A 70,560-nucleotide genomic window follows, 5' to 3' on the forward strand; every position below is an offset into this window, starting at 1 on the left:
AACCCACGCCCTTCACCCAGGTCTCTCGTCCCAGTGTTTCCCAGGCCACATCAGCCACATCCTGTGAGCACTCGCTCTGTGCCAAGTTCTTGTTAACTTTTGCCTTCCTGATCTTGTCTCATCCTCCAAAAACCCACTTTACAGATAAGAAAGTGAGATACCAGGAGGCGAAGGGACCTGCCCAATATCAGCCAGCTGGTGAGCGGCAGGGCTGAGACTGAGGTGAACCTAAATCCAAAGACTTAATGAATACACCATGCCAGTTCCTGGCTGGCCCTGTACCATTTGCGGGAACAAGGAAGGGAGGGAGGGAGGGAGGTACAGGATTGGTGTCCTTGGAGCTACACGAAAGTTTGGTCCAGACGGGTCATCATCCTCGTGTGACAGAGACATTGAGGTCAAGGTAGGGGAAACAACTTCCCAAACACCACTTGCAATATCCAGGCCCACCCTCCCCTGACCTAGGTGGGTGCCACCTCCCCTGCAGACCCAACGGCCCCCTCACCTCTGGTCCTCCTCAGGAGTGTTGGCTGACAACAACGACATAACCATGGACTTGCCTGTCCCCTGGAGGCCCAGGACACCAACCACCAAGACATCAGTCTGATCCAATAGGTACTGCGGGAAGATGCAGGAATGAGACCCTCAAAAATCTGTCGGTTGATGGAATGGGAGTGAGGAAGGGGCCCTAGAGACTTCCATGGCTCGCCCACCTACCTCTCAGATATAAAGAAAAACAGAAAAACGTTTGTGCTCCAAATCCCCTCAACTGGGCAAAGGGCGGGGGAAGGGGGGTATATGGAATGTTCTGGGCACAAAGAACAGCATTTGTGAGAGCTCCAAAGCAGAAAAGAGCCTCGCTGGTCAAGAAGGTACTAGGAAGTCAGCGTGGCTGGAACACAGAGGAAAAGGGGCGCCTGACTTTGGGGAGAAGGGGAGAGGCATAGGAACAAAAGGATGGGTGGAAGAAGCCAGGACTGGGTAACTGAGGGCCACTGGAGCAGACTCCTGGGAGGCTCTGGGCTTCAGGCAGGCTGGGAAAACATGGGAAAGCATGAGAAAGGCAGCAGTAAGCAGGAAGGGGAGCCCAGCCCGTCCTGGCTCTGTCTGTGGGATTTAAGAGTCCTACAGAATCCTGAGACCTTCACCTCTGGGCTGCCAGCTCTGCTGATTTTCACCACCAGGGGGCATAAGAGACACTCCTCAAGGAAAACAGTCATGTCCTCAACGTGGCTGCTGCACCTTAGAATCATCTGGAAAGCTCTAAAAAAAACCCCTCTAATCCTGGGCGGAACCCTAGACCCACTAAAGCAGAATATCGAGGGCTAGCCCAGTTCGATATGGTAGACACTGACCACATGTGGCTACTTGAATTTAAATTAATTAAAATTAAACAAAACTACAAATCAGTTCCTCAGTTATACGAGCCACGTTGGGGGATTTGTGGGTAAGCGCTCTATAGCAGGGCCTGGACAGCGGGTCTTTTTTTTTTTTTTTAAAGCTCCCCAGTTGATATCAACATGAGAGTGGTGACAGATGGGCCTGGTATGTTGTTAGTAAATCCAAGCTGTTGGAGAAGGAGAGGGAGCATACCTGAGAGAATCTGAGTAATGTGACAAGCCTGGGAGGAAAAAACAGGATGGGGGGAAAGGAAGACTGGGACACTGGAAGTAGATATGATGGTCCAGGAGTGTGAGGGGTGGACTACAGTGAGGGCTGTTGGGATGGAGGCGGAACCTCCGGGGGCTAACATTCAAACCAGTTCACACTGGTACTGCATGGGTCTCGAGCAATCAGGAGGAGGACTGGAGCAGGCCCAGGAGGCTGCCCTGCTGCGTGCGAGAGGGGGCAGGAGATCCCAGGGCCTCTGCGGTGGTAATGGGTCCCTTTTTGCCAACCAGTATCGAAGTATTTCAGCATTTTAACAACCAGCACAGCTGAGCTAGTGTAAGCCACTGAAATTCGGCCCAGCTAAGGTGAGAACTTCTGATCCATTCTCTCACTGCTGCCATTGCCCGGAAGCTGTCTAGTCTGGTGTGTTGCCTGCCAAGAAGGTGGGGGGCGGGGAGGAGGTGAGGGTGTGGGACCCGGAGAAGGTCGAGCAGGGAGAGAGCCCTGACCCCCCAGTACCTCAATGGCACTGTCGCACCAATTCATCTGGTCATCCACCAACTTGATGCTGTGCTTCATGCGCTCTGGGGGCAGCAGTTTGGCCTGGCCCACGACAGCTGCAGACAAGGACGTGCTGAGGGTCTGTGCGAGGGGGTTCCGGCTCCCAACCAGATCCCGCCCGGCCCCAACTCACGGTCCATGGCTGCCGGCGCGGCAGTCCCCATGCCCCGGTTCTGGATCTGGTACACAGGCTGTGTGGGTCTCTGCCCCTCCTTCTCCCCCTTGGGTGGCGCAGGGGCTGCAGGGGGTGGTGGGGCAGTGCCCTCGGGGGTGGAGGCACTCGCTGTGGCCGCAGGCCCTTTCCCCTCCTCCCGTGGCTTCATGAGGACAATGGGCTTCTCAAGAGGGGCTGGGGCAGGCGGGGCGGCAGGGGCCGTTGGAGTCGGCGGCTGCTTTGACTACGGGCGTGAGAAGGTTCCGGTCAGTGGAGAGATCCTTGCCCTAACCGCTCCCAGCCTCCCCTTCCAAAGTGTCTTCCCGCTCACCCGCTCTGCTGGAGGTTTTGAGAGGATGATGGGGGTTTTCTGCATGACCGCCGCGCTCGTCTCTTCGCTGCCTTCCTGTGGCGAGGGAGGGCAGTTACTCAGGAGGGGCTCCCCTAGCTCCCCGGACACCCCTCGAAGTGGCAAGTACCATTCTAAACGCCTTCAGACATAAGCTCCTCCAATCCTACCAACAGCCCTGTGACAGATACCTTTATCCCCATTTCTCAAATGAAGAAACTGAGATCCAGAGAGGTTAACTGGCTTGCCCAAGGCCACACAGTCTATTAAGCAGTGGAGCCAGGCCTTGAAGCCAGCCAGCCAGGTTCCAGAACCACGCTGCCAGCTGCTCCCCTCAGCTGCCTTTGCTAGACAAGCCCAGGCAGAAGGCGCTGGGGCTCTGGAGCGAGAGACATCTGCATTCGAACTTGGCCTTGGCTTTTGTTGGTTGTGTGAACACGGATAAGGAACCACCCTTACTTAGGCCTGTTTGCTCATCTGGCGAATGGGGATAGGAATTCCTTCCTCACAGGACTGTTAAGAGGATGAAAGTAGACAGGACTCACAAACCGTGTGCATAGCACTGGGCACGTGGCAGGTGTGCAATATCTAGAGCTGCTATCCTGACAGCCCTGCCGTCCCAGCCTCCGCTGCCCAGCCCCACCCAGGCTAGCCAAGTCAGCGGACTGATTCCCATGCCTTACCCTCTTCACGCCTCCTCTGTCTCACCCCCATCTGCCTAAGAAAGGGGAGAGACCTGAGTTTGAATCCTGTTCCTTCTGTGGTACCCTGAGTAACCCTGGGAGAGTCTTGACCCTTCACTAGGTCTGTTTCTTCACCCACATATTGAGGATACTTATTTAAATCCTGTCACTCACTGGCCTATGGCAAAGGACAAACCAAAGGATATGAACGTGCTTTGCAAACAACAGGTGAGGGTGAAGAGATGATGATGGGTAGGAGATACAGTCAGGAGGCACCATGTACAGCACTGGCGCCCAACGGGCGTGGGGGGTGTGACCAGGATGAGACCTGATGGGCCGTCACTAGTAGCGGGAGGAAGAGAATTGGCAGGAAGACGCTGAGGTCAGCAGGAGACATGGAGGATGTGAGGAGTCCACTGGCCAGTTAGGAGGCTGCCAGGGCTCAGTAGCAAAGTCAGAGTCAAAGACAAGAGATCTGGGAGTTGCTTGTTCAGGGACTGAAGCTGAAGGTGCAGGAAGATGGTAACATTCTCCAGAAAGATGTGTGTGGAAGGAGGAGAGACCGTGTGTTGTCACTTATGCTGTGACCCAAGGGAAGGAGTAAGAGCCAAACTCACTGTGAATCAATTTCCTTCATGTTTTTTTGCAGTTTTATGGCTCAGAAACTGTCCCAACCATTATCTTCTTCCACTACCCCCCCCCCGCCCCCGCAAATAAACAGCCCTTAGAGGCGGGCAGGGCCCTGGAGAAAGAACCCGGGGGGCAGGCTCTGGCAGTGAGTCACCTACACACAGGAGAGGAGGAAGGCAGGACTGGGCCCACAATGAAGCTCCCGATTCCCGGTCCAGGACACTCTACAGCAGACACAGTGGTGCTGCGCCTGAGGCTCACGTGGATTCGGGTTCAAGTCCTGGCCCCAAAGCTTATTGACTTGTGACTTTGGGTAAGTCCCTTCCCCTCTAAGACTCATTTCCTCATTGGTGAGAACTGGGTCTATCATAGGCTCTACTTCATGGGACAGCTGCAGGAGCTCAGGAAGACCCAAAGGACGGAAAGCACTCTGCAGAGCACCAGCACACTGCACGCTGCTCGGTAAACAAAAGAGGCTATCATTCCACAACTCTGGGAAACAGGAGCTTCTGGCACCTCTCAGCTCAAACTCCAATGCCAACTCCAGTCAGTGAAATCCAAAGTCCTTTCCAAGGCCTATCAGGTCCCACATGATCTGGCCCCCGTTTCCTCTCTGATCTCATCTTCTATCACTTCCCCTTCTTCATCCACTGCAGCCACACTGGCCTCCTGGCTACTCCTTGAACACACCAGATAAAGACCTCAGGGCCTTCGCATTTGCTGTTCTTTCTGTTTTGAATGCTCTTCACTCAGATTCTGTCAGGACTTGTCCCCTTGCCTCCTTCAGGTCTCTGCTCAAAAGTCAGCTCTTCAGAGAAGCCTTCCTGACTGCTTCATCTAAGACAGCCCCTTTATCACCCTGAGGGCAGTCCGTTTTGTCCACAGATATATCCCCAGCATCTAGATGAGGGCCCGGTGCCTAGCAGGTGCTCAATAAACATTGGTGGAATGAGTGGACACATGAATGCTGCCCTTGGGCCCAGACACTCACCCGTCTCTCTCTGTCCCAAGGTGCAGTGTAGTCCCTCTCCCGACCGCCAGGCCCGGAGAGATTCTGGGGGCCGCCAGGGCCTGGCTCCTTCCACCGCCGCCGCCTGTCTATCCCATAGAGCCCAGGCTGACTGTGCCCAGACTCAGACATGGTCACCTATGGGTAGAAAGAGATTGATTCCAGGATGAAGAAAGTCTCTCCCCACTCTATCTGGCTTACCCTGGACTATAAGAAGGCACTTACTTTCAAGAGAGCTCTGTGGCTGTGGCAGTAACTGCCAGCAGGATCTCAATAGCCATTCTTCACTTCTTCCAAAGAAATAAAACCCTCAGTTCTGAGCTGGATACATGGCTATCCAGAATACACTCCTCAGCCTAGTCTGCAGTTAGCTGTGGCCATATGACTAAGCTCTTTCTGGCCAATGGTATGACACCAGAAGTGTGTTTTGGCAACGTTCAAAAACTTTTCTTCACAGACACTGGCACCTGCCTTTTGTCCCTTCCTCCTACTAGCTGAAAGGAATGCGGGTGTGGAGGCTGGAGCTTAAGCAGCCATCGAGGTCTGTGAGGCAGCTTAACGGAAGGAAAGCATAAGAGACAAAACACAAGGTTCGGGGACTCCCTATTAACCTTAAATTGCCTATCTCTGGATGCAGTGACAAACAAATCCCCTTCTATCTCTTGTAGCCAAGACTATTCCCAACTGTTAATCACTTTGCTCAACATAAATACTAACACATGGGGGCAAGTCACATAAAAATGGGACATACTCTTTCCCAAAGTGCAGCAAAGCATTTCCATACAAATCTGTAACATGACCCCCAGTCCGACAACTACCCTTTTGATTACCCAATACTGGCACATGTGGGGGTCGGGCACGTGTATTCAAGGACCTATTTTCACCGGGTGTCCCTCTACTTTCAGTGTGTTCACCTTCCATAACTGATGGTCTGCCATCCCTCACACTCCAAGGTCTCACCAGGGACATTATATGTCCCTCACCAGGGTCATTATATGTCATTATATGTCTCACATCGAAGACATTATAAAATGTATGGTTGCCTATATAACCCACTCTCTATCATTTAACTAGCTGCTCATAGGCCCCTAGGGAGTTTCCCCAGCTGTTTACACTTCATTCCAGGGAAGTCTCTTGAGTATGTCTGTTTGCAGGACTCCGAGGCCAACTGCTATAGCTCACGGGTCCATATCTGGTCTGCCTTCTGTTTTTGGAAATAAAGTTTTATTGGAATACAGCCACATCCATCAATTTACAAGTTGTCTATGGCTGCCTTCTTGATTCAATGGCAGAGGTGAGTAGCTGAGACAGAGATACTATGGGCTGCAGAGTCTAAAGAAATTATTCTCTGGACCTTTACAGAAAGTTTGCTGACCTTTGCTTAGCTCTGAAATGCCTTCAAATCATTCTATGAATCCCTCCACCTCCCACCCCAGTACAGTGACATTAAGAGGTCCTTGTGTAAGACTCTTTCCCCAGAACGGAAGCATCTGTTTACAGGATGCAGGAGTAATTTTGCTAGCCAGGTAGGGGCTTGTCTAGCTCCTCTGCCACTGCTCTACATGACCTCTCCCCTAGCCACAAACTAGGTGGAAGACCGCCTTCTGAGACAAAGGAGGGCAAGGCCAGTTTACAGATGCTTATGCAAACTGATTCAGCACTTAAATGACTGTTTACAGTCTCGGGAAGGACAGTCTCCTCAGAAATTGAGACTCTTCCCCCCCTTGCAATTAAGGTTCTATTTACACTTTATCCTGGAGGCCTCCCCTGAACTTAATTGTCTGTTTTCTTGTCTCAATAGGGATTCTGCTCCAGCACCGAAGTGTCTGTTTACATAACCCATGAGGACCTTCTTCCCATGCATGTTATTCTGGGAACTTCCACAGTATGTGAGTTTACTCTACAGCCCCCATGGCAAGCTCCCCAGAATTTAAGAGTTCACCTACAAGCATTTTTGGGACTCTCAATATTGTTTCCAGGCTCCTCTGGGGATTCCCCCCCCCCCACAAAAGTATAAAACCAGTCTATTTGTGTTTATTTACAGGACTCTTAAGGTGACCTCCCAGAACTACAAATGACAAATTCCCCTATTACAAATTATTTGGGGGGCTTCCTCAGTACTTAAGCATCCCTTAACACGCTCCTTTTGGGGGATCACCCAGAATCTATTTGCAAGTTATTTGGGGAGACTCCCAATTCCTAACTCCATATTTATGGTCTAATGAAGCACTCCCACCGCAGAACTTGAGTCTATTCACACTATTTTTCTACAAGACTCTCCAGCAATTACATGTATATGTACAGCCTCTTATATGGGGTCTCCCCTGGAACTTGAGTCTGTGTTTTATTCAGGGGACTTCAGCATAATTAGGCACCTGTTTACAGGCCTCCCATAGGGAACGCCAGAACTTAAGTTTCTATTTACACTGTATTTAGAGGAATTTGGAGGACCTCCCCACTGTTTAAAAATCCGTTTGCCGGCCCTCTACGAGTGCCCCCAGGGCTCTGCACGTTATTGGAGGGATTTCGCAGTACTTTACCGCCAGTTTACAGGCCCTCACTATAAATGGCCTCCCAGAACTGAAAAATTTCCTATATACACATTATCTGTCTCCTGCCCACCCCACTCCCGCCAACGCGCTTTTTAACGGGTTGCTTTGACTCCGAACTCAGTTACGCACAACCGCCAGGAGTCCGAGCGACCAGTTAGCGGTCAAGGAGGAGCTGGGCCCCGAAACACGCCCCGTGCCCCGCCCCACGCCGAGGCGCCAGCCTCGCGCAGGCACGCGGGCCCCTTACCTAAGGCGGCTGCTGATTGGTTCCTGGGGCTTAAGGGGGCGCGCGCTCTCCGAGATGGGGCTAGGGTGGGGAGGGGGAGGTTCCACCGCAAGCCACCGGCCTGAAAATGGAGTCTGGGGACCCGGGAGCGTGGCGGGAGAGAACGGGTACCGGTCAACCCAGAACCGGTGGGGGCATCCCGGAAGCGGCACCGAAGGAAGGCCGGTCCGAGGGAGGAAGGAGTCGAGAAGATCTCGCGGGGCCGAACCGAGATCAGGTCTCGCGGGCTGCCGGCCCTGCGCATGCGCCGCAGGCTGGGCGCGCGAGAATCGAGCGTGAGCGCCGGGCTGAGCATGCGTTGATGTAGGTGGTTGGCTTCAGCAAGCCGGCGGGTTGCAGAGGGCCTTTGGGAGTGCGCGTGCGCATCGCAGGGGGCGTACGTGGGCTTTCAGAGAAGCTGGGGAAGTGGGGTGGGGCGGGGACGCCGGAGGCTTTGGGTTCGAGTACCGCCTCAGCTGTGGTGTTGGCAGGACGCGGTGGGGTGGGACGGCAGGAAAGAATTTAAGTGTCCCGGGCTGAGTGAGTGCTGAGTGAGTGCTGAGAACACAGGCATGAATCAGAACTGGCGTAGGCCCTGGAAGGGATCCCGGTCTGTGGAGGGAAACGGCTAGGGAATCAAATCACTTAGGAAAGGGTGCGGGTACGATTGGACCTTGAAGGGCAGGCAAGGACACTCCAGGCGAGGGAACCCTGGGAGAAAGGTCCAGACTGGCTTGGACTCATGGAGTTCCACTGGGGTGGGAGGTGAAGCAGCAGACATGGGCAGGTCAGATCATGAAGAGATGTGAGACATGGACTGGTGGGAATAAGAGCACGAAGGAATAAACCCTTCGGGGGCTGCGGTGGAGGAGGGATACAGTGCTAAGAGTCGACGATTCAAACGCCTGCGGTGGGAACCCTGTGCGCGCCCAAGAGGAATACCAGGCGGAGAGTGAGGCCCGCGGAGGCCGCATGCGCAGTTAGCCCAAAGGGCTCCGCGACTTAGCTGAAGCGGGTGGTTACCAATGGGAACGATAGATGCTTCAAGAGAAGAGAGAAGGGTGTATATACATATACATATATTCATAGATATGTAGGTGAGTGGGGAATTTACCATTTTTCATTTAAAATTATATTTGAGTACCTCCCCGGAGGTCCAGTGATTAAGACTCTGGGCTTCCATTGCTTGGGGACACAGGTGGTCCCTGGTCGGGGAACTAAGCTCCCACATGCCGGTGGCGCGGCCAAACAACAACAAAATTATATTTGGACAGGGAATACATGTACATTCTGACAAAAGTCGAGCAGTCCATGGGGTAGACAAGAAAAGTCCATCTCCTCTCTGGTTCCCATATTCCATTCCTAGAGCACCGCTTCTCAGTTTCCTTCTGGAGCTACTGTTACAGCAAAGCATTGGGGTTGAGAGCTTGAGCCTGGCCAAGTTCCTTAACCTCTCTGCGTCTGTGTCCTGTTTCTACAATGGAAATGAGGGCACTGAATGATGATACTGGCAGAGTTAAATGGGTGACAGTGCCTAGAATAGTGCCTGGTGCATAGTAGCACTGTGTTGTCATTATTTTGTGGTTTACGATGACAGTGATAGTGACTGAGTCTGAACTGCCCCCCTCCCGTCCAGGCCTCATCCCTGCTGCCGTTTTCTCAGTACAGGTGGCAGGTGGAACCATTTCTCCAGGCTGTCACAGGCTGGGTGAAAACAACCATCACACAGACTGAGTTGAGAGTCCTGTTGTTTATGGATTCTCCAGAAGATTGTGGGTGTCTGGCAGAGATACACATGACAGGCCATCTTTGTGTTATGTCTGACATTATCCCCTTTAGCATCTTCATCTGTTAGGTCGAAGCTGTTTTTCTTACCTGGATTTCTCAACCCCAGAGCAGCCTCACAAATGCCAGTTTCACCTCTGGGCAACCCTCAGAGGTGGAGATTTGACTTAAGGGAAAAGAAGGGGCTTGGCATTGGACCATGGGCCCACTGTATACCGGGTTCTGCTTTATGTACATCACTGTAACCTTCTCCCCTCCTCATCTAACAGATGCAGAAAATGAGTCAGAGAGAAGAAGGGCCTTACTGAAGTACCCAGGACCAGGAGGCATCAGGGCCTGGATTCAAACCCAACCCTGTCTCGCTCTAGGGCGAGCCCACATTTTTTCCTGGCATTGGGCAGCCTGCCTAGCGGTGAGTCAGTGGTGCAATCAGGCACCCAGAGAGCTGCCTTTTATATAAGTGGGATGGCGTGCTGTTGTGTGGATGTATCATACTTAACCATTACCCTATTGATAAACATTTAGGTTGTTTCTGAACTTCTGCTCTTACAAACATTTGCCACAATGAATATCCTGTACGTCTGACTGCATGTAGATGATAGTATTATCAATAGAATATCTTGTTTGAAGTAGAATTGCTGGGTCAAAGCATACATGCACCGGGAATTTTAAGAGCCCTTTGCCAAACGATCTATTCATTTCTCAAGTCACTTCTCTGTTCATTTCATTCATTCATTTGTACCTATCGAACGAATTATGGAACTCTAGTCATCTGCCAGGACAGAACACCTGCCCTCCAGGATTGGATCTTCTAGTAGGGGCAGCTGATGTCAGGTAAAAGATGCTTGGAAAAATCAGGATAAGGGAATTGCGAGTGACAGAGGTCACAGAGAGTGACAGGTGGTCAGGGAAGGCTGCAATGAGGTGACATTTGAGCAGAAGCCTGAAAGATGGTAAGGGAATGAACCATAGGAAGATGCTGAAAAACAGTAAGTGGAAAGACCCCGAAGTGAGAATGGACCTGGGTGTTCAAGGATTATCGAGATGACCAGAGTGACCAGAGCAGAGTGGAAAAGGGGTAGAATTATTTAGGGATATAGCTGTAGAGAGGTCCAGGTTACATGGGGTCTTGTGGGCCGTGGTAAGAGCTTTTGAATTTACTTCCAAGTGTAACAGGAAGCCTTTGGAGGGCCGTGAGCAAGGACCAGCATGTTGTGAGGTATGTTTTATAAAGATTTCTCTAGTGTTGTTCTCAAAAAGTAGTAACAGTGGTTCCCTGTGGGGGTGAAGGTTATAGGTAGATGTGGAGGAAAACATCTTAAGACTTTCATGTTTTTGAACGATGTGACTCTTATCTATGCACAAAAAAGTTAAAGCAGCGCTGGCCGTCATGAGGAGAATGGGCTGTAGCTGGGCAGCAGTGGAAGCAGGAGATGAGGAAGCTGCTGTCTGTTTCCTGGGCAAGAGATGATGATGACTCAGGAAGAGGGTTATGTGAGAGGAAGCATGAATCAGGAATGACTTAAAAGTTATCCTGAAGGTTTGGGCCTGACCCACTGGGTGAAGAGTGATGCTTTTTACCAAGATGGGGAGGAGTAGACTTGACGGGAAATCGACAAGCTTTGAACTGCTTAACTTTGAGATGCACATTGGACGTCTTAAGTGGTCCAAGTAAGTGGTCGCACTAGGGCGAAGCCAGGGTTTGTAGATACAGAATTTTTACTGACTTTTCATTATGAAATTTTAAAAACACGCACAAAAGTTTTCTGGTATAAAGAACTCCCACATACCCACCACCCAGTGTGGAGAGTCATCACATTTTACTTATTTTATTTCTTCTATTTTCTTCTCCCACATATAAGCACACTTTTTCCTAGAGTTTCTGTATTATTTTTTAAGCTTTTAAGCAAACCTCAGATGTTCTGTCATTTTATCAATAACTATAAAGTGTGCTAAATTTTGGAGCTGTTAATATATAGATGACATTTAAAGCCCCGGAGTTTGCTGAAACCATCCAACCTGAGGGAGTAGGTTGAGCAGAGACTCGGCCCTGGGCCTCCCACATTTAGGAATCAGGGAAAGGACCAGCATCCTACAGATGGAGCAGGAACATCAGGAGAGGTGATCAACTGGAGCCAAGGAAACAAAGAGTTCCAAAAAGATGGTGATCGACTAGGGAGCAGGGATACAGAGCAGTAGCTGGAGGTGGACGTGGGGTCCACCGTGAAGAAAACATGGCTGTCTTATCCCCCAGTCTTGTTGCAGGAGAATGGGGTGCAAGAGGATGGTCATGTCCCAGGCGAGTCCCAGGGACGGGCCACCAAGTGAGGGTCCTTGGTTTCACTCAGGAAAATTCAAGAGCGAGCCATAGTAAAGTGAAAGTAAGTTTATTTAGAGAGATACACATTCCATAGGCAGAATGCAGACCATCTCGGAAGGCAAGAGCGGCACTGGGGTGCGGGCGTGGTTAGTTTTTATGGGCTGGATAATTTCATAGGCTAACAAGTGAGAAGGTTATTCCAAATATTTTGGGGAGGAGGCGGGGATTTCCAGGAATTGGGCCACCACCCACTCTTTGGTCTTTTACCGTCAGCCTCAGAACTGTTAAGGTGCCTGTGGGTGTGTCGCTTAGCATATGCTGATGTATTGCAGCACATGTATAATGAGGCTCAAGGTCTAGGGAAGTCAAATCTTCTGCCATCTTGGGCCTAGTAGGTTCTAAACAGTTTTAGTCGTATCCTCGAGGGGCTGTGTCATTCTTTTTTTGTTTTTTTAAAAATATTTATTTATTTATTTGGCTGCACTGGATCTTTAGTTGTGGCATGCATTCAGGATCTAGTTCCCTGACCAGGGATCAAACCCAGGACCCCTGCATTGGGAGCACGGAGTCTTAACCACTGGACCACCAGGGAAGTCCTGTGTCATTCTTTTAAAGGTTGTGTCCTGCCCCCTTCCCTCCTGTCTCAGTCTCCCTATGTCATGGAAACTTCTCAATATCGTAATGTAGAACCTATAAGGAAAAGTTTACAGGTACTTACTTTTCTTTATCTTTTTTGTTGTTGAGGTGTAACTTAAATGTGGTGAAGTGCAGAAAAGACACAGATCTTAAGAGTATTGGTCAATGAATTTTTACAAATATATATACTCGTGTAACCACTAACCAGGTCAAGGTAGAGAACATTTCCAACACCCCAGAAATTTCTCTTGGACCCTTTCCCTGTCAGCTCCCCGACTCCAGAAGCAGCCACTGATCTAATTCTGGTTACTCTACGTGAGTTGTGTCTGCTCTTGAACTTGATATAAATGAAATCTTACAGCAGGTCTTCTGTGTTGTCTTCCTTCTTTAGCTCTTTGGTCTGTGAGAGTCTTTGCTCTGTTGAATGTATCAGGAGTTTGTTCTATAAGAACTTACTTTTAAAGGATTTCCACATACAGGTTATTTTACAATATGTAAAATAAAGACTGAATTTGAATTCCGGATGTTTTGCAATTTGGTGAACACATAGTGGAGGATGTAAAGTGCTTAAAGATCCTGTGGGCCGTTTTTGAGATGGGAGCAATGACAGCATGTTTGTATGCTGCTGGGAGTGATAGGGAAACCATGCAACTCAAATTGGAACTTGAACCCACGTGCCAGGACTTGAACCTGGCCAAACCCAGACTGGGAATTGAACCCATGTCCTTTTATTTATTTTTTATATTTTTGAATTTTATTTTCTTTATTTTTTATACAGCAGGTTCTTATTAGTAATCTATTTAATACATATTAGTGTATATATGGCAATCCCAATCTCCCAATTCATCCCACCACCACCAACCCCGTTGGTGCCCATACGTTTGTTCTCTACATCTGTGTCTCTATTTCTGCCCTGCAAACCGGTTCATCTGTACCATTTTTCTAGTTTCCACATATATGCGTTAATATACAATATTTGTTTTTCTTTTTCTAACTTACTTCACTCTGTGTAACAGTCTCTAGGTCCATGCACGTCTCTACAAATGACCCAATTTTGTTCCTTTTTATGGCTGAGTAATATTCCATTGTATATATGTACCACATCTTCTTTATCCATTCATCTGTCAATGGGCATTTAGGTTGCTTCCATGTCCTGGCTATTGTAAATAGTGTTGCAATGAACATTGGGGTGCATGTGTCTTTTTTTTTTTTTTTTTTTTTTTTTTGTTGCTGTATGCGGGCCTCTCACTGTTGTGGCCTCTCCCGTTGCGGAGCACAGGCTCCGGACGCGCAGGCCCAACGGCCATGGCTCACGGGCCCAACCGCTCCGCGGCATGTGGGATCCTCCCAGACCGGGGCACGAACCCGCGTCCCCTGCATCGGCAGGCGGACTCTCAACCACTGCGCCACCAGGGAAGCCCGCATGTGTCTTTTTGAATTATGGTTTTCTCTGGGTATATGCCCAGTAGTGGGATTGCTGGGTCATACGGTAATTCTATTTTTAGTTTTTTAAGGAACCTCCATACTGTCCTCCATAGTGGCTGTATCAATTTACATTCCCACCAACAGTGCAAGAGGATTCCCTTTTCTCCACACCCTCTCCAACATTTGTTTGTAGATTTTCTGATGATGCCCATTCTAACTGGTGTGACACCTCATTGTAGTTTTGATTTGCATTTCTCTAATAATTAGTAACGTAGAGCAGCTTTTCATGTGCTTCTTGGCCATCTGTATGTCTTCTTTGGAGAAATGTCTATTTAGGTCTTCTGCCCATTTTTGGATTGGGTTGTTTGTTTCTTTAATGTTGAGCTGCATGAGCTGTTTATGTATTTTGGAGATTACTCCTTTGTCTGTTGATTTGTTTGAAAATATTTTCTCCATTCTGAGGGTTCTCTTTTCATCTTGATTGTAGTTTCCTTTGCTTTGCAAAAGCTTTTAAGTTTCATTAGGTCCCATTTGTTTACTTTTGTTTTTATTTCCATTACTCTAGGAGGTGGATCAAAAAAGATCTTGCTGTGATTTATGTAAAAAAGTGTTCTTCCTATGCTTTCCTTTAAGAGTTTTATAGTGTCCAGTCTTACATTTAGGTCTCTAATGCATTTTGAGTTTATTTTTGTGTATGGTGTTAGGGAGTATTCTATTTCATTCTTTTACATGTAGCTGTCCAGTTTTCCCAGCACCACTTATTGAAGAGACTGTCTTTTCTCCATTGTGTATCCTTGCCTCCTTTGTCATAGATTAGTTGACCATGGGTGCGTGAATTTATCTCTGGGCTTTCTATCCTGTCCCATTGATCTATATTTCTGTTTTTGTGCCAGTACCATATCGTCTTGATTCCTGTAGCTTTGTAATATAGTCTGAAGTCCGGGAGCCTGATTCCTCCAGCTCCGTTTTTTTCCCTCAGGACTGCTTTGGCTATTTGGGGTCTTTTGTGTCTCCGTACAAATTTTAAGATTTTTTGTTCTAGTTCTGTAAAAAATGCCACTGGTAATTTGATAGGGATTGCATTAAATCTGTAGATTGCTTTGGGTAGTATAGTCATTTTCACAGTATTGATTCTTCCAATCCAAGAACATGGTATATCTCTCCCTCTGTATCATCTTTGATTTATTTCATCAGTGTCTTATAGTTTTCTGAGTACAGGTCTTTCACCTCCTTAGGTAGGTTTATTCCTAGGTATTTTATTCTTTTTATTGCAATGGTGAATGGGATTGTTTCCTTGATTTCTCTTTCTGATCTTTTGTTGTTAGTGTATAGGAATGCAAGAGATTTCTGTGCGTTAATTTTGTATCCTGCACCTTTACCAAATTCATTGATTAGCTCTAGTAGTTTTCTGGTGGCATATTTAGGATTCTCTATGTATAGTATCATGTCATCTGCAAACAGTGACAGTTTTACTTCTTGTTTTCCAATTTGTATTCCTTTTATTTCATTTTCTTCTCTGATTGCCATGGCTAGGACTTCCAAAACTATGTTGAATAATAGTGGCGAGAGTGGACATCCTTGTCTTGTTCCTGATCTTAGAGGAAATGCTTTCAGTTTTTCATCATTGAGAATGTTTGCTGGGGGTTTGTCATATATGGCCTTTATTATGTTGAGGTAGGTTCCCTCTGTGCCCACTTTCTGGAGACTTTTTATCATAAATGGGTGATGAATTTCGTGTAAAGCTTTTTCTGCATCTATTGAGATGATTATATGGTTTTTATTCTTCAATTTGTTAATATGGTGTATAGCATTGATTGATTTGTGTATATTTAAGAATCCTTGCATCCCTGGGATAAATCCTACTTGGTCATGGTGTATAATCCTTTTAATGTGTTGCTGGATTCTGTTTGCTAGTATTTTGTGGAGGATTTTTGCATCTATATTCATCAGTGATATTGGTCTGTAATTTTCTTTTTTTGTAGTATCTTTGTCTGGTTTTGGTAACAGGGTGATGGTGGCCTCATGGTATGAATTTGGGAGTGTTCCTTCCTCTGCAATTTTTTGGAAGAGTTTGAGAAGAATGGGTCTTAGCTCTTCTCTAAATGATTGATGGAATTCACCTGTGAAGCCATGTGGTCTTGGACTTTTTGTTTGTTGGAAGATTTTTAATCACAGTTTCAATTTCATTACTTGTGATTGGTCTATTCATATTTTTTAGTTCTTCCTGGTTCAGTCTTGGAAGGTTATACCTTTCTAAGAATTTGTCCATTTCTTCCAGGTTGTCCATTTTTTTGGCATAGAGTTGCTTGTAGTAGTCTCTTATGATGCTTTGTATTTCTGTGGTGTCTGTTGTAACTTCTCCTTTTTCATTTCTCATTTTATTGATTTGAGTCCTCTCCCTCTTTTTCTTGATGCGTCTGGCTAAAGGTTTATCAGTTTTGTTTATCTTCTCAAAGAACCAGCTTTTAGTTTTATTGATCTTTGCTATTGTTTTCTTTGTTTCTATTTTTCATTTATTTGTGCTCTGATCTTTATGATATCTTTCCTTCTACTAACTTTGGGTTTTGCTTGTTCTTCTTTCTCTAGTTCCTTTAGGTGTAAGGTTAGATTGTTTATTTGAGATTTTTCTTGTTTCTTGAGGTAGGCTTGTATTGCTATAAACTTCCCTCTTAGAAATGCTTTTGCTGCATCCCATAGGTTTTGGATCATCATGTTTTCATTGTAATTTGTCTCTAGGTATTTTTTGATTTCCTCTTTGATTTCTTCAGTGATCTCTTGGTTATTTAGTAACGTATTGTTTAGCCTCCATGTGTTTATGTTTTTAATGTTTTTTTTCCCTGTAATTGATTTCTAATTTCATAGTGTTGTGGTTGGAAAAGATGCTTGATATGATTTCAATTTTCTTAAATTTACCGAGGCTTTATTTGCTACCCAAGATGTGATCTATCCTGGAGAATGTTCCACATGCACTTGCGAAGAAAGTGTAATCTGCTGTTTTTGGATGGAATGTCCTATAAATATCAATTAAATCTATCTGGTCTGTTGTGTCATTTACAGCTTGTGTTTCCTTATTAATTTTCTGTCTGGATGATCTGTCCATTGGTGTAAGTGAGATGTTAAAGTCCTCCACTATTATTGTGTTACTGTCAATTTCCTCATTTATAGCTGTTAGCAGTTGCCTTATGTATTGAGTGCTCCTATGTTGGGTGCATATATATTTATAATTGTCATATCTTCTTCTTGGATTGACCCCTTGATCATTATTTAGTGTCCTTCCTTGTCTCTGGTAACATCCTTTATTTTAAAGTCTATTTTATCTGATATGAGTATTGCTACTCCAGCTTTTTTTTGATTTCCATTTGTATGGAATATCTTTTTCCATCACCTCACTTTTAGTCTTTATGTGTCCCTAGGTGGATCTTCAGAGTGGGTCTCTTGTAGACAGCATATATATGGGTCTTGTTTTTGTTTTTTGGGTTTTTTTGTTTTTTTTTTTTTGCAGTACGCGGTCCTCTCACTGTTGTGGCCTCTCCCATTGCGGAGCACAGGCTCTGGATGCGCAGGCTCAGCGGCCATGGCTCACGGGCCTAGCTGCTCCGCGGCATGTTGGATCTTCCCGGACCAGGGCACGAACCCGTGTCCCCTGCATTGGCAGGCAGACTCTCAACCACTGTGCCACCAGGGAAGCCCCGGGTCTTGTTTTTGTATACATTCAGTGAGCCTGTGTCTTTTGGTTGGAGCATTTAATCCATTGATGTTTAAGGTAATTATTGATATGTATGTTCCTGTTACCGTTTTCTTAATTCTTATGGGTTTGTTTTTGTACATCCCTTTCTTCTCTTGTGTTTCCCACTTAGAGAAGTTCCTTTAGCGTTTGTTGTAGAGCTGGTTTGGTGGTGCTGAATTCTCTTAGCTTTTGCTTCTCTGTAAAGCTTTTGGTTTCTCCATCAAATCTGAATGAGATCCTTGCTGGGTAGAGTGATCTTGGTTGTAAGTTCTTCCCTTTCATCACTTTAAATATATTGTGCCACTCCCTTCTGGCTAGTAGAGTTTCTGCTGGGAAATCAGATGTTAACCTTATGGGAGTTCCCTTGTATGTTATTTGTTGTTTTTCCTTTGCTGCTTTCTATAATTTTTCTTTGTCTTTAATTTTTGTCAGTTTGATTACTATGTGTCTTGGCGTATTTCTCATTGGGTTTATCCTGCCTGGGACTCTGTGCTTCCTGGACTTGGGTAGCTATTTCCTTTCCCATGTTAGGGAAGTTTTTGACTATAATCTCTTCAAATATTTTCTCGGGTCCTTCCTCTCTCTCTTCTCCTTCTGGGACTGCTATAATGCGAATGTTGTTATGTTTAATGTTGTCCCAGAGGTCTCTTAGGCTGTCTTCATTTCTTTTCATTCTTTTTTCTTTATTCTGTTCTGTGGCAGTGAATTCCACCATTCTGTCTTCCAGGTCACTTATCCGTTCTTCTGCCTCAGTTATTCTGCTTTTGATGCCTTCTAGTGTATTTTTCACTTCAGTTATTTTATTGTTCATCTCTGTTTGTTTGTTCTTTCATTCTTCTAGGTCTTTGTTAAACATTTCTTGCATCTTCTCGATCTTTGCCTCCATTCTTTTTCCCAGGTCCTGGATCATCTTCACTATCATTATTCTGAATTCTTTTTCTGGAAGGTTGCCTATCTCCACTTCATTTAGTTGTTTTTCTGGGGTTTTATCTTGTTCCTTCATCTGGTACAAAGTCCTCTGCCTTTTCATCTTTTCTGTCTTTCTGTGAATGTGGTTTTCCTTCCACAGGCTGCAGAATTGTAGTTCTTCTTGCTTCTGCTGTCTGCCCTCTGGTAGATGAGGCTCTCAAAGAGGCTTGTGAAAGCTTCTTGATAGGAGCGACTGGTGGTGGGTAGAGCTGAGTGTTGCTCTGGTGGGCCTAGCTCAGTAAAACTTTAATTGGCTTGTCTGATGATGGGTGGGAGTGGGTTCCCTCCCTGTTGGTTGTTTGGCCTGAGGTGACCCAGCACTGGAGCCTACCCAGCTCTTTGGTGGGGATAATGGTGGACTCTGGGAGGGCTCACGTCAAGGAGTACTTCTGAGAACTTCTGCTGCCAGTGTCTTTGTCCCCATGGTGAGCCACAGCCACCCCCCACCTCTGCAGGAGACCCTCCCAACAGCAGCAGGTAGGTTTGGTTCAGTCTCCTACAGGGTCACTGCTCCTTCCCCTGGATCCTGATGCACACACTACTTTGTGTGTGCCCTCCAAGAGTGGAGTCTCTGTTTCCCCCAGTCCTATCGATGTCCTGCAGTCAAATCCCACTAGGCTTCAAAGTCTGATTCTCTAGGAATTCCTCCTCCCGTTGCCGGACCCCCAGGTTGGGAAGTCTGACGCGGGGCTCAGAACCTTCACTCCAGTGAGTGTACTTCTGTGGTATAAGTGTTCTCCAGTTTGTGAGTCACCCACCCAGCGGTTATGGGATTTGATTTTATTGTGATTGCGCCCCTCGTACCGTCTCATTGCGGCTTCTCCTTTGTCTTTGGATGTGGGGTATCTTTTTTGGTGAGTTCCAGTGTCTTCCTGTTGATGATTGTTCAGCAGTTAGTTGTGATTCTGGTGCTCTCACAACAGGGAGTGAGCTCACATCCTTCTACTCCGCCATCTTCCCCATGGCCTTTTAATTGAGATCACACACCTGGTCTCAAGACTTAATGAACTCAGGTTCTTGATGTCTCCTTGCAGAAAGAATTCAGTGAGAGACAAAGTGATATGTAAGAAGTGGATATATTTAGAGAGAAATACACTCCACAGACAGAGTGTGGGCCATCTCAGAAGGCGAGAGGCCCTGAAATATGGGGTGGTTAGTTTTTATGGACTGGGTAATTTCATAGGCTAATGAGTGGAAGGATTATCCCATCTATTTCAGGGGAATGGGCGTGGATTTCCAGGGATTGCACCACAGCCCACTTTTTGACCTTTTATGCTTGACCTCAGAACTGTCATGGCGCTGGTGGGTGTGTCATTTAACTAATGTATTACAATGAGTGTGTAATGAGGCTCACGTTCCACTGGAAGTTGAATCTTCCGCCATCTTGGACTTAGCTGGTTCTAACCAGTTTTTGTCATGTCCTGTGTCTGTCATTCTTTTGAAGGTTGTGCCCTGCCCCTTCCCTCCTGTTTCAATAGCAGGGAAAATGGATGAGGCAGGAGACTTAGGACCCAGGCCCTCAAGGAGGCGAGAGAGGGTGCAGCCTGGTTACAAGTGGAGACAGGGCTTGGACTTGAAGAAGGGCCAGCTCATGCTGGTAGAAGAAAGGAAAGTGTTACCATTTGACATTGCCTCCAAATTGTAAGAAGCACTCTCCTAGTTTTTATATGTTAGCAGTAATCCCACACAGCAGAAAAGCTCAAAACAGGTCTTTGGACTGCAGTCTGGTGTTGATGTAGATGATACAGCTTCCTTTACCAACCATCGTAAAGAACTGGACAAATACTGGCGATGTTTGTTCTACATGGATGGGGCAAAAGGGCCAGGAGAGTGGTGGGCAATTACGACAGAAAATCTTTGGGAGGGAAGAGCCCTGTGGCTGGAGCAGCTGTGATACTGTGATTTATAATAAATATGTATTTGGTCTTTGTCCCCTGAGTCTGGAACAGAGCTCCTAAAACCTTTGGAATGGAGTAACAAGGGTGTCTTTTGTTATGTGAATGAGGTGGCTTTGGAAAGCACCTAAGTAACCTAAGGATAGGGGCTGGGTGCCAAGGGACCCAACTGGATGATTAGAGGGTCAGAACTTCCAGGTCTCCAGGGAGGGGAGAGGGGTTGGAGGTTGAATTAGTCACGGAAGTTCAATGATTTAATCAGTCATGACTGTGTAATGAAGCTTCCATAGAAAACCTCAAAGGACAGGGTTTGGAGAGCTTCCAGGTTGGTGAACACATGGAGATTTGGGGAGAGTGGTGCCCAGAGAGGTAGGTCATGGAAGCTCCCTGCCCCTTCCCCATACCTTGCCCTATGCATCTCTTCCATGTGGCTGTTCCTGAGTTATATCCTTTTATTGTAAGAAACCAGTAATCTAGTAAATCAAGCGTGTCTCTGAGTTCTGTGAGCCACTCATCGAACCCAAGGAAGGGGGTTGTTGGATCTGTAGCCAGTTGGTCAGAAGCACGGGTGACAACCTGGACTTGAAATTGGCATCTGAAGGGGTGAGGGTAGGGGGCAGTCTTGTAGGACTGAACCCTTAACCTGTGGAATCTGACGCTGTCTCCAGGTAGACAATGTGAGGATTGAGTCGACTGTGGTGTCTGAGAATTGCTTGGTATGGGGGAAAAAAACCCTAACACACTGGAATTGGGTGCAGAATCATTAGCAGCCATGACAGGGAGGGGATGGGGAGGCTGGAGGCAGGGGCAGGGGGGCACAGAGCCTGAAGAGCCCCCCCAGGTGAGGCCTGTGCACGTAGTAACACCATTCTGTAGTAAAAACGAATGTGCACCTGGCTGGTACCAAGAAGCAGGTACACACCAGGGTGTGCAGCAGGGTTCCTTTCAGAGTTCAAAATTGGGCAAAAGGAATCAAGATGGGAGGGGCGTGAGAGTTTTTAGAGGCCCAGAAACTTCAAGCTTGAGCTGAGTGGTAGTTGCTCAGGTAAATGCTTTCGTAAAAAATCTATTGAGGCCACATTTAAAATTTGTGTTGTTTATGTAAAATAAATCTCAATGAAAGAAAAAATGAGTGGGCACTTCCTTGGCAGTCCAATGGTTAAGACTCTGCGCTTCCATTGCAGGGGGTGTGGGTTCAATCCCTGGTCAGGGAGCTAAGATCCTGCAAGAAGAGAAAAAATGAGCTAGGACTAGGAGCCAGACTTTGAGAGAAGGGCAGGTGGGAACCATGGAAAGGTTTTGAGCAGAGGAAGGGCCCGGTAATGTCTGGGGCATGGTTGGGGTGGGGGGTGGGGTGACCCCAGCTCCTGACTGGCTCTCTAACCCTGGTAAGACCTCCAGCCCTCTCTGGACCCACTTTCCCCACCCAGTCCTCTTGTGGGCATGGAGGCAAAACAGAAGTAGGAGGGGGAAGTTGCCAAAATCACTATGAGACTGAACCCCTGGGGGCAGAGCCCTCTGACTTATGCCTGCAGCCCTGCCCCTGGTGCAGGGCCTTCAGGAAGTGCTGATTGTGTAAGGGGGAGAGCAGAGACTGCTGGAGGGAGAGGTCAGAACCTGAGCTCCACAGTGGAGAGTGGGGGCAGGGCGGCGGGGGCAGATCTGAGATAACTCAGAACAGGAACGCTGTCACGTGTGCTCTTAGTTTCTTAGTCAAAAGCCCCTTATAACCAGTTCGTCCCTTGTCCCAGAAGAAACCAACATGTGGTAGAGGGTGAGAAGCTTCCAGCCACCCCAGGTAGTAAGTGTGTTCATTTAGTGATATTCTCTGAGGCCTGGTATATGCCAGGCCCTTGACGTTGAAGACGCAACAGAGCAAAAATGAAAATAGGGTGTAGGGATCTCTGAGCGAACGAATGGGCTGGTTGGCTAAGTGCTGGGGCTCCAGAGCCCGGCCACCTGGGTCAAATCCCAGCTCCCCCATCTCTTTGCTGTGGCTTTGGGCAGGGTTCTTAATCTCTGTGCCTCAGTTTCCTCATCTGTAAAATTGGACCAGTAATACCACTTTGTCTCCTTTTGTAGAGATTTTGTGAGATCATTTATATGAAGGACTTAACGTGGGGCTTTGCCCAATAAATATTATTGTTGTAATAGAGACAGGTTTGTGGGGCTATGGGAGCTTCAGAGAGGGCTTCCTGGAGGAGGGGGCATCTAAGCGGGGGCCCAAAGGAGGCGTAGGAAGGAGTTTGCCTGCTGAAGCCAAGTACAACTAGGAAAGGGTGGTCCTGGAGGAATGAGTTTGGCAGGGTATCTGGCATTACTGAGGAGGGCTTACTGCAGGGGTAGGGTGTTGGAAATGTTCCTGTTTCCTCTTCCCCCCAGATGGGCTGGCATCCAGAGGAAGGGCTGTCTGCGGCAGTGGGTGGTGCAACCCCAGTTTAGCTCTTGGGGCTGAGGGGGAGGCTGGCTGTGGACTTGCAGGGAAATCCAAAGATAGCTCAGCGGAGAAGGATGACTCGCAGCCTGGGCTTCCCCTCAAATCAAGGGAAGTGAGGATGAATCAGCCTCTCCAAGTGGAAGGAAGACGCTGTGTGAAGTGAGACTTAGGTTCAGGGTCCAAGGCTGCTCTGTCTTTGACTCACCTCAAGCAGGGCAGAGAGGGAGGGCTCTGCAGTGGGATGAGCTGGGTGTGAATTCAGGCCCTCTAGGCCCTGCTCCTCTTGAAACCTCAGTTTCTGTATCTGTACAATGGGGTGGAGTGGGGCGGGCAGTGGTGGTGGTGACTTAACAAAACAGGAGCGCAGAGCTGGGCGTACAGGAGGACCTCTGTAAGTGCCAGCCCCCTTTCCTTTTTCTGTCTTAGTCCTAGCAGGTACGAAACAAGTACGTAGGATGGTTTGGAATTCCTGTTAGTCTCCTGATAGGTGAGTTTTCGTCTAGGTTCTGGTGGGATATGAGTAGAGAGGGTTAAAGGGCAGTAGAAAAAAGAAAAAGGGCGCCACGTATTCATTGTGTCTGAAAATCAGTAGCACTAATAAAAATGATTAAGTTCTCTCATGTGTTTGTTCTTACTAAATGCCTGACCCTCTGTGCCCTCCCAGTTTTAATCTTCACAGCTGACCCATGGGAAGGTGGCCCCATCTTACAGGTGAAGTGAAATGTTCAGAGGTGAAGCCACTTGCCCAAAGTCACACAGCCAGTGGATGGCAGAGCCAGGATTTGGACCCCGATCCAAATCTGAGGGAGGAGGGCTGGGGGCCTGGACTCCTGGGTCTGAGGGAGGAGGGGCTGGGGGGCTGGGCTCCTGGGCCTGAATTTAGAGCCCTTGCTCTTCGCCGCAGATCTGGGCTGGGGCCAGGCAGGAGTTGAGGACTCTCCAGCCTACAGACCTGGGAGGATACTTCTTGGAGGCCTCTGTTTTATAGATGGGGAAACAGGTTCAGACAGGGCAAGGGCGTTCCACTGGCTGACCTGCCTGTTTGGAGTGTGGATATGTTTCGAAAGAAACAGCAACTTCTTCTGACTTTGTTTAACATTTATTATGAAGTATAAGAGCAGAGACTGGTGAGCTTCACCCTTCCCCCCAGCTCCCACCTTCTCCCCCACCAGATAATTCTCTGCAGCTCTGGAGAATTGGGGTCCTCCTCGATCTCCCGCCAGGGGGCTCTGCCTTCTGCCTCGGGCCTCGTTCCTTCATCTGTGCTGGTCGGCGGGTAACTGATGCAGCCCAGGATCTTGGACTCTGGGCCCCCGCTCCCCTCCTCCTCCTCTGGGACTCAGGAGTCCCAGTCCCCAGGCACAGGGTATGTGGGACAGGGGTGACCATTTTCCCGTTTGGGGCCTCGGTGGCGATGGGCCACGGCCTCCCTCCTTCAGCCAGTGTCCCCGCCAGCAGCCATCAGGGAGTCAACCCACCCCAAGGTGTGGCCCCCCTTGGTCCCTACGCTTAACTGGCTTTATGCATGGGGCTGGGTTAGGAGTAGCAGAGAGAATGTCCTTGACCTCAATCCTGGGGAAAGTAGCCTGGTTCTTCCTGGCTGGGTCCTGGGGAGACAAACAGAGAGATGGATAGACAGGCAGGCCAGACACCAGAGGAAGAGACAGAGACAGAGACCAAGCAAAGAAAGAGGGAGCAGGTACTGAGTCTGTGAAGGGGGGATGGAACATCTGTTTCCTTCGCTGCTGGTCCAGCCCCGAACTTGGAGTCCCTCCCTCCAGACAGAGCCAGAGTGGAAGAGAAAGGGTGGCCTCACCTCCAGGCCACCCATCCCCCACCCCCTTAGCCACATGGAGTGCTGGTCACAGGCACCCTTCCTCCAGGATGTTCTCCTGCCCAAGTCCCAGCTCCCTTACCAGCTACGTGGCCTCCTGGCTTGGTTCTGGAAGCTGCCGTGGACCCAGGGCAGCGCTAAGCAGCTCGGTCAGGGTGTCTAGCCTCCCTGCCAGCGCATCAATCTGCTTCTCCAGGGCCTGGTGTGAGGTGCTCAGACCCAGCTGCAGGTCACAGAGGATCATGTGCATCTGGGCAGAGAGAGGTCAGAGGGATCGGGGGCTGGGGGAGACTCTCTCCCTGCCTCGTGGAGTAAGGCAGTAGAACCAGCATTTACTAAGTCCTTACAGGCCTTGGAGGATTATCCTCAATAATATCAGTTACCTTATCAACCACCTGCCACCGCCCAGCAACTTGGCCCGGTGCTCTTTATAGTTTAAAATCCTCCTAAAAGTGTGGGCAGTGGGAATCCTGTTTCCATTTTTAAGAGCTGAGGAAACAGGCCTGGAGCAGTTAAATGACACGCCCAAGGCAGCACCTGGATCAGGGAGGCCCTAGAACATAGTAGGTGCTCACTTAAATCTTTGTGTAATTGATGACTGCCTGACTTCACAATCCACAGAGCCCTTTCTCTGCCTTCTCAAACTATGATTCACAGCTTCGTCCTTGAGAGTGTGTGAGCTTTCTATGAGAACTCTTGACTTCCGTGTTTTGGACCTGGTGGATGATCTTGGAAATCACGACCTGCCAATTCCGGCAGATTTAGGCCACCACCGTGCAGTTGAGGGGCCGGCATCTGTGGCTGTGTTTACCATGGTATTGGGACCAAGGGCCACTGTTTGAATTGTCGTGGACTAATGAGAAAAAAGCAAAGGCTACCGGATAAGCAAGAGGTGCTGTGAGCCAAGCCAGGGGGCGTGATGTCACCTACCCGAGCACTTCAGAATCAAGGGGACCCAGCAGAAGGAGGGCAAGCTGAGTCACCCCTTGGCCAGGCAAGGCTGCCCAGCGCTCCTGGGCCCCCTCTTCACAATAGCAACACAGATTGAGTTTTCCCGAAACATTGTCACCTGTCCGTGTGTCAGTGCTGTTAATTCGCATTTTATTGCTTTGCCCTTTGTGTTTGAACTTGGTTTGAACTTGGTCAATTTGCTTTGGTTTTATTGTTGTATAAGAGTCACAGTTGAAAGGAATTTTATACCCATCCACATGTAAGTAACTTGATAATGGAGATAATTTCACATCGAACACTGGAGTTCTTTGTACAAGTTATTTAAGTTTCAAAGGAAACTGCACCTTACATGAGAAACGCTATGGCATCATTCACTTATTCATTCATTCGTTCGTTCAGCCACAAACCTTTATTGAGTGCCTGTGTGTGCCAGCGTTCCCTATTCCAGGGCCAGATCTCCTTACCAGCTGCCCCCAACCTCCCTCTTCTCCCAGACCCCCTCTCATGGGGTCCCAGTACCTTGGAGATGTCCACCATGGAGTTCACTTTTTCCCGGAGCTTTCTGTGTTTCAGCCGCACCTGGCGGAACCTGGGGGTAAAAAAAAATGGGGGGGTTAGAGTGGCCCTAGCTCAGAGGTGGGATGAGAGGGGGTGGCTGTACCCATGAACCCGCCTCCCACATAGAGACCCGGGCATCTAGGCCCACAGACACTCCGAGACACGTAAACAAAACCATCACGCAGAGTCACTGTGAGGTCCAGGTGGGCATCTGTTCAGTGAGACCACACATGGGCATCCTGACCTGGGCACGCGTTCATGCTCGGTCACACACACACACGCGTGCGCGTGCACCCTGCAGAGAGGAAGAGACTTGGACATGGCGTGTGCACGCACAGAGGTCCTCACCTGTTGATGGCGGCCAGCAGCCTGCGCTGGTGCCTGCGGGCGGCTCCAGAGTCCTTCCTGCGTGTATGTTTGTAGAACATCCAGGACTCTTGCAGCACTCGGGCGGCCGACTCCCTCATCTGGGGGTGGGTTTCACAGTGTCAAGGGAGATAGTGCTCCTAGGGTTCTGGGAGGAGGGGCCGGGGGCTTTGATCCTGAGTCTGAGGGAGGAGGGGCCGGGGGCCTTGATCCTGAGTCTGAGGGAGGAGGGGCCGGGGGTCTGGATCCTGGGGCTGAAGGGGGAGGGGCCGGGGGTCTGGATCCTGGGGCTGAGTGGGAAGGGGCCGGGGGCCTGGATCCTGGGGCTGAGGAAGGGGTGTGCTCTGGGTGCTGGAGGCCCCCCTCACCTCTTTGGCATACTGAATATCCATCATGAAGTTGTGCACGTGCTTCTCTGCCTTATTAAACTCCAGCTTCCGGGCCACCACGGCCACCAGCAGGGCTGTGCAGCAGACCCCCTGTGGGCACAGCAGGCACTATGACACAAGGCCCGTGGGGAGCTGAGTACCAGCCGCGTGCCACCAGCTCTCTCTCTCCTTGAGCCCTCCCAACAGCCACAGACAGCAGGCACCACCACCGCTAGTTGACAGACAAGCAAACCGGCCCAGAGAGAACCAGGGTCCCACAGCTCCCAGTGGTGGAGCTGGGATCATAAAATCATGTGTCAGAGTCCAACTCCTGGGTGTGGTATTTACACCATCACAATGTTCTCTCTCTTTTTTTAAAAAAAATAAATTTATTTATTTTATTTTATTTTATTTTTGGCTGCATTGGGTCTTCGTCGCTGCACGCGGGCTTTCTCTAGTTGTGGCAAGTGGGGACTACTCTTTGTCGCGGCGCACGGGCTTCTCATTGCAGTGGCTTCTCTTGTTGCAGAGCACAGGCTCTAGGTGTGCGGGCTTCAGTAGTTGTGGCGCGTGGGCTCAGTAGTTGTGGCTCGCAGGCTCTAGAGCGCAGGCTCAGTAGTTGTGGCTCACGAGCTTAGCTGCTCTGCAGCATGTGGGATCTTCCCGGACCAGGGCTTGAACCCGTGTCCCTTGCATTGGCAGGCGGATTCTTAACCACTGCGCCACCAGGGAAGCGCATGTTCTCTTTTGTTAAGTGTGTGATTGGAGATTGGGGAGAAGGGCTGGTTTTGGGCAAGGAGCAGACCTCAGGCTCCTGTGGAACCCTTTCCTCCCCACGGTCCAGTGGGCCATCAGGTCAGCGAGGGCATCTCTCCCCCTCCTCCCCACCCCTACAGCCTCTGCCCAGCTCTGGCCACATCCTCTCCCTTCTGGACAGTCTCCGGCCTTTCCCTCACTCCACCTGACCCCAGGGAGATCTAACACCCAGTTATGACCCTGACGCCCTCACCCTAATCTCCTTCTAGGCTCCCACTGCCCCAGACTTCTTAGCCCAGCTCTCAAGGCCTTCCAAGGTCCAGGCCGCTCTTCCTCCTTTGCCCAGCTTCCGTCCCAGGCAACTCAGCCCTCACCTGCCTGAGCACCTTGGTCTCACTCTTCTCCCTTCCTTCTCGAGGCCTCTGATCCTTCAAGGCCCCAGCAAATCCCAACTGCTCTGTAGCACCTGCTCCCTCTCCCTGGAGTTAGAATGAATCTCCTGAAGTCTTCCCCCACCCTATATGTTTCAACTCTTGACCCTCAGAATAATTACTAGCTGTAAACCTTGGCTCTGGGACTGCTTGGGTTTCAAGGCCAGCTTCAGAGCAAGTTATCTAATCTCTCAGTGTCTTGAGTTTCTTATCTGTAAAACGTGCACACCCTCACAGTATTACTCCGAGGATTCCATAAGTTGACACCTTTAGAGCAGAGACTGGCACAGAGTATGTGCCCAATAACAGTTAGCCATTATAATTTCATTGTACCTTGGAACCTCTCAGCTAGGAGTGGGCTGTGAGCTCGAGTGCAAATCGCCTTATCTCTCAGTTCCTCCTTTTGTCAAATGGGGGAGGAGGTCCCAGGCAGCCCTGAGGGTCCCTGACCCTTTGGGAGTGTGTCATTGGCTGAGTCTCTGCCCCTCTTTCCTAGTCACAAAGACTCACTGTTGGAGGGAAGGGGGCTGCCACATTTCCCCCCATGCATCACCTGTGGACCCAGGACTGGGGGATTCACCATGTCCTCCCTGGGACAAATTAGGGCTGGGGCTGGAGGCTTGAATCCCTGCGGGTGAAGGGAGCCAGATCTCACAGGGAGGTGAAGGCCAAGGCATTGGGTGCTGAGTCTATGAGGGGAAGGGGGCAGATGTCTAGATTTAGGAGGAGGCCGACTCTGGGGAGGAGGCTGGAGTCTGGCGCTTGGGGAGCCTCTGCCTCATCCTTGAGGGCACAAGAGCTGGGGTAGGGGCAGCCGGACGCCTGGAACCAGTTACAATAACAGCTTCCGCATCGCCACCCCCTGACCCGTTTATTGAGCATTTTCTGTGTTTGAGACCCTTTATATGGTTTAATTCATTTCGTCTTCTCAGGAACCCCATGAGGAGTACACTGGTATCAGCATCCCCATTTTATAGATGAGGAAACTGAGGCCCAGAAAGATTGTGTGGCTGACTCCCAGCTAGGAAGTGGGCAGAAGCAGGATTTGAACCCAGGCATCCTGAGCCCACAGGCATGCTCTTGATGTCTAGACACAATAAATAGCTTTAATGGAGGCTGGGAGACTGGATTCCTGGGTTCTGGAAGAGCCTAGAGCTGGGAAACCAAGCACCTGAGTCCTGGATGATTGAGAGGGTAAAGGGGGGAGAGGGCAAGATACCTGAGTCTTGGTGGGGCTTGGGACTGAACTCCTGGAATCTGGGAGGAAATGGGGCTGGGAGGTCAGGGGCCTGTGTTCCTGAGGAGGATGAGGGCTGGGTCCTAGGTTCTGGAGAGAGCAAGGACTCAGGGGATGGATTCCTGGATTTTCAAAGGAAATGAGGCTAGTGTTTGTGTCCTGGACAGGGAATGGGGCTGTGGGGGTCCAGACACCCGAGTTTCTTGGGGGTGTCCCTGAGTGCCTCAGTTGGCTCCGTGGTTTCCTGGGGCCCAGGGGATGAGCAGTGTGGGATAAAGGCAGGGTCCCTGAGTGGGTGTACTCACCATGACCCCAGTGCAGAGGCAGACAATCTTGCCCCACGTGGTACCCGGCACCACGTCCCCGTAGCCGATGGTCAGGAATGTGATGGGGATCAGCCACAGTGTGTCTGAAAGGTGCCCGGTGGCATTAACGTTCTGTCTGTGGGGAAGAGTGGGTTAATTCTGGGGTTCCTGTGATGTTTGATACCCTCTTTCTTAACATACACCCACAGTTCCAAGAAGCACTCAGAAAAAGCCAGTTAAGTTCTGGGCTTTGGAGAGCCTGCCTAGCCTCCTCTTTGCTGTGTGACCTGGGCAAGATGCTCAACCACCCTGGGCTGTGGGATTTGAACCTGGATCCGACCAATTCCAAAGACTTTTTGGTTTCAGCTAGGCTACCAGGGCTGCTACTTTCAGAGCGTGTGGTTGAGGGGTTGAGAGGGGGGCAGAAACCCAGCCTGAAGTCCACTTGTCAGACCCGGCAGGGGGCTGCATCCACTCAAAGGAAGGGGCACCTTTTTCTAATTTCCACAAAGATGCTCTATGGCCTAGAGTGGCCCTATCAGGACTAAAACGGTGGGACTCTAAAAAGGCTTGGCGGGGGACTTCCCTGGTGGTCCAGTGGTAAAGAACCCACCTTACAATGTAGGGGACACGGGTTCGATCCCTGGTCAGGGAGCTAAGATCCCACAGGCCGCAGGGCAACTAAGCCTGCACACCACAACTACTGAGCTTGCGCACCTCAACCAGAGCCTGCGTGCCGCAAACCACAGAGCCCATGCACCCTGGGGCTTGCGTGCCACAACTAGAGAAGAGAAAACCTGCGTGCCACAACTAGAGAGAAACCCACGCGCCGCAACAAAAGATCCTGCATGCCGCAACCAAGGCCCGACACAGCCAAAAATAAATAAAATAAAATAAATAATAAATCTTTAAAAAAAGTAAATAAATGCACTTTAAAAAAATAAATAAAATAAAAAGGCTTGGCGGACTCTGCCTCTTTTCCCCTCACTTCATAGGAGGGGACATTTAGGTCCAGCCATGGAAAGGATTGATAATCAGGATTTGTCTAACTTTGACCCACAGTTAGGCCAAAGCAGGGAAAGCATCATTCACCAGGGCCCCAGACACCTCAAACCCACTAAATTAGTGTCTGGAGGTGGGGATTGAATCTGCCCTGTTAAGCTCCAACCCCTTCATCCCAAAATACATTCAAGTTTGAGGACTTCTGCCTCAAACAGATTTAGAAATTTGGCTCCCTACCCATCCTCCCATTTTTCAGGTGAGAAACTTGGTGGGAGGATCATTTACTGATCCTGACCAATTTCCCAACTGAGAAAACTGAGATCCTGTGAGATGAATGAGTTTAAAATCATGAAAGATTAGAATTGCCAGGGAGACTTTAAAGATGGTGGATTTTGATACCCATTTTATAGATGCGGAAACAGAGGCTCAGAGAGGAGAGATCTAAGGCCAGTTCTTCCCATCCTCCATCTCCCCTCAAGAATCCGTTGCCAGATGTACCAGAGGTTCTCAAATTTGAGCCAGCGTCAGCGTGAACTGTTAAAAAAGATTGCTGGGCCCAACCCACCAGAGTTTGGGATTCCGTAGGTCCGGGTGGGGCCTGCAAATTTGGATTTGCAGCCAGTTCCCAGGAGATGGTCCCAGAACCACACTTTGAGAACCACTGGCTAAGATTACCCCCAATTTGTTTATCTGTAAGGTAAGTGGAGGCCCTGAGGGGTACAGTTCCAGCATCAGGTTAAAGTCCAGCAGGGGGCCTCGAATTCCCGTATCAATTCTCTGCACGGAATTCCCTTCTGGCGCAGCCTGGGGGTCACCGGGAGCACCTACAGCGCATCTGTGCTAATTTGGAAAAGATGTCCCCTTCCTCCAAAGCAGGTGCAACCCTTGGCCAGGGCCCAGTGCCTGCGTGTGGAGACTGAACAGATGCCTGGAAACCTGAGGCAGGAGAGATTGGAAGCAGGAAGGGCAGGGCTTCCTATGGTGTGCGTGTGTGTGTCTGGGGAGACTGGAGACTGCAGGTGGAGGAAAGGCTTTCTCCCCTTCTCGGTCCCACGGAGTCCCAACCTGCACCACGGTACAGGGCGATGGTGGTTGTAAGCGGCTCCTCCAGAGGCTCCAGGTACCGTCCCTTCCCGCCCTCCCCTCCCCCCGCACCCTCACCTCTCGGCCACCGACAGCACCCAGGCGGTGGTGAGCCAGAGGCCAAGCGTGAGGCTGAGCAGCAGGCGGCCGGGGTGCGTGTTCATGTACAGCTTGGCCACGAACCAGTGGCGGAAGCGGACCTGGTTGAGCGCGCCGATGCTGCGGTAGGAGGCGTTGAGCAGGACGCCGCTGCGCAGGAGCAGGGCGCGGGGCACCAGGTACAGGCGCAGCAGCATGGCCAGCGACAGCAGCGCCTCCGCCTGGCCCAGGAAACTCGGCCGGGACTGCGTGACCGCCGTCTGCGGGGACCCCGAGACCGGCGCGCACGGCGGGCCCCACACCGGCGCCGGGTGCAGCCCGCACACAGCCAGCTCCAGCACGATCTGCGCCGCCTGCCGCCCGGTCAGCGCCACGCGCCAGTCCCGGAGCCCGTTGTCCGTCATGAACAGCTGCAGGGAGGGGAACGGATGGAGAAGGAGGGGGGGTCACACGAAGGTCAGGCGCCCGCTCCCCAGCCTGCGCGGGGAGATAAGGGGGGCGCGCCCGCGGGGCCGGAGAGGGAGGCAGATAGCGCAGGGCATGGGGCCCGGGAGGGTGGGAAGGGGCAGGGCAGGACTCGAGGAAGACACCTCTCCACCTGCTCCCCCTCCTAGTTTCAGCCCACTTCCAGAACTTCCAGCCCAGGAACACTTATTGAGTGCCTACTGTATGCCCGACATTGTTCTATATATTGAGATATATTGAGGATATGGGTGGACAAAACAAAACAAAACCCCTGCCTCCCCAAGAACTTACATTCCACATCCATAGAGCTGTGTCCTAGTCCAGTTTCTGGGGACGCAGTAGTAATTGCCGTCATCCCATTAGCAATGATAATAGCCAACATTTACAGGGCACTTTGGAGGTGCCAGTTATTACGCTATCCTCTTTATGTGTTGTGACTCAGTGAATGCTCACAAGACAGTGAGATTGAAAATATTCTTACCCCCATTTTATAGATGCAGAAACTGAGGCCCAGGGCCCTCAGGCCACTTAACTACTCGAATGACTGCTTTAATGATAACGTGTACTTCTTCCTGAGCACATCTTGTGTGCCAGGCACTGCAAGGGGCGTCACCACACTCGACCAATAACCCTCATTTTATACTTCAGAGGTGTGGGGGGAAGGGAACAGGATCTGGGGATGTGGGGGATGGGATGAGAGGGGAAGGGGTGGAGAGTCCAGTGTGGGTTGAGACATGAGATGGGAGGGGGGGATACGGGTGGGAAGGGCTCCTGGGTCTGTGGGGTCGTTGGCACAGAGGTGGGGAGCTCAGCAGTGGGGAAGGACCTGCGGGCACATGGCTAGGATCTTGGGTTGTTGGGACAGGAACAGGTAGGGACTCGGGGATGGAGAAGTGAGATCTGGGAGGCTGTGTCTTGTGTGAGGCAACCTGGGGACAGAGTGGACAGATGCCTGGGAGCGGGAACTCTCAGCATCTACAGGTGTGCAAGGTGAGACAGAGGGCAGCAGGTGGAGGAAGGTCAGGACTGCTCCGGGGGCCTGTGTGTCGGTCCGTGGTTCATCCCCTCCGGGTGGATGAAGGTGTGGTTGTATCTCAGGGTGGAGGAAGCTCATTACTCAGCCCAGGAGGTGGGAAGTGTGAGCTGACAGGGCGTGGGGGTGGGCTGAGGGGAGCTAGGAAGGGGCTGGGGGCTTACCTGGACCTCTTTGGCGTGAAAGGCCACAATAAGGGAAAGGAGCAAGAACGTGGAGATGCTGATCATGCATTTAACCAGGAACAGGTGGATTGCCCACTGTTGGGAGGGAGAGAGAAAGGAGTGAGATCCCAGGTCTCCCTCAGTCCCTGCTGCGCTCTTCCCAAACCACCATCCCTTCTCCATTCCCAATTTCCTAGCCTCCTAACCCCCAGCGCCCAGCCCAGTTTCTCCTGATGCCTCCAGTCTGGGGAAGTCTCAAAACCATCACCTGGTCCCCAGGGAGAGTGCCCTCTTCCTTCCCAATGGGACAGCCCTGGCCCAGGTGCCAGTGTTCACCTTCCTCCTCAGCTCTTCTCCTAGGACCACACCCCTGAGGGAAGACCTTGAAACTCACATTCCTTCCTAATTCCCCCCGCACTGGTCCCCATCAATAGTAGTTCCTCAGTTGTGTGTGTGTGTGTGTGTGTGTGTGTATGGGGGGGTGTCTAGAAACAGACATTTAGCCTCTAAAGAGTGGTCCCTCCCCTTCCCTTCCCACCCAGCTGGTCTCTGCCCTAGAAAACAACTTCAGGTCCCTCCCGCCCCCCGCCCCCCGCCCTCCCTCCGCAGTTCCTGAGGAGCCTAGAAACTATCACTCAGGCCCCAAGGAATGAATGACAGCCTCCCCTGCCCTCATCCAGGGGGCTGGGTTCCTAAGACCCCAGCCCCAGCTCTGAGAAAGGCCCCCCGGTCCTGCTGCCCCGTGTGTCTCCTCTGCCCCCCTCCCCACCTCCTGCACTCTCTCCTGGCTCTAAGCCCAGGGCAGATCTGGCCAGAAGCACATGGCCTCCAGAAACCACAGGAAGTTTTTTCCCCTGTCTTTGTGTGGCAATACCTTGGAGGAATCTAGAATTCTTGAGGAAGGGATTTAGAGGGGACTGGGACTGCTGGATTCCCGAGGAGGGTGTGTTGGGGGAGATCCCTGCCTGGGACGTGGTGTCAGGGGGAAGGGGCCACCTGGGCTCCCACTCTGAGCTCAGCACCTGTTTCTCCTAAAACAGTGCCAGCTCCCCTGACCCGGCCAGGGCCCCCCTCTGTGCAGGGGAAGAGGGCCAGTTTCCTGCCCCATGGGGCCTGCCCCCCTTCCCCGAACAATGGTGCTGTTGTCCCTAGCCCTCCCCACCCCTTCATCCTTCTGTGGCTCCCCAGTTCCCTGTCCCGTTCTTTAGTTTGTCCCAAAGAACACCCGACTAGACCCAACCTCCTCCGCACTCTGCAATCCACTTCTCTGGTGGTCCTCTCTCCTTTCCAGTTCCTCTTGCCCCGAATCCCCGACCCCCTTCTCTGTCTGTACCACTCCGTCTCTTACTGCATCTTTGTCTTGGTCTCTCTCTGTCTTGGTCTCTCTGTGTATCTCTGCCTCTCGGTACCTCTCACCATCCTCCCTCTCCCGCCCCACTCTCTCTGTCATGTTCCCCTGCATCGGTGGGCTCTGGCACCTGCCTCTCCTCCAGCCCTTCCCCCCTGGCGAGCAGGTGTCTGGATCCCTGCAAAATGAGTTTATTAGATGACGATGGAGGTGGGGAGGGGACACAGGTGTTGTCAAGGCAGTCATAGAAAGGCGGCCAAGGAGGACCCGTCGGATCATGTATTTCCACCCTCACCCCCGGTTTCCAGTTGGGAAAACTGAGGCTCAGCGAGCTGCAGCAGATTCCAGAGTCCCCGTGCTGGAGGCAGCAGCCTGGCAGGTGGTAGAGGGAAGCAATCGGAGGTGAAGCAGCAGGGGGATGGGGTGGCGTAGGAAAGACACCCTGTCCCTCCCCATCTGCCAGGGCTCCCTTGTCCTCACCTCGCCTGTTGGGCGGGGTGCTGAAGTGTGGGAGCGGCGGGTCGGCCCAGCCATGCTTCCTGTTGGCATGGGCTTCGGCGGCCCCACCCCCTCAGTGCCCGCTGCCCTCGCCTGGCCACCCGGCCAGAGGAAGCCAGCCTGCCCTGACAGTCTGTGTGGCTCCTGGTCACTTCAAAGCTGTCTGCCTCTCCCACCCCCAAATCCAAGCCTGAGTGTTGTCCCCCAGAAATCCCCCCAACTCAATCCTCAAATCAGTGCCCTCCAACCAGCCCAATTCCACGTCCCTTACCCTAGACAGATCTCCAACCCCTCCTTTCCTGTTGAGCAATTCTGTCCCGTCCTCAAGCCGCCAGTTCTGACCCGTGTCCTTCATCTGCCCCCATCACTGCCCGGACCAGGGCTGGAACGTGCTGGGAGCCTGCTCAGACCTGTCCTAGCCCCACTTGTTCTTTCCTTCCGCACTCACACTACCCTCAGAGTCAGCCCCTCTTCCCCTAAAAACGCTCTAAGTCACCTCTAAGGAACCCTGGCCCCAGCCTCTCCTCTCCTGGGACCCAGGAGTCCAGGCTACCATAAACCTACCTCTCCCTTATTTCCCAGACTAAATAGCCCATAGATTCTGGGGAAGCTGAGCTTCTTAATGATGGAGATGGAGGGGGGAGGGGGGCGGTGCTTGTTTTCTTTTCCCTCCCCCCCGCCCCAGCCAGTTCTTTTGGTCTCTGCCCTTTGCCTCTGAGATACTGCGCGAACATTAGAGTTTAGATAAGGACCAAGGAGCTGCCGCCTACTGGAAGAAGTCAGCCTTTCTCCCTACCCTCCCTTCACTGAACCTGGGGTTACCTCTCCCCTAATCTGCTCAAATATCTGACCAGCCACCTTCTGGCCTCCAGGGCTTCTGGACCTCCAACTGTCTAATTGCAATACCTTCAAACTGACACTCTGTGACCCCTCTTCCCTTCCTTTGGCAGAGAGGGCCCCCAGCATTTACCTCCCTAGGTCCCAGGAGTCCAGCCCTCAGCCCCCTCCACTCTCAGACCCAGGGGTCTCCAGCCTCTACTCACTCAGGACCCGCGAGTCCTGGCCCCCAGCCCCCTCCTCCCTCAGACCCAGCAGTTTCAGCCCCCAGCCCCTCCTCCCTCAAGACTCGGGAGTCCCAGCCTCCAGCCTCCACTCACCAGGCACCCCCCGAACCATAGCATCTCCGCGTGCAGGACCATGAGTCCGATGCCGATTCCTGCCAGCGTCAGTGCCCAGACTGCCAGACTCTTCTCCTGCTCCAGCAGATGCTTTCTCCGCCGCAGGGCCCCCAGGCCCGGCACCAGCTCCCCGCCCATGGCCCCCGGGGTCTTGGGGCTCAGCCAGCTTCCTGCCCAGAGTCCCCCACCTCGCAGCACACAAAGAGCAGCCACTATGGCTTGCAGGTCCCCGGCCTGCTGTGCTCCCTCGCTCTGGGCTCTTGCTTTGAGGCACAGCAGAGCCTGTGCCCTCTGGGGGGTGGTGACTGCTGGGCAGGGCGGGGAGGTGCTGGGGAGGCCCCTGGGCAGAGGGGAGGCTCCCCAACCCCCCTTCTCAGACTAAGGAGGGGCTGGGTGTGTCTTGGGGCAGAGCAAGGAAGAGGCGTGTGTCCACATGGATTAAGACACACACCAACACACAATGGGCTTTGTCATACACAACGGTCTGCAGCGTGTAATACACACCTACACTCAGCCACACCCGGACACCATGCGACACAGGGTGATAACACCCTTAAACACGGCATGGCCGGAGACAGAACCTATAACACCCATGGGCATACAACACAACCTACACCGAGTGACTCACAACTCCCGACAAGCCGGACACCACACACATGATGTAACACACAGTGGCACTTAGTGAGGCAGGCAGCGCCCCGTGGCACACACGGCCACCTAAATATTGTCCACACACAGGCACAAACACTGCAATCAAAGTTGGCACGACATCTTCTGACACAAACAGCCACACCCAGACACCTCACGCAGGATGATGCCCATTCATAGCTACACAAACACAACATATACGGGTGTTCCACAAACACACAATCTGTATTGACCTCGCAATCCCCAAATGCCACACACAACATATCTGTGTGAACAAAGCACTCAGCCATCACACACCTGTGGAACAAAACATGACATGTGCAGACACACAGCATTTAGGGACACACCCATGGCAGTCTCCAATCACCCAGCACGTAGAGGAATGCACACTGACGTACATCACGGCACGTGGTGACTCAAGCACATATGCTCATAGAATGATTCACAACACTCATGGATTCACCCTGACAGACAGTATACCCCGGTGCACAGTGCCATTCATATATGCAGTCAGAGAACAACATGAAGGGATGCGTGTAGGAACGGACCTATAGGCACAGTGACACACACACAAACCCAAGCGGCACATGCCCCATGTAAGACATTTTGGTCTATTTTGGTGCATCACACAGGACACAACCAAGAATGGTGCCCCCGGGGGAGGGGGGCTGGCCACAGGCTACAGGGACCCTGATGCCCAAGAGCAACGTGAGCAGAGTAAAACATGCACCGTCGCCTGGGACCGACACCATAAACCACACCCACACACAGCCTGGCACATGATACACTCCAACACAGGTGGCCACACAAACACAACATATACAGTGGAATACACAAAGACACAATGACACAAAACACGTGCTACACTATTTCCCAGCACAAACACTGTGTCTCATGAACCAGTAGATGTGACCCACTGACACAGCCATCACTTAGGCCTGCAATGACACCACACACAGCACCAGGGAACACCCTCTGGTACAATGTAATACACAGCCATGCAAACACAACAGTCTGAGTGTGGGTCCCCAGTCTGTGTTCTTGGCAGGGAAAAGAGAGGCCCCAACATAGACACACACCTGGAAGGAGACACAGGGTCACATCACGGAGTGATACACAACTTTACACACACAACACCCATAAAGAAGAGACACAACATGCGCTGACGCACAGAACAGCAAATGCAATGCAGACTGATGTATGGTGACCCCCAGAGTGACAACCATGCGGCATGTGACCACATGCAGCAGCACAGAAGTTACGCACTGGTCTGTACACCGTACACCTAGACACAGATCAAAACCCTCCACCAGCGACACACGGGGACTCACTGGTGAGGTGACACAAAACCCCTCTCACCGTGTGGTGGGTGGCCATGTGGACAGCACTCTTGGGGGAAATACACAGACATGACCCCTCTCCCCTCCTGAGTTGTATGCCATGTAGGAACATGGTCCCTCCAGCCACAGGGCAATGAGACACACACAGACATGCTTGGCGTCACCCCAACACAACCCACACGGACACACCCAGAGACACCAGACCGCACACACAGACACACCCGGTGACAAAAACGCAACCTATGCTGGAGCCCGGCCCCATGGTGCGCATGTGATTCCCACTCGGGATGAGACGTGGCGGGGGGAGTGATGGAGACACATGCCTGTCTGCTTGGAGGAGATGCTGCAGCCAGGGGATCGCCAGGCTGCAGTCTGACCAGCAACCTCGCCACCTCCCCTCCCTCTTGGCTCCCCCAGGCCTTGCCTCAGACTGCCGTCTCGGTCTCTCCCACTCTGGAAGCCTTTCGGTTCATCTTTATCTCTTTCCCCATCTGTCTGTCTCTGTCCCTGTTTTCCTCTCCTTTACGCCTTTGTCTCCGTTCTACGTATCTTCTGGCTCTGTGTCTCTCTGTCCAGTTCTCTCTCTGGCTCTGCCTCTCTTTGTATCCCTATGTCTCTCAGCATCTCTGTTTCTGTGTCTATCCCTGCATCCCACTGCTTTTAAAATTTTTTTATTGAAGTCTAGTTGATTTACAATAATTCGGATGTACAGCAAAATAACTCAGTTGTATATATGTATATATAATATATATTCTCTTTCAGATTCTTTTCCATTATGGTTAGTACAAGGTATTAAGTGTAGTCCCCTGTGCTATACAGTAGGTCCTTGTTGTTTATTTTATATACAATAGTGTGTATCTGTTAATCCCCAATTCCCAATTTATGCCTCCCACCCTTTCCCCTTTGATAACCATAAGTTTGTTTTCTGTGGCTCTGAGTCTCTTTCTGTTTTGTAAATAAGTTCATTTGGACCCTTTCTTTTTAGATTCCACATAGACGTGAGATCCTATGATCCCACTGCTTTTCTATTTCACTCTCGTTGCCTGTCCCTGTCCCTCTCTGTGTTCGTCGCTGTCTGTGTCTCTGTCTGGTGCTCTCTGACTGTCTCCATCTCTGCCTGTGCTCTTCTTTCTGTCTCATCCTCTCTCTGCCTCTAGTGCTCTGTGTCTCTGGGCCTCTCTAAGCTCATCTCTGCCTCAGTTTCTCTCTCCTGGTCAGGGGCACAGCTGGGAACAGCTTTGCGCCTCCCAGTTCCACTGCAGCCTCGCTCAGGGCCCAAAGGCCAGGGATACAGACTGCGGCTGCCTGAGAGGGTCAGTGGCCACGGAACAGAGACCTCCAGCCCCGGGCCTTCCACAGCCTCTGTGCTCCAGTTCAGGCAACTGTGAAAAACTGAGGGGAGAGAGACAACCAGAGAGACCCTGAACGTTGGAGCCAGAGGAGAGGGAGGGACAGAGACAGACAGAGAAGGAGGGGAGAGAGGGGAGGGAGGAGGTTGTGGGGAGAAGTTTTTACAAACCCAAGAGCTGGAGACAGAAGAGACCTAGTGGTGAAGAGAAAGCAGAAGTCAGAATCAAGACAGGGAAGTTGGAGCAGAGGGAAATTTTGCCTCCAAAGACACCATGACTAAAAGAGAAAAGCGGAGAGTAGGCAGGCTGTGGGAGGTGCCAGGGTGGGCGGCGATGGGTCACAGTGGGAAGGGCACCTGCCGCCAAACGGAAGTTCTGGGCCATGGGGGTCAAGAGCCAGCTCGCTGGGGCCCAGAGAGGGGGTTGGTGACTCAGGGCCCCAGCGCTTCCTGTGACTCAGCTTTGGCCTCAACCCTGGAAGGGGGGCGTAGAGGGGGAGAGGGGTCTCTGTAAAAGACAGGGAGGGGGAGCACCAGAGGACCTCTCTGCCGACAGGAGGGAGCAGGGCAGCTTCAAGGGACTTGGAGGGGAGGAGGGGCCGGGATCCTGGGTCTGAGGGAGGAGGGGCGGGGGGTCTGGATCCTGGGTCTGAGGGAGGAGGGGCCGGGGGCCGGGATCCTGGGTCTGAGGGAGGAGGCCTGGGGGTCTGGATCCTGGGTCTGAGGGGAGGAGGGGCCGGGGGTCTGGATCCTGGGTCTGAGGGAGGAGGGGCCGGGGGCCGGGATCCTGGGTCTGAGGGAGGAGGGGCCGGGGGTCTGGATCCTGGGTCTGAGGGAGGAGGGGCCGGGGGTCTGGATCCTGGGTCTGAGGGAGGAGGGGCCGGGGACCAGGGTCCTGAGTCTGAGGGAGGAGGGGCTGGGGGCCTGGATCCTGAGTCTGAGGGAGGAGGGGCTGGGGGCCTGGATCCTGGGTCTGAGGGAGGAGGCCTGGGGGTCTGGATCCTGGGTCTGAGGGAGGAGGGGCCGGGGGCCTGGATCCTGGGTCTGAGGGAGGAGGGGCCGGGGGCCGGGATCCTGGGTCTGAGGGAGGAGGGGCTGGGGGCCTGGATCCTGGGTCTGAGGGAGGAGGGGCCCGGGGGCCTGGATCCTGGGTCTGAGGGAGGAGGGGCTGGGGGCCTGGATCCTGGGTCTGAGGGAGGAGGGGCCGGGGGCCTGGATCCTGGGTCTGAGGGAGGAGGGGCGGGGGGTCTGGATCCTGGGTCTGAGGGAGGAGGGGCCGGGGACCAGGATCCTGGGTCTGAGGGAGGAGGGGCCAGGGGCCTGGATCCTGGGTCTGAGGGAGGAGGGGCCCGGGGGCCTGGATCCTGGGTCTGAGGGAGGAGGGGCTGGGGGCCTGGATCCTGGGTCTGAGGGAGGAGGGGCGGGGGGTCTGGATCCTGGGTCTGAGGGAGGAGGGGCCGGGGACCAGGATCCTGGGTCTGAGGGAGGAGGGGCCAGGGGCCTGGATCCTGGGTCTGAGGGAGGAGGGGCCTGGACCCATACTCCTTGTCCAGGAAGACTAGAAGAACTGATTCCAAAGTCCTTAGGACTTTTCCTTGGCCTCGTCCCAGCTGCCCCACCTTCATCCCAGCACCATCTCCGGGCCTGGAAAGGACCCAGATGCCTTGGAGCCCAGCCGGAAGGGGCCAAGGACAAAGAAAGAGTTGTTTAACTCGGTAGGGTGGCGGAGTGGGTGAAGAGGTAGTCTCATATGGAAAGGTCACTCATCACCCAGGGCTTGTGCAGGGAAAGGCGGGGCTCAGCCCAGGGGAAGACGTCCAGAAAGTCTGAGGCCTGTGGCGGCAAATCCTCCAACTGCTGTCTTTCGGATTTAGGCATATGGAGGCTTCGGGGCATTGGGATACTGCCACCTGGTGCTGTTTGAGGGAACTGCAGGCTCTCTGCTTTTCCAGCCTAGTATCCATCTATTGCGCACCTACTGAGAGTCAGGTACTGCTCTACACAAAACAGAAAAATCCCTGCCCCCATGGAGCTTCCTGGCTAAAGGAGGGAGACCCTGTGGTTCTGTCAATCTCTCTCTTGCTTTTGCTTTGTCTCTGTGAGTCTGCTCCTCTCTATCTCACTGGCCTTGCTTCTGAGTTTCTGTCTCCTGGTCTTTGTCCCCAAGTGCATGCCTCTCTGCTTTTATTTTTTTCTGGTACGCAGGCCTCTCACTGCTGCGGACTCTCCCGTTGCGGAGCACAGCACAGGCCCCGGACGTGCAGGCTCAGCGGCCATGGCTCACGGGCCCAGCCGCTCTGCGGCATGTGGGATCTTCCTGGACCGGGGCACAAACCCGTGTCCCCTGCATCGGCAGGCAGACTCTCAACCACTGCACCACCAGGGAAGCCCCGCTTTTATTTTTTTAATTTTTATTTGATTTTATTTTTAAAATAAATTTATTTATTTATTTTTGGCTGCATTGGGTCTTTGTTGCTGTGCACGGGCTTTCTCTAGTTGCAGCGAGCAGGGGCTACTCTTTGTTGCGGTGTGTGGGCTTCTCATTGCAGTGGCTTCTCTTGTTGTGGAGCACGGGCTCTAGGCATGCAGGTTTCAGTTGTTGTGGCACGCAGGCTCAGTAGTTGTGGCTCACGGGCTTAGTTGCTCCACAGCATGTAGGATCTTCCTGGACCAGGGCTCAAACCCGCATCCCCTGCACTGGCAGGCGGACTCCCAACCACTGTGCCACCAGGGAAGCCCTCTGCTTTTAGTTTATCCTTTGTACCTCTGTGTTCCCAACCAATTAAAAATTATGTATTATATTATGTTAAGCTATTTATCTATCTATCTATCTATATAGATATATATCTCGCAATCTGGGTATCTAGAGACTTTGGGTCAATTGGGTTAAGCCTTTTTTAAATTTAAAATTTATTTATTTATTTTATTTATTTATTTTTGGCTGCGTTGGGTCTTTGTTGCTGTGCGCAGGCTTTCTCTAGTTGCGATGAGCGGGGGCTACTCTTCGTTGCCGTGCGTGGGTTTCTCACTGTGGTGGCTTCTCTTGTTGTGGAGCACGGGCTCTAGGAGTGCGGACTTCAGTAGTTGCGGCACATGGGCTTAGTTGCTCCGCAGCATGTGGGATCTTCCCGGACCAGGGCTCGAACCCGTGTCCCCTGCATTGGCAGGCGGATTCTTAACCGCTGAGCCAGCAGGGAAGCCCTGGGTTAAGCCTTGACATGGCCATGGTCACTGACTTTATTTTTGGGTGGAACATAATAACATAACACACATACAGCCTGGTTTAGAGACAGACCTGAGTTCATATCTAGCTCTGCTATCCCTAGCTGTGTGTCCTATGAAACCTGTAAAATGGGGGGATGATTATACCCTGTGTCACAGGGTTGCTTGAGGATTAGGTGAGGTGGAATATCTGGGGCCCTCAGCATGGGACCTGGCATACATTAAGCCCTCATGGTACATTGTTTCCCAGGCTGGCTCCAGGAATTCCTCCTTCTCTGTCCTGGTATGTGGTTTCTCCCACCAACAGGTAGACTCTGTGTCTCTTCTCCCTCAGTCTGGCTGGCTTGTGACTTGCGTTGACTAATAGAATGTGGCAGAAATGATGCTGGGCCAGTTCCAGGTCCAGTTCTTAAGAGAACTAGAAGCTTTTGCTTTTGTTCTTAGAACTCTAAGACTGCCATGTTGTGAGGAAGCCCAAGCTAGTCACATGGAGAGGCCATGCAGAGGAGAATCAAAGCACCCTGGCCAAAAGCCCCAGTCCAGCCCCATCTGAATGCAGCTGCATGAGACCAGCAGAAGTGCCCCGTCAACCCTCAGAATCATAAGAAATAATACACTTTTTGTTTTAAGACACTAAATTTTGGAGTGGTTTGTTATATAATAATAACAATAAATGTTACACTTTTCTGTTCACTTTTATGTTTGAAGTTTTCCATAATAAAAAGTATGTATATATGAATATATATGAGTATGTATATATGAATAAGTAATAGAATAGATCATGGAAATTGCACTTTATAAATTACAGCTAGTGTTATTTTGCTTCTCTTTCTGCTTCTGGGTCTTTCTTGACTCTTCCAGTCTCTGCTTGTCTTTCATATTTTCCTGTCTCTCTTTCTCTATCTCTTTCTCTCTGTGTGTCTACTCCTATCTTACCAAAACCCCTCCTGCCACTCTCCCGTCCACTTACTTTGCTCCACCACATTGGCCTTCTTGCTGATCCTCAAACATGCCATGCTCTTTCCTGCCTCAGCATCTTGGTGCTTGCTTCTTCCTCTGCCTGAATGCTTTTACCTCCAGTCTCCTCTTGGATCATTTCCTTACTTCATCCAGTTCTCTTTTCAATATGGTCTCTTCCTTGACCATCTCTTCAGAAATGCTCCTCTCCCACCCCATAAATAACTCTGTATCATATTTCATTGCTATGTCTTTATCATGGCATTTATCTAAATGATCCTGTTTTCTTATTTTTCTACTTGTTCAGGACAGGGATTTTGCCATCCCCAGTGTTTAGAACTGTGCCTGGCACAGAGGAGATGCTCAGTGGCTATTTGTTGAAGGAGTGCTCTTATTCGGTAGTACTGATTGGCTCTTCCTCGACTCCCCCCTCCTGCCCTGTTCCACACTGTTCTGGAAATCGGAAGGATGTCATTTCCTCATTTCCCTGTCCTTTGTCTCACCTATTAGTTGAGTTGCTGTCTGTGGTTCTGAGACCCAATGCTGTGGATCTGTCCTTGGTGCTGACCTAGGCTCCCACAGGCATTAACCTGGGGAGGGCAACAGAATCTTAGGAGAGGGGCGATGTGAGCATGATCCAAGCACTGGACCACCTGGATCACTGAGAGGAGCAGGCCTCTGAGTTCTGAAGGGAGGAAGTGCCTGGGTCACTGGGTTCAACAGGTATTTGTTTTATCTATCGCCTATCTATCTATCTATCCATGTATACACATACGGATATATATTATTATTATGCAAAACTTCAAACAAGCAGAAGTGAACAGAAGAGTATAATAAACCTCACGTACCCATCTAACAAATACCAACTCATGGTTAATTGCATTTCATCTGTGCCTCCACCTGCTTGCTCACTTCCTATATTATTTTCATGCAAATCCCAGACATGATATCATTTAATTGTATGTTGTATTTTAATTTTGTTTCTTTCTGTGGAGTTATGGCTTACACATTGGAAAGGTCACAGATTTTTTTAAATTAATTATTTATTTTTGGCTGTGTTGGGTCTTCGTTGCTGCGTGCGGGATTTCTCTAGTTGCGGTGAGCGGGGGCTACTCTTCGTTGTGATGCGCGGGCTTCTCATTGCGGTGGCTTCTCCTGTTGCAGAGCATGGGCTCTAGGCACACAGGCTTCAGTAGTTGTAGCATGTGGGCTCAGGAGTTGTGGCTCGCGGGCTCTAGAGCCCAGGCTCAGTAGTTGTGGTGCATGGGCTTAGTTGCTCCACGGCATGTGGGATCTAGTTCTCTGACCAGGGCTTGAACCCGTGTCCTCTGCATTGGCAGGCGGATTCTTAACCACTGCACCACCAGGAAAGTCCCCCACAAATCTTAAGTGTACAAACTGATGCATTTCTACCTGTGTCTAGACACGTGTGACCATCACCTCAGGCAAGTCATAGAGCATCTCCATTGCCACAAGAGGTTCTCCTGAACTGTCTCCCAACTGATACACCAGAGGTAGTCAGCATCCTGACCTCTGTCACCAAAGATTAGAAAGCCACAATATGGGAGTCCAAAAGCCTAGGCTCTTGCCTTGACTTTGCTGTTGACATTAGTATTTTTTTGTATGCAATATACCATATGTGCAGAAAGTGCATACCATATAGAGATTTATACTGGACAAATGATTACATTTGTGTATCCCCATGAAATTACCACACACCCAGAGAGAATACTGCCACTCCCCAGAATCTTCCTGTGTGCTTCTTTATGACCACCGCCTTCTTCCCAGTCTCCAGAGGAAGCCACTATCCTCATGCATAAGGGACTTTACTCCTCAGCCCTGACACACTGTTTTCTCACTCCTTCCTTCTCCCTCCAAGCCCCTCAACACTAAGTGGCCCCTGACCCTGGAGACCATGAATGAGAGACCCCATCACCAGCCTCTCCTTGGTGTCCCTGCCTTCAGTCTCACTCCCCCAGTCTGTCCCCTGCGTGGTCACAGGGAGAGCTTCCCATCCCCTGGCTTTGACCCTACCTCTCCCCTGCTCGAAGCCTTGCCAATTCCTACTTGTCACTTAAGTGACAACGAACGAATCTCAGAGATTTGTTCTTATCAGAAGCCTTCCCTGGTCTTCCTCTTTGGAGCTCCCCTAGACCTCCATATTTTATAATTTACCAACCATCAGCCTCCGGATTTGTGACTGACTCTTTCCAGACCAGGAGGACAGGGTTGGGTCTGACTCACTGCAGGGTCCCTGGCATCACCGGCTCAGAAGAATAGGTTATAAATGTTTGCTGACTGTCCCTCCCTGCAGCTCCCTCTGTCTCTTACTTGTTCCCGCTTCTGTCCTGCTGTCCCTCTGCCATTTAACAAGTGTCTCCTAGAATCCAGGACATGGAGAACAGACTGGTGGTTGCCAAGGGGGAGGGGGTTGGGGGAGGGATGGATTGGGAGGTTGGGGTTAGCGGATGTAAGCTTTTATATATAGGATGGATAAACAAGTCCTACTGTTCAGCACAGAGGACTACATTCAATATCCTATGATAAACCATAATGGAAAAAAATGTTTAAAAAAGAATGTGTATATGTGTATAACTGAATCGCTTTGCTGTACAGCAGCAATTAACATAACATTGGAAATCAACTGTACTTCAATAATAATAATAAAAAGCAAACAAACAAGTGTTTCCTTTCACGAGCTCGTGTGGGCTGGCCCTTCTGTCTGGAATGCCCTTCCTCATTCTGTCCACCTGGTGACCTCCCTCATCATTCACGACCCAGCACAGGCTCCGTTCTCTATGAAATACTCCTGATGCCCTAACCCCCAGTCAGAGGTTATTTTCTCTACCTGCCAGCCATTCCGGCCCAAGCACTTCCCTTTTTTTTTTTTTTTTTTTTTTTGCGGTACGCGGGCCTCTCCTCTCACCGTTGTGGCCTCTCCCGTTGCGGAGCACAGGCTCCGGACGCGCAGGCTCAGCGGCCACGGCTCACGGGCCCAGCCGCTCCGCGGCATGTGGGATCCTCCCGGACCAGGGCACGAAGCCGTGTCCCCTGCATCGGCAGGAGGACTCTCAACCACTGCGCCACCAGGGAAGCCCCTTGCAGAACTTCTGCCTCCCATCCCCATGACTTTGAGCTCTGCTGGTTTGGAGTATTGGTTCCCAAGGAAAGAATGCTTCCTGCTTCCACTAGAGGACACAGCAATGCTTCCTTCCACTGAGTGGGAAAGTGAGACGGTCACCTGGCCTTTTGGGGCTCCTCACTCCACTGAACCAATGGGCAAAGAAGAAGATTACTTTATTTGCTGGGATGACTGATCTCAATTACTAAGGGGAAATTGGGTTCCTTTTGCAGAGTGGATCCAAGGAAGGCCGTGTCTGGAACCCAAGGCATTCTCTGGAGCACTTCTTAGAGATTTCATGTCCCATAGTGTAAGTAACCCCCTCAAAAAAATGCAGGACCACTAAGGATTTAGACCTTTCAGGAATGAGGGTTTGGGTTGCCTAATTTGATAAATAACACCAGCCAGCTGAGGGCAAAGGAGACTTGGAATGAGTAATGGAGGAAGGAAAGTAAACATATCTGCTATGGCCTTGTGACCAGATACAGAAATGCAAACTGTATTAGATATGCATACTTTCTTCTTTGCTTTTATCCTTCTTCCTTTCTTTGCTTCCTTCCTTCCTTTCTCCCTTCCTTTACTTTTATCTTTTCATATATTTGTCTATCCATATCTTTTTTTTTTTTTTTTTTTTTTTGCGTTACGCGGGCTTCTCACTGCTGTGGCCTCTCCCGTTGCGGAGCACAGGCTCCGGACGCGCAGGCTCAGCGGCCATGTCGCACGGACCCAGCCGCTCCGCGGCATGTGGGATCCTCCCAGACCGGGGCACGAACCCACGTCCCCTGCATCGGCAGGCGGACTCTCAACCACTGCGCCACCAGGGAAGCCCTATCCATATCTTTTAATCCTGCCTGTTCTTTCCCTTTATTATTTTATATAAGGATAGTGGGTGGTGGTCCTGATGTTCATAAATTAAAATTTTTTAATTGAAGTATGGTTGATTTACAATGTTGAGTTAGCTTCAGGTGTATGGCAAAATGATGTGTGTATATATATATATATATATACACACATCATTATATATATATAGGATATATATATATAGACTATTTATATATTCTTCTTCACATTCTTTTCCATGATAGTTTATTACAAGATATTGAATATACTTCCCTGTGCTATACAGTAGGACCTTGTTGGTTATCTATTTTATATATAGTAGTGTGTATATGTTAAATTAGAATTTATCCCTTTCCCCCACCTTTCCCCTTTGGTAACCATAAGTTTGTTTTCTATGTCTGTGGGTCTATTTCTGTTTTGTATATAAGTTCATTTGTATCATTTTTTTTTTAGATTCCACATATAAGCCATATTATATGATATTTGTCTTTCTCTGTTTGGCTTATTTTACTTAGTATGATAATCTCTAGGTCACCCCATGTTGCTGCAAATGGCATTATTTCATTCTTTTTTTATGGCTGAGTAGTATTCCATTGTATGTATATACCACATCTTCTTTATTCATTCATCTGTTGATGGACATTTAGGTCTATTCCATGTCTTGGCTACTGCAAATAGTGCTGCAGTGAACATTGGGGTGCATGTATCTTTTTGAATTATGGTTTTCTCTGGGTATATGCCCAGGAGTGGGATTGTTGGGCCATATGGTAGTTCTGTTTTTAGTTTTTGTTCTCCATAGTGGCTGCACCATTTTACATTCCCACCAACAGTGTAGGAGGGTTCCTTCATAAATTAAAATTTTATCAGTAGCATCCATTCTACTTTTTCACTGCCTTTTCCCTCTTACCAAAACCAGATATTTCTCATGCACTGCAGTTAGCAGACAGCAATAAGTAGGTGTTGAATGAGTCTTTTTAAATGACTAAATATTCAAACAGATGATCACAGATCAAGATGACAGAGAGAGGGAATTCATTAAATCCCGCCCACAACCACTGTGAAGTAGGACCTTGTCATTATTGTAGGTTTTATTTTCATCTCTGCCTGACAAGTGAGGAAACATAGTCTCAGTGAGATTAAGTAACTTGCCCAAGGTCACCCACAGGCAAAATGCTGAAGCTGGAATTCAAACCCATGCAGCCTGGCTCCAGGCTCTGGAGGGAGAACCTAGGACCAGGAAACCCACAACCAGGAAATGGGGTTGTGGGGAGCCTGGGCCTGGTTGGTGCTCAGCAAGCAGGATCTATGATCAGGTTTGTTCTGCATGCGGGGTGGGATGTGGCTGTTTCTCCCCACCCTGGGATGCTGGGGACCTTGCCCAATTTCTCCCAGGCCTGCTGACCAGGTAAGGGCTGGGCGTCAGTAGGGAAGTGGGAGGGAGGGGAGAGAGAGAGAGAGAGAGAGAGAGAGAGAGAGAGAGAGAGAGAGAGAGAGAGAGAGAGACAGGAGTGCAGCTCTCATTTTCCACATTCCAGGAACTGAAGCAGTGAGAAGGGGGCGCATGTGCCCTGCCCCCAGCAGCCTGCTCAGGAAGGGGCTGGAGGGGCTATGAGGAGAGCCCGAGGGGTCCTCCCAGAGTGCTAGCCAGCAGGGGAGCCATGAGGAGAAGGACTATGATGGGGGGGGCGCCCCAGGAGGGACGGTGCCCGAGGCGCTGGTGAAGGCTGATGGAGTCCTTGTTGCAGAGGTGCCCCTCACAGCAGGAGCCCTGGAGGTCGATGTTTGTCCCCGGGCTGGTGGTGCCCTGGATGGTACAGGAGGGCTGGTGGCAGGTTCTGATGTACACAGGGACTAATTGCCTGGGACGGGGGTAGTGAGGAGGGTCAGAACCGAGGGAGGCAGCTGCACCTGAACCTCCACCTCAGAGACCACAGCCATGACTGGGTCCTCAGACTTACTTCCAGTCCCCTCCTTAGACCAGAGCCATGCCTCCTCCCTCAGTCCAGGACCATGCCTCCTTCTTTAGACCAGGGCCGTGTCTGTCTCCCTGTCAGCCCTGCCCTGCCTCCACACCCCTTGCCCAGGCCCTCTCACCCTCCCAGCCTCTCACCAAAGGTCATGCTGCCATTGCCCTGGAAGCAGATGCTTTGGTCCTGGTGACACTGGACCTGCTGGGACTTCTCCGGGGTGCCGTCCTCCGGGTGGATCCCCACGCAGGAGTAGCACTTGGCGCCGCTGAGCGTCGGCGGGTTGGGCGCTGGCAAGAGAGCGTGGACGCACACTCAGGTAACGGTCCTCGGTACGGTCGTGCGGGATGTGCATTGCGCCAGGGCTCCCGTCTGGCCTGACCTGGGCGCTGGAATCCCAGCACGCCGGGAGGAGGAGCCCAGCGCAGGCCACACCCCTCCCCGGGCGCGCGCGCGGGCCGGGGCCCCTCCCAGCCCCGTACAGTCCCGCCCCACACCCAGCCCCGCCCCCTCGCATACCTCGGCTCAGATTGGCGAGGGAGTCGTGGGTCTGGAAGTTCGCGTTGCAAAGGTCGGTCCCGCAGCCGCGCACCACCGAGTAGTCAGGCGGCAGCGCCTTGTCATTCCACGGCATCTGGCTCTCAGCCGGGCCTGTCCAGCAGCCCTTCTGTACCATGGTCACTGAGGCGCGGTACCCTGGGAGCGAGGGGATGGGGTCTGGCGCTCTGCCTCCCCCGCAACCCTCCTCCTCCTCTCCCACGCCCCCTCCTCTCCACCTCTCTCCCTCTAGTCTCAAGCCTCTTGCTCCTCTGTCTTCTCGCTTCTCACTCAACCTGGCTTCTCCCTCCAGCCCTGCCCTTCGCTTTCGTCCCTCGCTGCCTGTCAAACTCTGCTTCCCTCTACACCGCCTCCCCCTCTCCTCTCGTCACCAACCCTTTCCTCCTCCTCCTTTTCTCTCCTTCCCCTCTTCCTCTTTTCTGCCCCCTCCCACCTCCTCTTCCTGGCCCCCCACTGTCTCCTCCTCCCACCTCCTGCCCCCGCATCCCCTCCTTTCTCTCCCTTCTCCTCTAACCTCCACCTCCGCATCTCTATCCTGACCTTCCCTCCCCTCTTCTACCCAGTTCCTTCCCAACCCCTTGTCTCCTCCTCCACCTCCACCCCGCCCCGCACCCCATCTAATCTTTCATCCTTGTCCTTGTCTCCCGCTCCCGCCCCTTTTTGTGTGTGTGTGTGTTTCCTGCCCCTCACCAGTGTTCAGGGATAAGACAGCCTCAGAGCATCCGAGGAGACAGGAGACATTGAGGAATTTCATGCCACTGAGGTCAAAGGGCCCGAAGTAGATGTGTTGAAAGCTGTAGCATTGCAGGGCTTGGGACCCTGGGGAGAGGAGCAGGGGTGGGGTGAGAGGAACAGGCCAAGGATGAGCCTGTGCAAGGAGTCAGGCTCCACCCTGCAGATGACAGCCACATGGGCCAGGCTCTTCTGCTCTGAGGGGAGACAGGCCTTGTTGCCTTGAAAGAAGCAGGGGCTGCTGCTGTGGCTGCTCATGACTGTGTCTACCTCTTGGCACAGCAATGACATCTGCACCTGCCAGTCCAGGTTTTTTTCCCCCCAGGCTCTTCCAAATCTCCATCCTCTTCCAGGAAGCCCTCCAAGATTTTGATAAAGGAGGAAGTGATTCACTTCTGTTCTGCCTATCCCTTTCCCAACTATACTCATGATATCCAGTAGCACTAAAAGGTCACTGATGGAAAACAAACACTCCAGTACAGGCACTGGGATGTACAATCTCATGCTACAAATGCACACACAGCCAGCCCCCAGCAATACAGATACACACACGCACAGAACACTTAAACACTGACGTAAACACAAAATAACAAAATTGACACAGGCTCATGCAAATCTCACAAATATACACAGAGTATCCTGAATGTGTTCACATTGAGTTCTACATTTACAAGCAAAATGAGTAGCACCCAGACCCGCCAATAGAAACCCCCCAAAGCAAGGCACAGGATCTCACACATGCAAAATCACACTCACAGACAGAAAACTGTGTGGATACGGAAATAATCACAACACACAGACCCAGGAACACAGGAAGTCATACCCAGAGAGAGACAAATACAGACCCAAGAATCACAGACATACAAATAAAATGGGACCCTGAAATTAGGCAAAGTTAGAGATACACAAAAAAGAGGCCTACAAAAACAAACAATTTAAAATCATATTCAGATGCAAGATACATAGAGACACACAACAGATACACAGAGAGACAGATACACATCAAAATACCCAAATACACATACACAGAGAGAAATACAGGCCCACCAGTCATAGAGATGCACAAACACAAAGAGAAACAGAGGTGCAAAATTATACACACATCTCTTTTAAAAAGAAAGTGAGGCTCAGAGATAAACAGACCCATAAAAGCATTTGTTCAAACATCCAGACATCAAAACCTGGTACAGATAAACACACACAAGCACAGAGACCCACAGGACACCCTGACACATGGACACACAGAGAAATCGAACTCTCTTCTGTGGATGAATGTGTGCACGTGCACACGCACACACACACACACATAAAGTTGTTATATGCAGGCATAACCTCCTTCCCACCTCTCAAATTCCCTGCCTTTGTAGCCACTTCAGTCCTGATATGACTATGTCCCTGTCCTTACCCAAACTAGGGGAAGGGGTTGCCTGAGGATGAGGCCAAGGTTTCCTGCCAGCTCTGGAAAGAGCCCCCATGGCTCCCCAGAGGTACCTTTGAATGAGGACATGGGCAAAGAGGATGAGAAAGGCTGGAGTAGTGGCACAGAGACACTGGAGGAAATGAGTGATATGGGAAGAACAGAGCAGGGGAAGAGAACTGGAGAGGACACAGGCCTCTCCCAACCAAGACCCAGGAGTCCGGGCCCCCAGCCCCTCCTCCCTCAGACCCAGGAATCAGGGCCCCTAGTTTGCTCCTCCCTGAGTCCCTGGAATCCGGCCCCCACTCTCTGCTCCCTCAGGCCCAGGAGAGTCCAGCTATCTCCCACCCAACTGCCCTCTTACCACTGGACTCAAAAGTCTGAATACCTGTGAGGCAGAGGACAGCCCCAAAGAGGCACAGCAGGACGGCTCTGGGGCCTCCCATTGCCAGGTTGTGGACCTGAGTGGAAACACCGAGGACAGCTCCTGCTCTGATTTCTGACTGGCTGGTTCTCCCAGCAAAGACCCAGGCATCCTGGCTATACCCAGCCCGGCAGGGATTCCTCCACCCCCTGCCCTCCCTTGCTTGGGCTGGTTTCCTCCTAGATAATCATGATGGGGCCTGGACTCCTGGATCTGAGGGAGGAGGGAGCTAGGGGCCTGTGACCCTTAACTTTGGGGGAATTTGTGCTTTGCAGGCTCTCTTTCTACCCTGTTCCCCAACACTGTGTTCTAGTCTGAGGTTGGCACACATGGCCTCTTGATTTCTCTTCTCTTCCTCTATCCCAACACATACCACCTATATGGGCCCACGTCTCCAGACCCAGAGACAAACATCACCTCCTCCTTGAAGACTTCTCTGACCTGCCACGCCCCCCTATAATCATCCACCCACCTTCAGCCTCAAATACCTCCGTCTCCCAGCCTTGGTCACCCTGGGTTGGGCTAGTGTGTGTCACCGCATCAGGCTGTGAACTCCTCAGAGGCCTCAGGGGATGTTTGTGATGTTGTAAGAATGAGTGAATCAAGGAACTTATAAACAAACTGACAGGGAGATAGAGACTCCCAGAGAGGCAGTTACACATGGGATGCAAAAAGACAGACACATCCGGTGTGGACAGATGCAAATGTAGACACATGGACAAACGCAGACTTGATGAACAGGACATGCCCACAGAAGGTGTTTAATACATTTTTTAAATTAGACTTTTAAATGAATGAATTTTAAGACATCAGAGGAGCTAGAGACACAGGCAGACAACTGGAGGGATACACTCTCCCCTGAGGATTCAGACAAACCCATGTGGACACTCAGACACCAGGCAGATGGGGACTTCCAGATGGATGCTCCCAAGGGTGGTGGGAGCTGATGCCAAGTTGGCATCTCCTGATCTGCCTTGCTTCTTGCGCTTGGAGGCACTGCCTGCTGGGATCACACCTATTCACCGTGCCATGCAGGGTGGGTACCAGGCATGTGCAGAGACCTAGGGTCACGAACCCACAGATGAATGGGAAGAGGGGACACAATAGCGGTGACCAGGACAGCCTTAATGGTCTCCTGAGCTTGACTAAACTTGACACGGACTTCCTCCTGACTTCAGGCCCCCAATCTCCCTTTCCTTAGAGCATTTACTTTAGAAAACTTGTCATTGCCGATTCTTTCTCTGTCCCTTTGAAATGTAGGTAAATTTTCTCCCAGCCTCTTGCTAGTTTTACAGCCCAGGAATGTCTTTCTCAGGGGACCTGGGAGCCATCCCTCCAAAATGTCATCATCAAGGAAGATAGCACCCCTGACCCTCAGGCTCTGTGGGATGGTAGGAGCTGAACTTGAATAAGTGGCAGTTAGCAAACACAGATGCCTAGTTACAGAGAAAAACACTTGTAAACTCAGGAGTAAGTCAGGGTGCTGGACCATCCCATGCACCAACCTCCCCTCTGTCTCTGGCATTTTCCCACTAGCTCATCCAGGTGAAAACCCCTCCCACCTTTTGTTTCAGTGGAGTTGAGTTCAGTCTCTCTCTCTTATTGCCATAGTCTTGAATAAAGTCTCCTGTGCCTCTTTAACTTTGTTCGGTGCAATTTTTCTTTGACAGCAAACACCCAGGAACTGTGGACACTCACTAGGGTTCTGGACTCACCCTCGTTTTGCCAAAACCCTGCTCCTCCCAACAGGCCTCACTTCCCTGAACCTGTTTTTATCCAAATTATTCTTCCTGTTTCTCCTGTTTCTGCCTCTCTGTCAGGGGCTGGCCCTTCAGGGAGAGGGTGGAGCTAAGAGTAGAGACTGGCCAGGAAAGGAGGCTGGGTTTTCTGAGGCCCCTGTGGAAGGTGGGGGCATTGGAGGTATCCACAGTGGTTCAGTTTCAGAGACTGAGGCTTGAAGAGTTGGCTGACCAGCCCATTTAGTGTGTGAGCATGTGTGTGTGTGTGTGTGTGTGTGTGTGTGAGTGTAAGTGACTGTGTGAGCGTGCGGCTGTGCCCGTGTGACTTTAACTCCGGTAGCCTTCAGGTACCTTTGGAGGCTGTGAGGTATCAGGTGGGAAGCTCCCACTGCAGGAGGCTGTCGATGAAAAAAAAATCAATGGTCGATCTAAGAAAGAAATGGAAAATTTTATTCGAGCCAACCTGAGGATTATAATCTGGGAGACAGTCTTTCAGAAAGCTCTGAGGACTGTTCCACCCATTAGAGGTCAAAGCACAGTTATATAAGCTTTTGAGGCAAAGAGTTATCCAACAAATGATGTATTGACAGTTTACACAATCCAGATCTGTATGTACAAAGCAAGTAGTGGGTTATTGTGATCCCTTACAAGATTAAGAAGAAACATTATCTCCTAAGGAAGTCTGGTCAGTGCAGATGTACAATACACACTAAAGGGAAAGGCAGAGGCCCAAACTGGTAGAAAATAATTTTATGTTTAAATTTTTCTTGTCTTGCCATAAAATATAAATTTTATTTCATCCAGGTAATCCAATGGAGACCCAGTGATCTAGGTCTAGAGATTCTGGCAGGGCTCTTGCATCCACAGAGCATGAGCTCCAAGCTCCCTATGAACCCAGAAATTCTTTTTTTTTTTTGTAATCACGTTTTAGTAATTAAGTGATTAATTATTTGAGAGATTGGAGAAAATGGAGGATGCTCTGTGGTAACCATTAAAGAGCTATTTTTAAAACTTTTTACTGTAGAAATTTTCAAACACACACAAGTGTACAGAGAATAGCATACCCACCACCCAGACTCAACAATTTTTAGCATATCTACTAATCCTATGTTATTCTTACCCCCTTTGGTGCTCTTAAGGGCATTGAATTGGATGCCTTCATTATTTTCTCAAAATATTAATTTTCCTTAAAACACCATTTAAAAGTGGGTGATTTTCAAAGTGTAACTTTGGCTTATGTTCTAAGATGAAATCTTTAGGAATGTAACGTACAATTTCTAAAAGGGTGTTTGCCCACTACCTCGAGTTGAATTCTTAGTCCTATGATGTCACCAAATCAACTTTCTCTTTGCATATTGAATAGTTTCAAATTTATTTGCGATACATGTATTTTCAATATATTCCAACATTTATTAGAAGCTGAAGAGTAGCTGTAGAGTGCTTGAATGATATTTTAAAATTCAGTGGTATAGAAATTTTTGCCGCATTATTCACTATCCAGTTTAAAGGATGGGCAGCACAAGGATTTGCTCCTGAAAGAAGAGGGAAAGGAGGCAGATCGGGGGTGTTACCTAGAGTCTCTGCCCAGCCCCATCCACCTACAGGAGCATCCGTGTGGATGTCCTCAACTGCCCAGTGTTTGAGCATCTACATGGGTCAGTCCAATTGTTACCAAGTCCAAGCTTGTAACGCTTGCCTCAGGACAGACCAATAAATGGAGAGACAAGTTGCTGGGGCCAGGAATAGCGACTTTTTTCAGAAAGCCAGCAGACTGAGTAGGTGGTGGACTAGCGTCCTAAAGAACCATCTTGCCCAGGTTTGGATGCTAGTTTCTTTTATAGAACAAAGAGCGGGAGGTGAGGAGGTAAAGTAAAAAAGGTGATAAGGTGTTGCAAACAGTTCCTGGTTCTTCTTTCCTGCAGCCATTCACAGGTCAGGGCCCGGTCAGGATGTTTCCTGTGAGCTTAAACAAAGGTATTTTAGCTTAACACTCAGACGTGGGAGGCAGGGTTCCAGGAGATGGGCCATTATGTATACTTTAAGCTACAGGCTACATCCCTTCAGTGATTACTTTGAAGCAAAAGCAATAGAATACAAAGGTTAAAGGAAAAGAAACACATCCAATATGGAGTCAGATTTGTTCTTCCCTATTACAGAATGTCTTGGAAGTTTTTCAAGGATCTTTTGTTGTATTCTGTAAGCTCCCATGCACTTTTCCATTTCCATGCACATTTACAAATACCTGGCCTCTTAAATAAGTTTTCCCCCAGATTTGGTTTGTTTAAGCAGTTTACTAAATGTGTGCATCACCTATCTTAGTATATATCATCTACTGGACAAAATTCTCCAAAGTGCTCACATGTAAGAATCAGTGCCGTCTGGGACTCTGTCCATCCAGCAATAATTGTTTTCTTTTTAATTAATTAATTAAATTTTATTTATTTTTGGTTGCGTTGGGTCTTCGTTGATGCATGTGGGCTTTCTCTAGTTGCGGTGAATGGGGCTATTCATCATGGTGCGTGGGCTTCTCACCACGGTGGCTTCTCTTGTTGCGGAGCGCAGGCTCTAGGCATGCAAGCTTCAGTAGTTGTGGCATGTGGGCTCAGTAGTTGTGGCTTGTGGGCTCTAGAGTGCAGGCTCAGTAGTTGTGGCACACAGGCTTAGTTGCTTTGCGGCATGTGGGATCCTCCCGGACCAGGGATAGAACCTGTGTCCCCTGCATTGGCAGGTGGATTTTAAACCACTGCGCCACCAGGGAAGTCCCTGTGTAGTTTCTAAAATATGTTCATAACAAACTATTAAATATTCTCTTTTTTGAGGAACAAAGCTCTAAATTAGAGGCAAGAGGTAAATATTTTGAATCAACTTAATATAAGCAATGCTTAGTTGATTAGCTTTGAAATAAAAGATGATACGAAATGGTAGAAAATCATAATATCATGAAAATAAAGAGTATTTTCTTAAATTTTATTGTGAGAAATTTCAGGTGCAAAAGTGTTGAAAATTAGTTCAAAGATGATGCATATACCTATCATCTAGATCAAAAGTACAGTTGACCCTTGAACAACATGGATTTGAACTGTGCAGGTCCACTTATACTTGGATTTTTTTCAAAATTTATTGGAAAAAATTTTGGAGATTTGCAACAGTTTGAAAAAACTCACAGATGAACCATGTAGCCTAGAAATATTGAAAAAAAATTAAAGTTAGGTGTGTCATGGATGCACAAATATATGTAGATACTAGTCTATCCTTACATAGGCATAAGGTGAGTGATATTATAAAATCAATAATGTGTTAGTTTTCTCACTGTTTTATAACTTTGCTTTCAAAGAATTATAGTATTGTACAGTATGCCTGTCTCTCTTATAACTGGGGAAATTGTGTATCAGCCTATCATCATAGGTAAGTGTTTTTTTTTAAAGTAACAATGTTCTCAATACTGTGTTATGAATATGACTGTAATACTGTATGCCATAAAAATTTTATAATGATTCATTCATTAGTATATAGGCTAGGCTACCATAAAGCAATTGTATCAATTACTCTAGGCTACCATAAAGCAATAATATTGCTGCTTCTTTGTGATCAATGCATGATGTTATACCTGTAAATAAATATGAATTGCTTTTTCACATTACCTTTTAATTTTTGATGTCTAGTGTTAGTAATACATATAACATCTACAGTGCTTTGTATCATATAAGACAATATTGATGTAGGTACTGACAGACCATTCATCTTGTAAACTGACAAGTAAACTTATGGTACCAATAAATATAGTACAATACTGTAATGTATTTTCTCTTCCTTATGATTTTCTTAATAACATTTTCTTTTCTCCAGCGTACTTTATTGTAAGAATACAGTATAATACATATAACATACAAAATACCTGTTAATTGAATGTTTGTTATTGGTAAGGCATCTGGTCAACAGTAGGTTATTAGTAGTTAAGTTTGGGGGGGAGTCAAAAGTTATACACGGATTTTCGACTGTGTGTGGGGTTGGCATCCCAACCCCTGCATTGTTCAAGGGTCAACTATATTAACATTTGCTTACTCTATCTATGTTTCTGCATCAGTTAGCTTCTGCTATGTAACAAACAACAAACAAAAAGGGTTAACAACAGCCCTTTATTTATCTCCTGATTCTCTGTGTCTCCTGGGTTGTTCTTCTGGTATGGGCTGACTTGACCAATCTGTTGGGCTCTCTTATGTTTCTATGGTCAGCTGATGGGCTGGATGATCTAGGATGGTCTCACTCACAAGACTGGTAGTCGGCTGGCTATCAGTCAGTCCTCAGTTCTCCTCCATATGGCCTCTCATCTTCCAGCAGGCTAGACTGGACATTTTTCACATGGAAATGACATGTTTCCAAAGGGCAGAGAGAAAAGGCAACCTCCAATAAGGAAGTGCTTTTCATGCCTCTGCTCAAGTTATGTTTGCTAATGTCACTGGCCAGCAAGTCACAGGGCTTTCCCAGAATCAGTGTGGAAGGGCATTAACTGTGTGGATAGAAGGAGGGGAATAATTTGTGGTTACTTTTGTTCTATTTAACTATCACTGCTGAACCAATAAAAGCAAGTGGAAGATATCATTTTGATTCACTTATAAATATAAATCATGTAGTAAGCAAAGGATCTTTCCCTAATGTGACTCTCCTCTTCCCTCTCGGCAGGCTATTTTAAAAAAAATTGAAGTAGAGTTGATTTACAATGTTGTTAGTTTCAGGTATACATTAAAGTGACTCAAATATATATGTTCTTTTACGGATTCTTTTCCATTATAGGTTATTACAAGATACTGAATATAGTTCCCCATGCTATACAGTAAGTCCTTGCTGTCTATCTATTTTATGCATAGTAGTGTATATCTGTTAATCCCAATCTCCTAATTTACCCCTCCCTCCCCCTGCCTTTTCCCCTTGGTAACCATAAGTTTGTGTTCTATGTGAGTCTATTTCTGTTTTGTAAATAAGTTCATTTGCATCATTTTTTTAGATTCCACATATAAGTGATGTCATATGATATTTGTCTTCCTCTGACTTATTTCATTTAGTATGATAATCTCTAGGTCCATCCACATTGCTACAAATGGCATTATTTCATTCTTTTTTTATGACTAATATTCCCTTGTATATATACCACATCTTCTTTATCCATCTTCATCTGTTGATGGACACTTAGGTTCTGCAGGCTATTTTTAAAGGGCTAAATGATTTGAAACTTGGTCATTCATCTCCCATTCACACAATAACTGCAACAATAATGAAAAACATGGGAAGACCCACAGGGCCAACTAAGAGAAATATTTACAAACATGAACTTTTACCCACAAAGAAGTTACAGGTTTGAGCCACAACATCTATTAAAACCCTTTGGAGAATCTATTTTATTTGTGTGATCAAGACAAAAGCACAACCAGATGGGCCTAGGTGGCTTGAGGCAAGAGGTGCCCAGTGCTGGCATGAGGTCAGGCATGAGGTCAGGCACTGGGTTGTGCCCATGTGGAATTGGCCAGAGTTCATGCAGGGATGGTTGCCGCACCAGTGAATCAAGAAACAATTTTCCCAAGGCCCCAGGCACAGGTGAGGCTGTGAGGATATGAATGAGATAGCACATAAGATGTGTCTGAACCCTTCCCTAATTAAATTCTTCTACACAATTATCTGAGCCTAGTTATGATTAGAGTTTAGAGCCTAAACTACTGAAACTATATCATTAATGGTTAATTGCCTATTAAAAGTTTCTATTTCTTCTTCTTCTTCTTTTTAAAAATATTTATTTATTTGGCTGCACCAGGTCTTAGTTGCAGCATGCATGCGGGATCTAGTTCCTTGATCAGGGATCGAACCTGGCCCCCTGCATTGGGAGCGCAGAGTCTTAGCCACTGGACCACCAGGGAAATCCCTCTATTTCTTCTTGTCAATTCTTTAAGTTGTATCTTTCTAGGAAATTGGTTATGTCATCTATTTTGTTGTTGTTGTTGTTGTTGGCCATGCTGTGCAGCTTGAGGGATCTTAGTTCCCAATCAGGGATGGAACCCTGACTCCTAGCAGTGAGAGTGCTGAGTCCTAACCACTGGACCACCAGGGAATTCCCATCTGTTTTCAAATTTATTCTAATTAAAAAGTCTTCTATTTTTGTGTAGTCATTTCCCTTCTTAATATTATTTATTTGTGCCTTTTCTCTGTTTTATTAATTAATCATCTCAGAAGTGCATCACTTCAAATACTCACTTTAAATAAACAGTGATTGGTGTTTAGCCTCTCTGTTGCATCAGTGTTTTCTACTTCATTAATTTATGCTTATAATTTGCTTTGACCCATTTTCTATTATTCATGCTGTTGTTCTTTGTTTTCTAACTTCCCAAGACAGACAAAGCCTATAATTTTCATCCTTTTTAGTTTCCTCTTCCTTTGAACTTATGTCGTAAGTACCCAATAGAGTTCATACCTTTATCTGTACCCAATAAATTTCATACCTTAATTTCTTGGTGTTCTATTTATGTTGTTTGTTGTTTTTGCTACTGTAATACATGGTGGCTTGTTTCCTTATGTTAACTTTGGGTTTATCTGTAAAAACTCTTCAAGGCATGAATGGAAATTATGATCCTCCAGAGAATTTCCTTGATTTCTCCAAGCACCCTGGTACTCCAAGCCCAGGATCAATTTTATACTCATTTCTCAGCCTGAGTTTCCCAGAACATGCTGGCAGTATAAATCAAGGTACTAACAAAATATTAAAAGAGGTAGACAGCAACTTACAAAAAAGATCTTATGTCATGCCCTAGTTGGTTTCTTCCAAAAATGTAAGGTTGGTTTAACATTTTTAAAAATCTATGTATTCTACCATGTACCAAAAAGATGTATTCTACCATGTTATCAAAATAAAGAGGAAAAAATTTACGGTCATATTTGTAGTTACAGAAAAGACATCTTATAAACAATCAACAGAAATTCATAATAATAATGAAAACTCATAGCAAACTAATAATTGAACTTATTTCTTTGGATTAAGAGTGTGTGTTTTTTTTAAAAAGAAAGAGCAAACGTGTTACTAAAGAACCCACTCAAAAAACAACCCACCCAACAAACATACACAATGCCTGTCACACATAGTGACAGAAATATATGCTGACGTGTCACACGCTTAGATGGTCATACCTACGCACGTATCACACAATCACTGATACACCCCAGACCTGTTACAACCACACAACACATTCACACCCTCGCCCTGTCATGATACACACAAAAACACACTTCCACCACAGTCACAGATTCATCCTGATCCTGTCATACACAAACTGCAATCTCGCTTCTCTCTGGTGCACACACACGTATAGTCTGTCACACGGCCGCGAAGAAACACTCCAGCTCCGTCATGGTCACCAGATAAACGCATACAACGTATTTTACATGCAGTCACAGAGACATACACTGGCCATTTCGTGTGCACAGATGCCCCCCCCACACACACACCATTCCATCTGTCAGGATATCTCAGCCCCGTCATGTGCAGTCATGCAAATGCAATATCACCTTTTACACAGCATGACGTATCCTTGGCTCTACCACTCGCACAGTGTTCACACACAACCCCTACACCACGTCTATCCCTCACCGTCACTGAAGCACACTCCAGCGCTGTCGCATACTTGACTCTCTATCACACGCAGCCTGGAGACACCCTCACCTGTTTTGACGACCCCTCCCCTCTTGTCTGTCACACCATCACCTCCGTCACAGCTCGCGTTTACCTGGAGAGTTTCCCTCTGTCCATCCCCACCGCCGGCTGGGGTCGGACTTCTCAAAGCCCTCCCCTCCACGCCCCGCAATGATTTCTCTTTACACCGAACCTGCTCACACGCGGAGCCCAAGTACCAGGTGGACTTCCGAGACCCACGGTCATTGGGGCCCAGTGGCCTGTGGGAAATGTAGTCCAGAGCCGGAAAAGCAGGAGACATCGGAAACCCAAGGGCCTGGGGGCGTCTCCGCCTCGGAGGTTTCTGGGAGTTGTAGTCGGTACTCGCAGTGCGCAGGCGCCGGTTCGCGCCTGCCGTGTGTGAGTGATATCTTGGGCGTGGGTTTCTAGGATGAGTCCCCAGCGGTAGCACGTGCCTGACCACGTTTGTACCTGAACATCTTTGCGCTCCGGAAGGCCCAGTATAGGTTGATGGTCCCTGAGGTGCGCCAGCTCCTGGAGCCGCACTGGGGACACAGCAGGTGCGGTCTGTGTGAGTGTGTGTGTGACTCTGTGTTACTGTGACAGTCGTGGGACAGACTGAATGGCTGTAGATGGATGTAGCAGTGTTCCGGAGCCGGTCCCTACGGTTAGATTCTCAGAAAAATTGAGACGTGTTGACACAACCATTACAGTAGTCCCCCAGTATCTGCTGGTGTTTGCTTCCAGGACTCACTGTGGATAGTGCTGAGGATGCCGGAGTCCCTTTTATAAAATGCCATAGTATTTGCATGTGACCTGTGCATATCCTTCTCTATATATTAAGTCATCTGTAGATTACTTGTATTAGGTATTACGTACCTAATACTATGTAAATAGTTGCTGTCATGCAGCAAATTCAAGTTTTGCTTTTTGGAACTTTTTGGGATTTTTAAAAAAATATTTTTGATTAATGGTTGAATCCATGGATGCTGAACCCATGATATGGAGGGTTGATTGTATTTAAAAGTTATGTAGACTTATGATAAATGCATTTAGAAAACTAAGGTAATAAATACCCAAGACATCACTTCCTAACTATTATCTATGCTATTGAGATTATGTCAATTGTGTGTGTAGGGCAGAAATAATTATATCATGGTGTATCACTGTACATCTCTTCCCAACTCCACCTTCAGTGATACCACATTGGCAGCTAGAAACTGGCGGTGACAGGATTGTTTATACCATGGGAATTGGCAGTTACTACAAATGAGGGCCTGATTTATTGTTTTGTTGATCTGGGGATGGGGAAGCTTCCCAAAGTCCTACCTCCTCCTCCTGCAATGTCCCTCCAGCACCATCTTTTGGTTAAGCTTATCATTGTGAGCTGAGGCAATTAATTGATAATGGAAACTTATGACTTACCATGTTTTCACTTAACAAATATCAAGAACAAATGTTGATAGTATACAGTATTGTTGAGAATGTGGGGAGATGAGAACACTCATAGGTAGCTGTTGGTAATGACTACAGCCTTTTTACAGTTGAGTTGGGTAGTATCTATCACAATGTCTGAAAGCAAACCCTTAATCAACCAACATTTTTACGTATTAAGATGCTAGCTTACAAAAATGCTGACTTGAAAGAAAAAGATGTGGATACAGTAATGCTTACTGAAGCCATGTCTATAATACTGAAGAACTGAAATTAACCTCAATGTTTATCCTTTGAGGAATTGTTAGTCTATGCTGAACAACATGGTAGCTATTTGTGGCTATTTAAAATCATTACAATTAAATAAAATTTTAATATGTAGTTCCTTAGTCAAACTAGTCACATTTCAAATGCTTGTTAGCCAGTGTGACTAGTGAACAGTTAGATAATAATTCAACATTAAAAAGAAGGAGTTAAATCTCTATAGCTGACATAAAATGAAGTAGAGGAATTGTGTTCAAGTGAAAAGGGGAAATAGCAGAACAATATGTATAGCATGATCCCATTTCTTTACAAAATAGATGATCTTGGGGCTTCCCTGGTGTCACAGTGGTTAAGAATCCGCCTGTCAATACAGGGGACACGGGTTCAAGCCCTGGTCTGGGAAGATCCCACATGCCGTGGAGCAACTAAGCACGTGCGCCACAACTACTGAGCCTGCACTCTAGAGCCCACGAGCCACAACTACTGAGCCCGTGTACCACAACTACTGAAGTCTGTGCGCCTAGAGCCTGTGCTCCACAACAAGAGAATCCACCGCAATGAGAAGCCTGCGCACTGCAATGAAGAGCAGCCCCCACTTGCCGCAACTAGAGAAAGCCTGTGCGCAGCAATGAAGACCCAACACAGCCAAGAATAAATAAATAAATAAATAAATAAATTTATTTATTTTGCGGTACGCAGGCCCCTCACTGTTGTGACCTCTCCTGTTGCGGAGCACAGGCTCCGGACGCGCAGGCTCAGCGGCCATGGCTCATGGGCCTAGCCGCTCTGCGGCATGTGGGATCTTCCCGGACTGGGGCACGAACCCGTGTCCCCTGCATCAGCAGGCGGACTCTCAACCACTGCGCCACCAGGGAAGCTCAATAAATTTATTAAAAACAAAACAAAACAACAACAAAAAACACAAAAAAACACAAAAAACAATACTGAGTGAAGCAGGCACATTGTGTTAAAATTATCATCTGTTTGTCAATCATATACATTAAACTTTCTGTCCCAATTCAATTTTTAAAAATGTAACTATTGCCATTCAGGAATTTTTTTTGGATATTTACAAATAATTATCAAGTCAAACCTCTCAGTATTTTAGTGTTTTTATCTTTGGTGTTATGCTTAGAAAAATCCATGCCTATATCAGAATTTGAGTATATATTTACCTGATTTTCACTGAGTCATTTAATTATTCCATGTGTTGTAAATGTGTGTGTACATGTGTGTGTGTATATATATATATATATGATAAAATTGGTATATAATTACTCCCACACATATACTGTTAGTCCATTTACTTAACTCTGTTTATTGAATAAACCATCTTTCTCCTACTATATTAAATAATGTACTTCCCAGATATTAGTTTTCCATTATATTTGGGCCTTTCACTTAATGATTTATTTTGATCCTTTGATAGATCTATTAATTTGTTAAACTCTTCAGCTCTATTTTGGTTGCCTTTTGTATGGTATACCTTTTTCTGTCCTCTTAATTTCAACCTATTAGTGTCTTCTTTGCAGCAGTGTTGAATGATAAAGAAGTAGACTGGCCTTTGTGCCTGGTTCCTGGGAGGGAGACTCCAAATCCTTGGAATTTCCTGAGTAATAAGAATGTCTTTGTTATTCATAAGCCCCTTAGATCACACTGGAGTTTATGCTAATAAGGTGATTCACAGGGAACCCCTCAATAGCTTCGGAATAGGGGCTGGTCATGCTGGAAAGACCAACTGTGTGATTACAGGGTTGGGGATTTGAACCATGCAATATCGGTTCTACCTTGGCGGGGGTGGGGAGGCTACAGATCAAGTTCAATCACATGGCCAATAATTAAAGCTAATACAACTCAACAACAACAAAAAAACCCTAAACAGTCCAATTTAAAAATGGGCAGAGGAGCTGAATAGACATTTTTCCAAAGAAGACATACAGATGGCCAATAGGCACATGAAAAGATGTTCAACATCACTAATTACTAGGGAAATGCAAATGAAAACCACAATGAGACATCATCTCACACCTCTTAGAAAGGCTATTATCAAAAAGACAAGAAATAACAAGTGTTGGAGAAAAGGGAACCCTCCTACACTGTTGGTGGGAATGTAAATTGGTGCAGCCACTTTGGAAAAAAGGCTGGGAGATTCCTCAAAAAATTAAGAATAGAGCTACCAGCTCTATGATCTAGCTATTCCACTTCTGGGTATTTATCCAAAGAACATAAAAACACTAATTGAAGATGATATATGTACCCCTATGTTCATCTTAGTATTATTATTAATAGCCAGGATATGGAAACAACCTAAGTGCCCATCAACAGATGAATGGATAAAGAACATGTGGGAGATACACACACAAACACACAGGAATATTATTCAGCCATAAAAGGTGAAATCCTGCCATTTGCAACAACACGGATGGAACTTGAGGGTATTATGCTAAGTGAAATAAATCAGAGAAAAACAAATAATATATGGTTTCGCTCATATGTGGGATATAGAAAAAGAAACAAAAAACAAAATAAATGAACAAACCAAATCAAACCAAATGTGTAGATATAGAGAATAGAGTGGTGGTTGCCAGAGGGGAAGGAATAGGGGGTGGGTGCGGGAAGGTGAAATGGTTAAAGGGAGTGTGTGGCTTCACCACACTGACTCCATTTTATCAACTCCATCTCAGGCCCACAGTCCTACCTTCTCCCTTTTCTGAGTGACTGAACTTTAGCCTACTCACAAGCAATGCACCCAAGCCAGATAAGTTCCCTATCAATTTTTATCCTTGCCTTCATCTGATACGAAAACTGGAAGAATGCCTTTGCTGGTGCAGATGGTCAATGGTCATGAGACCCCCAGAGAGAGGAAAAATCCCCAGTTCTTGTCAGTGTGGGTATGCTTCTTACTTGGTAGTCAGATTCTATTTTTAGCTTTGGCCCCTTTAAACTCCCCTGTACCCTTTTCGATGACATGGAGTGCAGCTGCGAATGCTTCTGGATCATCCATCCAGCAGATCTTTCCCGCCTGTATGTAAGTTACCCATAATAAACTTCATAATTGCACTTTATGGAGTGGCCTGCTTCATATTTCAGTCTCAAAGTTCCTTCTCAGTTCAGAGAATATTACTCGATATCTTGGCTTCCCAACAGGGGGTCAACTGTAGAGTCATGGATGGAAGCTAAATTTTTGGTGGTAGGCACGCCTTAGTGTATACAGAAGTAGAAATATAATGTTGTACACATGAAACATATAATGTTATAAACCAATGTTACCTCGATTTATAAAAGAAAGAAAGAAAGAAAGAAAGAAAGAAAGAAAGGAAATAATGGCCCCAAACTTCCCAAATCTGGGAAAATGTATGACATCCAGATTCAAGAAGCCATATAGGGGCTTCCCTGGTGGGGCAGTCGTTAAGAATCTGCCTGCCAATGCAGGGGACATGGGTTTGAGCCCTGGTCCGGGAGGATCCCACATGCTGCAGAGCAACTAAGCCCCTGCGCCACAACTACTGAAGCCCGCATGCCTAGAGCCCTGCTCCACAGCAAGAGAAACCACTGCAATGAGAAGTCTGCACACTGCAATGAAGACCCAACACAGTCAAAAATAAATAAATAAATTTATATTAAAAAAGGAAGCCGTATAGATCAAAATAGGATGAATCCAAAGTAATCCACAGTGAGACACATTGTAATTAAATTGTCAAAAGTCAAAGACAGAGAATTTTGAAAGCAACAAGAGAAAAGCAATTCATCATGTACAAGGGGACCCCTATAAGACTCTCAGCAGATTTCTCAGCAGATGTCTTGCAGGCCAGAGGGAGTGAGATAATATGCTGAGGGAGTTCATCACCACTAGACCTGCCTTACAAGAAATGCTAAAGGAAGTTCTTCAAGTGGAAATGATGCTAAACAGCAACATGAAAGAATATGAATGGAAAAAGCTCACTGGAAAAGGTAAATGTATAGACAAATACAGAATTCTGTGATATTATAATGGTGGTGCATAAATCATGTTTAATTCTGGAACACAGATTAAAATACAGAAGTAAAATAATTATAACTACAAAAATATGTTAGTAGATACAAAATATGAAGACATAATTTGTGACATCAATAACATAAAATATGTGTGAGGGGAGAAATAAAAGTGTTGAGCAATTGTATATGATTGAAGTTGTTATCAGTTAATATAGCTTGTTTTAAGATGTTTTGTTTAAGTCCCATGTTAACCACAAAGAAAATGCCTATAGAAGGTACACAAAAGAAAATGGAAAGGAATCAAAGCACATCTCCACACACACACACACAGAAAAAAAAATCAATGAAACAGAAAGGAAGACAGCAAGAAGGGAAAAGAGTGACAAAAAAGCTATAAGACAAACAGAAAACAATTAACAAATGAAAATAGTAAGTCCTTCCCTGTTAATTATTACTTTAGATGTAAATGGATTAAACTTCTCCATCAAAAGACAGAATGGCTGAATGAATGAAAAAAAAACAAGATCCAGCTATATTTTGTCTACAAGAGACTCACTTCAGATTTAAAGACACACAGAGGCTGAAAGTGAAAGTGTGGAAAAAGACATACCATGCAAACTAAATGAAAACAAGGGTGGCCATACTTATATTATACAAAATAGACTTTGTCAAAAGTTCAAGCAAGGCATAAAAATACCAAGTGAAAACACCTGAAAGTTTACTACCTTGTTATAATGATTCTTAGTATTTCTTAGTATCTTCTAACACATATACATGTAAATAACAGAGATGTATGTATGTATTTTACACTTTTAACAGGCATTTTTTTTCACATCACTTACCTGTTTCTCCTCTGCACATACCTTCACAAGCTCCCACACTCCCCTTGTGTAGAGCATTGTTTAAAATATGGCATACATATCCCATAACTTTCTTCATGTTCATAGTCATACATACACAAATACACACAGTTGCCTTCAATTTCTATATAAAAAACTTTAAAATTTCATCACAGATAAATTCTTTATAATAAATATATTTTAAAAGTATACAATTGTGTAAATACAATCCAGCTTAAGAAACAATACACAAAATAACCTTGAATCCTTTTGCCAACTTATCTCTTCATCTTCCTGCCTTCCTGTAGCTACCACATTCCTGAATTTTATCATATCCTTTTAAAAAAATTAATTAATTAATTTTTGGCTGCATTGGGTCTTCGTTGCTGCACATGGGCTTTCTCTAGTTGCGGCGAGCGGGGGCTACTCTTTGTTGTAGTGCGCAGGCAGTGGTGGCTTCTCTTGTTGCAGAGCATGGGCTCTAGGCACACAGGCTTCAGTAGTTGTGGCTCGTGGGCTCTAGAGTGCAGGCTCAGTAGTTGTGGTGCACAGGCTTAGTTGCTCCGCAGCATGTAGGATCTTCCTGGACCAGGGCTCGAACCTGTGTCCCCTGCATTGGCAGGCGGATTCTCAACCACTGAGCCACCAGGGAAGTCCCCTTGTTTTTTATTATGTACCACTTACACACAAAATATCATTTGTTTTGCCTCTTTTTAAAGTTTTATGAATGGAATTATACTGTATGTATATATCTATAACTCTTTGTTTATCATATTTGTTAAATTCAGTCATTTTCACTGCTGTGCACTATCCCACTGTATAGGTACTCCACACCTAATTAAACATCCTACTTCTGACGGGCATGTTTCATTTCCAGATTTGTTACTGCAGTGATATTAGTGAAAGCAATGCTATTGATTTTTCTCATGTGTCAGTACTTCTAATGTTGTGCACGTCAAATTATAGTAAAAAGACAACTCTAAACAAGATGCAACCCATCTATTTCCATGAACAGCACACTGTATTACAGTAAACCGAGTTTATATTCAACCATCAAATGGGTTCTCCCATTAATTCATTTTGTGATGGGTCATTAAGAATACCTTTAGGGGCTTCCCTGGTGGCACAGTGGTTGAGAGTCCACCTGCCGATGCAGGGGACACGGGTTCGTGCCCCGGTCCAGGAAGATCCCACATGCCGCGGAGCAGCTAGGCCCGTGAGCCATGGCCGCTGAGCCTGCGCGTCCGGAGCCTGTGCTCCGCAACAGGAGAGGCCACAACAGTGAGAGGCCCGCGTACCACACACACACAAAAAGAATACCTTCAAATCCAGTAGTTTCATCATTAACCCTCAAAATATCCAATGAAAGGTTTGAGCTTGGA

General features: G+C 48.5%; 3 protein-coding genes across 4 annotated transcripts in view; all 3 read right to left on the reverse strand.

Annotated features, from left to right (window-relative positions):
* SMG9 (SMG9 nonsense mediated mRNA decay factor) overlaps positions 1-8,030 on the reverse strand; it is an 18,923-nt gene extending 10,893 nt beyond the window's left edge. The window contains exons 1-6 of the mRNA XM_081217293.1: positions 7,797-8,030; positions 4,980-5,135; positions 2,658-2,732; positions 2,306-2,570; positions 2,131-2,228; positions 506-618 (exon numbers count right to left, since the gene is read on the reverse strand). Of these exons, the coding sequence (XP_081073419.1) occupies positions 506-618; positions 2,131-2,228; positions 2,306-2,570; positions 2,658-2,732; positions 4,980-5,129 (701 nt within the window). The 5' untranslated portion in view covers positions 5,130-5,135; positions 7,797-8,030. The remainder of the gene's footprint in view (positions 1-505; positions 619-2,130; positions 2,229-2,305; positions 2,571-2,657; positions 2,733-4,979; positions 5,136-7,796) is intronic.
* Positions 8,031-23,926: 15,896 nt separating this feature from the next.
* KCNN4 (potassium calcium-activated channel subfamily N member 4) lies at positions 23,927-36,970 on the reverse strand. Of its 2 annotated transcripts, XM_081217294.1 has the most exons (9): positions 36,664-36,970; positions 33,661-33,756; positions 31,978-32,408; positions 29,815-29,950; positions 27,086-27,196; positions 26,700-26,818; positions 26,313-26,382; positions 24,925-25,092; positions 24,499-24,615 (listed from the first exon to the last, which is right to left on the reverse strand). In XM_081217294.1, the coding sequence occupies exons 1-8, from the start codon at positions 36,820-36,822 to the stop codon at positions 24,928-24,930; spliced, it is 1,287 nt and encodes a 428-aa protein (XP_081073420.1). In that variant the 5' UTR covers positions 36,823-36,970; the 3' UTR covers positions 24,499-24,615; positions 24,925-24,927. The 2 variants fall into 2 exon arrangements, with proteins under 2 accessions (XP_081073421.1, XP_081073420.1); XM_081217295.1 differs by lacking the exon at positions 24,925-25,092 and having other exon boundaries at positions 23,927-24,615.
* Positions 36,971-49,208: 12,238 nt separating this feature from the next.
* Positions 49,209-53,280, reverse strand: LYPD5 (LY6/PLAUR domain containing 5; the record flags this gene model as incomplete). The annotated part of the gene is made up of 5 exons (XM_081215205.1): positions 49,209-50,019; positions 50,255-50,417; positions 50,647-50,823; positions 51,376-51,504; positions 53,223-53,280. 5 exons carry the CDS (start codon positions 53,278-53,280, stop codon positions 49,767-49,769), a joined length of 780 nt encoding a protein of 259 aa, XP_081071331.1. The 3' UTR covers positions 49,209-49,766.
* Positions 53,281-70,560: the final 17,280 nt, after the last annotated feature.

The sequence above is a fragment of the Mesoplodon bidens genome, assembly GCF_964165515.1.
Source record: "Mesoplodon bidens genome assembly, chromosome: 18".
Classification (NCBI taxonomy): Eukaryota; Metazoa; Chordata; class Mammalia; order Artiodactyla; family Ziphiidae; genus Mesoplodon; species Mesoplodon bidens.

Excerpts from the sequence above, each read along its gene's own strand:
- KCNN4 (XM_081217294.1), bottom strand. The coding sequence starts at position 36,822 with ATGGGCGGGGAGCTGGTGCCGGGCCTGGGGGCCCTGCGGCGGAGAAAG. Across the intron at positions 32,409-33,660 it reads TTCACGCCAAAGAGGTCCAG|CTGTTCATGACGGACAACGG; the intron begins GTAAGCCCCCAG and ends CCCTCCCTGCAG. Across the intron at positions 29,951-31,977 it reads GTGCTGTCGGTGGCCGAGAG|ACAGAACGTTAATGCCACCG; the intron begins GTGAGGGTGCGG and ends TCTTCCCCACAG.